The sequence below is a fragment of the Oryza sativa genome, chromosome 8 (assembly GCF_034140825.1).
Source record: "Oryza sativa Japonica Group chromosome 8, ASM3414082v1".
Lineage (NCBI taxonomy): Eukaryota > Viridiplantae > Streptophyta > Magnoliopsida > Poales > Poaceae > Oryza > Oryza sativa.
In genome coordinates, this window is record NC_089042.1 from 13,436,955 (window position 1) to 13,509,043 (window position 72,089).

At 42.9% G+C, this 72,089-nt stretch overlaps 1 protein-coding gene and 2 pseudogenes across 2 annotated transcripts; 1 reads left to right on the forward strand and 2 right to left on the reverse strand.

Moving 5' to 3' along the window:
- Nucleotides 1-23,005: 23,005 nt before the first annotated feature.
- LOC9272364 (uncharacterized) lies at nt 23,006-29,213 on the reverse strand. 2 transcript variants are annotated; one of them, XM_015792809.3, is made up of 5 exons: nt 28,741-29,213; nt 27,710-27,860; nt 24,192-24,403; nt 23,807-23,977; nt 23,006-23,295 (listed from the first exon to the last, which is right to left on the reverse strand). In XM_015792809.3, the coding sequence occupies exons 1-5, from the start codon at nt 28,948-28,950 to the stop codon at nt 23,209-23,211; spliced, it is 831 nt and encodes a 276-aa protein (XP_015648295.1). In that variant the 5' UTR covers nt 28,951-29,213; the 3' UTR covers nt 23,006-23,208. The 2 variants fall into 2 exon arrangements, with proteins under 2 accessions (XP_015648295.1, XP_015648294.1); XM_015792808.3 differs by having other exon boundaries at nt 24,192-24,412.
- Nucleotides 29,214-34,591: 5,378 nt separating this feature from the next.
- On the reverse strand, nt 34,592-38,418 carry LOC107281982 (uncharacterized; annotated as a pseudogene).
- A 2,399-nt stretch (nt 38,419-40,817) lies between these two features.
- On the forward strand, nt 40,818-50,308 carry LOC136351549 (uncharacterized; annotated as a pseudogene).
- The last annotated feature ends 21,781 nt before the right edge of the window (nt 50,309-72,089 follow it).

The following is a 72,089-nucleotide window of genomic DNA, read 5'->3' on the forward strand; positions in this document are numbered from 1 at the left end:
CATGTTCAAAATGATTTTTCTCCTAAACTATTTATCCAATCTATAATCTGATCACACCGTTGTATTTGTTGCAATTAAATATTTACAACAAGATATCACATGACTATATTTTAGTAAAATAAAAACGTATGTTTTAATCCGTTAACACTTGTTATTTCATACATGATAGTGATATGTTACAACGTGTATATTCACTATGTTTCACAAAATTTTTAAATGTTTCAGTTGCTGATTTTTTTTGTTTCACCATATATAACTTAATGTTTCAGTTGCGATTTTTATGTTTCAGTGAAATGCAACATTCAATAAATACTCTATTTGGCCCCTTTGCTAGTTTTGGATGCTTCAATGTTTGAATATTGATGTTTCAGTCCATGTACCATGATGTTTCATCAGTGTAGATTGAAATGTTGCAGTGGTTTTTTCGATGGTGTTTCATTTTTTTTCTCGATGTACTCGGATTTGTTTCATGTTTCAATACATTCGAAACCGTTGTTTCATACTGTCGTAGGCTCTCCGGACCTTCCATTATAATTGAGAGATGAAGTGAATAATTCAAGTCATCAAACAAGCATAATGAAATATCCGACACCTCGAGAGAGGAATATTGGAGACATTAATGGGCCTTTAGCCTGCCAGTCAACTTCAGCCTGAGGTGTGCTCGTCAAACCACTCGAAGGCGGCGACCAGATGTGTTACACATTTAGGAGACTTGACAAAATGTCACGCCCAGAAATTCACGAACCATAATTTCTAAGATGAATGTGTATTAAACCCCTGTCCAGGACCAACTAGGGTACACAAACGATAATTGTTGACATACAGATCCACATCTTACAAAAATATAAAAGATTACAAATGCAGCGGAAAAGGTAAAAGCGAGCTAAGCTTGAAGACTTGACTCCAGCAGCGAGCGACTCCATTCCACAGGCATCCTTGACGGCAGCGACGGAACCAACTTCCTCGAAACAGCTCCAACTGAGAAGAACTTCAACTCTGGTGTGAAAGAGAGCAAGACTGAGTACTACCCACTATACTTAGCAAGACATACCAGAAGGGAAGGTATGATGCAGGATATATCCAAAGGAGGCTAAAGGTTCATTTGCAATAAAGCAGTCATTTAAAAGCAGTAGTTGAAAGCAGTAAAATAGTTGTAGTAATTAATCAATATAAACCGATCACTGCTCCACGCTACACCATGTGGAGACAGGCCCAAACCACTACCTGAACTAACCAGTTCCATAAGCTAACTAGGGGTGAGACTAATCACGGTGAATCTAGTGGACCGCTCATAACCGTGGGCACGGCTATTCGAATAGTTTTACTCTGATCAGAGGTGTACAACTGTACCCACAAGACACAGCCCCACGACATGTTCCCGTGCGCCGACATGCCACCACGACATACCGGAAAGAGGCCATGACAGGACCCTTCGCATAACCCCCTCTAACCAATCGCACCACACCTCAAGTTTCACCCTTACTCCTCGCAAGGCAGCGGGCAGTCCCCTCTCGTGCCATGGTGAATCCGGAAGCCGATCAACCGAACACCCCAGCCGACCCAACTCCATCACGCCCACCCTTGCCTGGGTACATCGGCCAGAGGAAAGCTACACTACAAGCCCAGCCGTTGCCCACGCTGGCTTATGGTAAGTACGATAAGTTCTTTCAGGGCATCTCGTGAACCGGTCCTTAATCGCCATGGGCACGACTAGCAAAACCATGCACCCACAGCCCACCATGTAGTATATTTTAATTAACTAACACCATTGCGGTGGCACTAATTACCCATAATCAAAGTCTATGCATTAATGTGATCCCCTTTGTGTACTAGTTGAACTAAGCATGGCTAAGCAATTCCTAATCCAACATCTATGCATTTTAATACCCAAGTTATCAATGGCGTAAGGGAAACAATATATAATAGGACCCATCCCACATGATATTGTAAAAGAATGCAACATTTAATAGAAATGCGGGACATTTGTAAATTGGGTACACTATGATCAATTGTAATGCATGACTTGCCATGCTCTCGCGCTGATGGGACCACAGCAACGTCTTCGAGAAACCGCGGATCGACGAAACGGCCGAAATCTACGCGACAAACAAAGTACACAAGCAAAACAAGCTATAAGACTACTGAAACAAGAAACAAAACCATTTTTAAAGGATTCTAGGGATTTTTATGAATTTACGGAGACTTGAATTGACTTAAACGAAGCTCGGATGAATTAGTTATGAATTTTAGAAGATAATCTGTGTTTTTACTATAAAAGAAAAGCCCTTAATTATTTATTGTGCCATAAAGCATCCCTAGCTAACGTCAGCAGGGGGGGCGCCGACATGTGGGCCCCGCACATCAGTGGCTCAAGAGAGAGGGGAGGGGCGCCGGCATGCGGGCCCCGCATGACAGTGGCACAAGGGGAGGAGGTGGTACCTGGCAAGTGGGTCCCACCAGGCAGTGGCTAGTGGGAGGGGGTGGCACCGGCCGGGCTCGGCTCGGCTTCAAGCCAGCTGCCTGGCCATGGCGAGCGGCGGCGGCGCGCGCGGTCACGACGGGGACTGGCGGCGCGGGAGACGGCGGCGGCCAGCACGAAGGCGGCAGCGCGGACCGGCACTAGAGGGGAGTGAAAGGGGAAATGAGGGGGCGGGAGGCCTCACAGGGGTTCGGCCGGCGTAGGGGGGGGGGGGGCGGGGGCGACGATGGACGGCAACGGCGAGCGGTGGCCGAGCTCTTGGACACCCTAAGAGAGGAAAAGAGAGAGGTTAGAGGGGGATTAGAGGTCCGCGGCGATCGAGAGCCATGGCTGACTGCAGTGGCTAAGGAAGGGCTCACCGGCGTGCAGCGAACGGCGGCCTCCGATGGCGGACTTCGATAGAGGAGGGGTGGATGAGGTAGCCCTCGGACGTGCGAACCCGAAGACGACAACGGCGTGGCTCGGCGGTGGCGAGCGGCGACCGGAGGTGGCTAAAGGGCGGCGGCGGTGGGTGTGATGGCACCGGCGTGATAGAGAGCACGGGAGAGGGAGGCGGAAAGTGGAAAAATGGAGAGGAGGACGCGGGGAGGCTTTTTATGGGCAAGGGAGGGGCGGACGTGGCCGGGAAAGCTCCCGATTTCACCGGCGACGTGTGAGGTGGAGAGAGAGAGAGAGAGAGAGAGAGAGTGGGAGGGGGCTTCAAAATTGAATCCGCCCCTTGTGGGCGTGCGTGCGCGGGCGGGAAGGCGAGGACGTGGGTGGCGACTTGGGCACGGGGCGCGGAGTGGGGCGCGGGAGGAAGGAGGAAGGCCCGACAGGTGGGGCCCACCTATCGGCGCCCGAGAGAGAGGGAGGGAGGAAGGACTTCGGGGAGGGAAGGGAGGAGCAGGCCGGCGGCCCAAAAGGGGGAAAAGAAAGGAAAAGGAAAAAAAGAATTTCTAGGGATTCTTTAATGCTTGTGCTCATTTTTAATTGATTTTAATTATCTCCGAGGCTTTGAAAATTCCACTAAAAATCCTATTAGCATATTTTGACATGTAGAATTCAAGAAAAATTCCACATGCCGATTCCGATTATTATTTGCATTTATTAATTTAGGGTTTCCCTCTTGCCTTTAAACAAATAATTTCTTGCAACAATTTATTAATTGAATTTTAGCTAGGGAGAGAACTTCAGGGCGTGACACAAAAATAGCTAAAGATCTACAACATCTCAAATATTCTTAACTCATACACATATGAATCTAGTTCCCAGGATGTGCACTAGATTCACACTTTCATCTTAAGCATGGAAATACATAGCAAAATACACTTAAGACAAAAATGATCTAACTTACAACTACTTCATAGTTACATAGGCCGACCAGCCGAATATAGATAATAGAACCGCGGAAGCTTGTCTACCCAAACCACAAGCACACCGACTAGGGGTTTACCCCCATTAAGTTCAAGTCCTAGAAGAAGCAGTCAATTACCCGCATCACTCAAAAGACTAAGTCTACAACCTGCAAGCAAATAGTTAATCTAATAGCAAGAGTCAGTACATTATTAGAAATAATGTACTAGCAAGCACCAAGACAAGCCTAACACCAAATAATATACTAGCAAGCACCAAGACAAGCCTAACACCCTAGCTACTTGCAAGGCATATAATCAAGGAAGGCATAATATGGTTCTTTTTAGCATAAAGCAAGTTTTATTTTGCATAAAACACTTTAAAATCAGATTTGTTTTCAAATAAAATTTCAGCAAGCTAGTACTTAGCATATGGGCATCAAAGTAGGCATTAATCATGTATAAATATGCACCTCATTGTCATCCATGCCAGCAATGAGATCATTCTCAAATCTCAACATAATTACATAATTTGAAGGTAAATTTCAGCATTTAGAAGTGTAAACATAAGTCTATACTCAATAAATATCCACACGCCGCTCATGACCCACATGATGCGAAATAATAATCATGCAAGAGCATGGCACGTGATACATAAGTACCCGATTTATTACCCGCAGCAAAGCTTTTCCAAAATTCATGATTTAGCCTTACACCAGCGCGATACGTGTTCCTCCATCCTAAGCATACTGGAAATATAACCTAGAACGTTAAGTGGTAGGCCCATGCCTTAAACTTAACAGCGTGGTGGCGGACACAACGGACACAACGGGCACAATACCATTGTATTGGACACGCTTAGTCACCTAAACTACCATATCGGGGTAAATAGGAAGCTCCTCTGAATTATACGAACTCATACACACCAGCCTACCAGAATATAAGGCTAAACCATAAATAATTTACTAAGCTTTGGCTATCCCATACTAGCACATGTGGTTGTACTGTATACGAAATGAACTGACATTGAGTGAAGTCCTTAGGTCGGTTTGGGTGCACACTCCCCCTATCGGTACACAACTAATCACCATATGTGTATCACATGAGGCCCAAACCTAAAATCCATGTTGTCCATCATTTTATTTGTCAAATACTTCATTTATTCATCTCTGTCTAGAATCTTAATAAAATCATTTTTCATGTTAATATGAGCCCAAGTGATAAGTAAAACTATTCTAAGCATAGCTAAGCAATATAGTAAACTAGTGACAATGTAACTCATATTCCAAGTAGTATTAGGATATGATTCCTAAGGTTAGGAATGAGGGATATGGATATATGTGAGGTTAAGGTAATAATGCAAATAATAGGAGTTTGTCTAACAAGTTTAACAAAATTTTAATTTATTAGTGTACAATCGACATGCAAGATTTGCAAACATTTTCAATAACCTCCAAAACATAGGTTCAAAGTGATCAAAGAGAGGGAGGTGGGACCTGCCTTGTAACTGGAAAAATTCAGCACCTAAATCAGTTCTTCACCGTTTAAGCAATCATCTATAGAAAGTACACGTTATGCAGTTAAACACCGAAATATGCGAAAAATCCAAAATGCACTAAAATGAATGATTTGTACACAGTGGATAGGTACTGGTCTAAAATGAATTTAGGTGAAAGAATTTCTATTTTATCTCATTTCATTAGAGAGTTATGAGTTTTAGAAGTTTCGTCGGTATAGTGTAGGATTTACTTAGGTACTATTGTGAAATGCTGTTGTAAGGTGATTATTATTAAGTTTATGTTTTCTGGGGTGAATATATGTGTTTTATAAGACTAACACATTTGGTTTCATAATTTTTAGAGTTAATATGAATTATTTATGTATTTTACAAGTTATAACGTGTTCTAGGCATATAGTCTCTATGTGTACATGGCTTTGGAAATTTAGGTCCAGAACTTGCTCTAACCTGCTAGTGTTGTATAAGATGAGTATTTTAGTAAGCTAATCTAATCTTAGTTCATAAATTTTATAGATCATATTACTCTACTTCATTATTTTATATGCTTGGGAATGTTCTATGTTAATTACTTATCATACCGACTTAGAGATTATTATATGAGAGTTTTGGTGGATGAGGATGAAACTATAACTTCTCTGGTCTAACAAGTTTTAGTTGGGTTTTATTTAGAGCTAGAGTGCAACTATATACATATACATACATATGTATTGCTTAATCAACACTTTGTGTTTAGCACTTATCATATAAATTTAAAGTTTAGAACTATAACCTGTACAAAAGGTGCCATATTTTATTCTATAGAAACTTAGTTCACTCCATTTGGACTAAAGATAAATTTTCTACAAATTTTACAAATTTAAAGGCTGCTCTATGTTGGTTATTACTTACAAAAATATTTAGAGGCTTTTATTACATAGTAAGTATATAATTTTATTTTATAACTTGGAAGTACATGTTTTGGTGATTCTACAGAACTTGGGTTTACTTAAAGAGGATCTAAGATGAATTTTATATAAACTTCTAAAGTTCAGCTTATGTAAAATTAGTTATTTTAAAGATAATAGTTTTAGAGGCATTTGATGTAAAGTGTGTATATGTTTTATTTCACTTTGTTTTTAGAGAACATGTTAATGGATCTGTAGAAACTAAGTTTGCTCTAAAATGAGTTGAAATGAATTTTGTATGCATTTTATAAATTTGTATATGTTTTATGTATGATTTATCTTAGATGAATTTTAGAGGCTAAATTTGTATTGTGAGTGCAAGTTTTTATTTCATAACTTTAAAGTTTATAATTTGATGAGTGCCCAGAGCGCGGTCGGCGCCGATCTCTCCCTCTCTCTCACGCTGGTCGGCTGGGGTGAAGGACAGAGAGGGGGCGACCCAAGGAGGCTGCCAAGTGGGCCCAGGTCGATGTAAGCTAGGTAGGAGTGTGAGAGGGATGGGTAAGAAACTGGGTGAACTCGATTTTGAATGATTTTTCCAGGATTATTTCTTTTCCCATCTTTGTTAATTCATAGATTAATTTGTGGTGCAGATCAATTCATGTGGATTTTAATGAAGGTACATGAAGATATCTAGATTCCATTTTCTTTGGTTGCACTCAAAAATTATGGATAGATTACTCACAGAAATTAGAAGATGGGCTCTTTAGAAATTAGTTTGAATTTTTAGGAGGCCTAAAATGAGAAGATAAATTCTGGAAAAAAATATATTTATTCATGATAATTAACCTAGTATTTGAATAAATTATTTCCCCTATACACTTCCATGCAATTAAATGCACTTTTAGACAAAGTATGGTTTTAGCCGATTAGGAATTATAATTAATCTATTATTTGACTGGTTTGATTGATTTATTCGAGTATCAAATGTAGTTATTAAATTATACCAAAATTACAGTGAGTTGTATATGTTAAGTAGAGCCTACATGAATTTTCCCACGATTTTATCTTGCACGAATTATTTCAGATAATTCGCAAGACTTATGTCTTATATGTGTTTCCCTTTCCTAAATGCATGTAAATGTTTATAAAAGTTATATTTGGACTCTCATTATCGTGAAGTGATGTTGATATGTTAGAACTACAATTTACCTTACACATGTCATAAGCTTCTTACCTATTTATGTATAAGTTGACTTTAGTATTAAATTAAGAGGATGCTTATAAAGGTAATTAAGGTAGAATATTTTCTATATAAGTTAATGTATTTACTCACTTCCATATTGTTAACGACCAAATTTGGTAATCCAAGGATCGGAGATGAATAAATCGAGATGGAGTTCGAGATGGAGATCGTCTCGGAAACGGAGTAAAGATCGGCTGGAGTCCGAATCGGCTACGACCTGGATCGGCAGAGTCCGAGTTGGACAGGGTTAGCCGATTGAGCCGAGTCCGACAATATGACAAGGAATACGTTGTCGGATTGAGTTAATGAGCTTCATGAGGATTGCCACGCATGGATAGAGTCATGAGAAGGCAATTGTATCTATTAATTAGGATGTTTTATGTAATTTTCTTAGAGATATGTTTGGGCAAAAGTCTGCCGCAAAGACTTATGGTATCTTCGAGTTTGTTAGAGATAAGAGTCGTGTCCGACACGGACTTGTTTTGTAATCTCGGGTATAAATAGACCCCGAGCCCCATGTAATCAAACTAACACACGTTCAATACAATCTCGGCGCATCGCCACCCTTTTACTTTTGTTTTGTTTCGACGAGTTCTTGCTTTCGGGTTGAGTTGCATCGGTTTCGATCTTCAACAAGAGGTAAAACTTGTTATGGCGGCTTGCGTTCTTGGGATTAGTGCTTCCATCTTTATGATACTCTAATCTTGTTTATGTAATTCGTCGAGTTATCATATGTCTTATATAATCTCTGGCAATATCGCAATCGGCTAACATCTGTTACTAGAAGGCAACCGACTAGGTTAAATATCGATGTTGACTTAGATTATATAAGATATCTACCACTCTATGACACATCCAACGGCTTGATTGTCTAGATATTGTCCTTCTTTTCACACTTATAGCTGCATCGGTTGAGTTTGATCTTATGAGTCATGATTAGAATCTCAATCTCTAGCCTGCCTTTGGTTCCCGATTAGGGTAACATCGGGGTTTCAGCCGATCTTACCTGATTTAACTACATTTATCTTATATACTTGATTGACATGTTAAATCTGTCATTTATATTAAGATCTTGTTACATTTAAGTATATTAGGCTTTTGTTTGGTATATTTTACTTGTTTTGATATCTTAATATAGAGTGGTATCGGAGTATTAGCCGATACACGCTAGATCTATCTGATCGGCTATGCTATGAACATATATAGTCTTGCTGTTAATATATATTTCGATCTAAGTGATTTATACTGTCTCGGCATGGCGACCGATCTATCCCAATCACTTGATTTAAGAAACTTGTATTGGCATCCATACCCTGAGTGGTTTGAGAGGGTTCCATTGCCTAACCGATTCAAGGTTCTAGATTTTTCAAAATTCTCAGCGCAGGACAGTGTCTCAACCTATGAACATGTCAGCCGATTTTTAGCTCAGTGTGATGAAGCATCGGCTGTTGACGCCTTGAGGGTCAGGCTGTTTCCCTTGTCTTTGTCCGGATCGGCTTTTACTTGGTTCTCTTCTTTGTCGTATGGTTCGATCAACAGTTGGGCCGATTTGGAGAAGCAATTCCATAGTTACTTTTATAGCGGAGTTCATGAGATGAAATTGTCTGATTTAACAGCGATTAGGCAAAGGCATGATGAGCCTGTGCAAGATTATATTCAGAGATTCAGGGAGATGAGGAATAAGTGCTACAGTTTGAGCTTGACTGATGCCCAGTTAGCCGATTTGGTTTTTCAGGGTATGATAGCTCTGATCAAGGAGAAATTCTCGTCCCAGGACTTTGATAGTTTATCACATCTTGCACAGAAGGTAACCTTGCATGAACAGAGGTTTGCAGAAGCAAGGAAGAACTTTAAAAAGGTCAGTCATATCTGTCCCTACATATATGGATCTGATGATGATGATGATGATGATTCCACGGTAGCAGCAGCCGAGTGGGTTAGGAGCAAGAAGGTTATACCATGCCAATGGGTAAAGAGTTCTGGAAAAGAAGAGAGGTATGACTTTGACATCACCAAGGCTGATAAGATTTTTGATTTGTTACTTCGGGAAAAACATATTCAACTTCCTGTTGGTCATACAATCCCATCGGCTGAGTAGTTGGGCAAGAGAAGGTATTGCAAGTGGCATAACTCTGGGTCTCATTCTACTAATTAATGATTGTAAAGTCTTCAGACAACAGATCCAGGCGGCTATTGAAGACGGTAAAATAAAGTTTGACTACTCCAAGAAGCCGATGAGGGTCGATGGAAATCCTTTTCCTGTCAATATGGTACATACAGCTGGCCGAACAGCCGATGGAGGAAAAGCTCGGGGTTTTCAAGTGAATTCGGCTAAGATTATTAACAAGTATCAGAGGAAGTATGGCAAGCAGCAGCAGGAGAAGTATTATGGAGAAGATGATGGCGGTTTTGATCCTCATTGGGGCTGTGAGTTTTTCAGATTCTGCTGGAATGAGGGTATGAGGCTGCCGTCTATCGAGGATTGTCCTGGGTGCAGTAATGTTGCAGAGAGTTCAAACAGATCTTACAATAGAAATAATCGGCTGAGGCAAACAAGGGTTCCTGTTCATCAAAGATTGGGCCCAGTGAACTAAGATTGTGACCGAGAGGACGATGAAAGCAGGAAAACTCAATGATGTCCTTCTGGTATTTTCACAAAGAATTAGAAGAGAAGGGTTAAAAGGTTGAGGAATAGGGAACGTTTTCATGAAGTTGAGTGAGAAATCAACCATCGGCTGAAGAAGGCAAAGCCAAGGCAGGAGTGGCGTGTTAAGAAACTAGCTGTTGTAGCCGATGAACCCGAAGCCGATGAAGAAAAAAGATTGGCTAAGGGGAAGAGTGTTGTAACTGCATCAATTAACATGGTTTTCACGTTACCTGCTAAATTTGGAGCCAAACAAGCCGATGTTGATGAAGTTGAGGAAGCATCGGCTAGGTTGGTTTTGTCACCAGAACAGGCGGTTTTTGAGAAACCAGAAGGGACAGAGAATCGGCATCTTAAACCATTGTATATAAACGGCTATGTCAATGGGAAGCCGATGTCTAAGATGATGGTTGATGGTGGGGCTTCTGTGAATTTGATGCCATATGCCACATTTAGGAAGCTAGGCAGGAATGTTGAGGATCTCATCAAGACAAACATGGTTCTCAAAGACTTCAGTGGCAATCCATCAGAAACCAAAGTAGTTTTGAATGTGGAGCTGACAGTCGGCAGCAAGACTATCCCTACAACATTTTTTGTCATCGATGGGAAGGACTCCTAAAACTTGTTGCTTGGAAGGGATTGGATTCATGCTAATTGTTGTATTCCTTCAACCATGCATCAATGCTTGATTCAATGGCTAGGCGACAAGATTGAAATTGTACCAGCCGACAGGTCAGTTAACGTTGCCAGTGCTGATTTAGCTCTTTAGGAGATGGATGGTCTTGATTGCTTGTCTGGAAAGGTATGGGAAGGAGATTTTCTAAAGGTGTCTGATTGTGATATACAACCATTGAAGATGGAGAGCCCAAGTTATTATTTTGAGGGCGTCGTGGAGGGTTCAAACGTCTACACCAAGGACACGGTAGACGATCTTGATGACAAGTAAGGACAGGGTTTCATGTCGGCCGATGATTTGGAAGAAACTGATATAGGTCCAGGTGATCGACCAAGGCCGACATTCATCAGTAAGAACTTATCTCCAGAATTTAGGACCAAGTTGATAGAGCTCTTAAAGGAATTCAGAGATTGCTTTGTTTGGGAGTATTATAAGATGCCAGGACTCAGCCGATCGATTGTTGAACATCGGCTACCTATCAAACCAGGGGTTAGACCGCACCAACAACCTCCGAGGAGATGCAAAGCCAATATGCTCGAACCTGTAAAAGCTGAGATTAAACGTTTATATTATGCTTGTTTTATTCGTCCTTATCGATATGCCGAGTGGGTTTCTAGTATAGTTCCAGTTATCAAGAAAAATGGCAAAGTCAGGGTGTGCATTGGTTTCAGAGATTTAAACAAAGCTACCCAAAAGGATGAGTATCCAATGCCAGTAGCCGATCAACTGGTTGATGCTGCTTCGGGGCACAAGATATTGAGTTTTATGGATGGGAATGCAGGGTACAATCAGATCTTTATGGCTGAAGAAGATATCCATAAGACAGCTTTTCGGTGTCCTGGTGCAATCGTCTTGTTTGAGTGGGTTGTGATGACTTTTGGCTTGAAGAGTGCTGGAGCTACATATCAAAGGGCCATGAATTACATATACCATGATCTAATCAGCTGGTTGGTTGAAGTCTACATTGATGATGTGGTTGTTAAGTCTAAAGAGATAGAAGACCACATAGCCGATTTGAAGAAGGTTTTTGAGAGAACTAGGAAATACGGCCTGAAGATGAACCCAACAAAGTGCGCTTTTGGTGTATCGGCTGGCCAGTTTTTGGGATTTCTTGTTCATGAAAGGGGGATTGAGATAACTCAAAGGAGTGTTAATGCAATCAAGAAAATTCAGCCTCTAGAGAACAAGACAGAATTGCTAATTTTGTTAGAAGGTTTATTTTGTTAGAAGGTATATTTCTAATTTGTCTGGAAGGTTAGAACCTTTTACACCATTGTTGAGATTGAAAGCCGATCAAAAATTTACTTGGGGGCAGAGCATCAGAAGGCTTTGGATAGTATTAAAGAATATCTTAGCTCTCCTCCAGTTTTGATTCCTCCACAGAAGGGAATACCTTTTAGGTTATATCTATCAGCCGGTGAGAAGTCAATCGGCTCGGTTTTGATTCAGGAGCTTGAAGGAAAAGAAAGGGTTGTGTTCTATATTTAAGTCGTCGGCTTTTGGATGCAGAAACAAGATATTCTCCTGTGGAGAAGTTGTGCTTGTGCTTATATTTTTCTTGTACAAGGTTAAGGCATTATCTATTGTCCAATGAATGCACTGTTATATGCAAGGCCGATGTAGTTATATATGTTATCGGCTCCGATTTTGAAAGGAAGGGTTGGAAAGTGGATATTTTCCTTAACGGAATTTGATCTTCGGTATGAATCACCGAAGGCGGTCAAGGGGCAAGCTATAGCTGATTTTATCGTTGATCATCGTGATGACTCAATCGGCTTAGTTGAAGTTGTGCCCTGGACTTTATTCTTCGATGGGTCAGTGTGCACTCATGGATGCGGTATCGGCTTGGTTATAATTTCCCCTCGGGGGGCAAGTTTTGAGTTTGCTTATACTATTAAACCTTATGCAACTAATAATCAGGCTGAGTATGAAGCGGTTCTCAAAGGGTTGCAATTACTCAAGGAAGTTGAAGCCGATGCTGTGGAGATCATGGGTGATTCCTTGCTAGTGGTCAGTCAATTGGTAGGAGAATATGAGTGCAAAAATGATACATTAATGGTTTACAATGAGAAATGCCAAGAGTTGATGAAAGAATTTCGGCTGGTGACTTTGAAGCATGTATCTCGAGAACAGAATGTTGAAGCTAATGATTTGGCTAAAGGGGCATCGGGTTACAAGCCGATGATGAAGTATGTCAAAATAGAAGTTGCCACATTAACAGCCGATGATTGGAGGTATGATGTGCATCATTATCTGCAAAATCCATCTCAATCGGCTTCTCGGAAATTGCGCTATAGAGCTTTGAAGTATACCCTGTTGGATGATGAGCTATATTATCGGACGATTGATGGGGTGTTGCTTAAATGTTTGAATGCCGATCAAGCTAAGGTTGCAATCGGTGAGGTACATGAAGGAATTTGTGGCACTCATCAATTGGCTCAAAAGATGAAGTGGTTGCTTCGACGTGCAGGATATTTTTGGCCGACATTGCTGGAGGATTGTTTTAAGTATTACAAAGGGTGTCAAGATTGTCAAAAGTTTGGAGCAATTCAAAGAGCGCCAGCATCGGCTATGAATCCCATCATCAAGCCATGGCCATTTAGCATGTGTTTGGTTCTGGGACTAGGTGGGATAGGATGAAACCATCCCTGATTTGAGGATTGGGATGATTCCATTCGGGTGTTTGGTTTGAAGAATAGGATGATCCCAGTTTTTTGTTTGGTTCAAGGAACGAGGGAGGGATGGGATGAGCGCCGTTTACAACCACCGACAACGCCGTTTGCAACAACCATGGCCGACGCCGCCTCTGCCCTCACCTCCAGACGTGGTCGGGCGGGCGGAGAAGCGCGACGACGCACGGTCGGCCTTCGCGTAGAGCAGCCGCGGCTCGACGACGACGACGGCGGCGAGGTCCGCGCGGGAGAGGGAGAGGGAGAGGCCGGTGGAGAGGAGGGCGAGCACGGCCACCATCGCGGTCGGGCGGGCGGAGAAGCGCGACGACACACGGTCGGCCCGCCGCCGAGTTCCCCGCCTCCGGATCCGTCGCCACAACCTTCCCCATCGCTGGATCCGCCGCCGCCGCCCTACACACCACCGGATCCGCCGCCGCCACCCTCCCCACCACTGGATCAGCCGCCACCGAGCCCCCCGCCGCCACCGTCGCCCGAGCCATCTACCGCCGCCGTTGGCGAGCCCCCCACCGCCGCCGTTGCCGAGCCCACCGCCGCCGTCGCCGAGCCCGCCGCCGTCTCCCGAGGAAGAGCGCACGAGCAAACCAGCGGTTTCACGCCGTCGCTTGTCCCATGTGGGACGAGTTCGTCCGCCAGTTTTGGCCGGACCGATTGGTCCCGGATCTGAGAGGAATATTCCTCTGTAGGGACCAACCCATCCCACTCACCCCTAAACCAAACACCCCTAAAAATGGGTTCATCCCATCCCATCCCATCCCATCCCAGCAACCAAACACTAGAGGTTGGGGAATTGATATGATCGGTATGATTAATACACCATCGAGCAAAGGACACATGTTTATATTGGTGGCAACCGATTATTTTACCAAGTGGGTAGAGGCGATTCCTTTGAATAAAGTTGATTCTGGGGATGCTATACAATTTGTTCAAGAGCATATACTCTATCGATTTGGTATTCCTCAAATTATTACAACCGATCAAGGATCAATCTTCGTGTCCGATGAGTTTGTTTAGTTTGCCGATAGTATGGGTATCAAATTGTTGAATTCTTCGCCATATTATGCACAAGCTAATGGGCAAGCCGAGGCATCTAACAAGAGTTTGATCAAATTGATTAAGAGAAAGATTTCAGATTATCCTCGGCAGTGGCATACTCGATTGGCCGAAGCATTGTGGTCTTATCGGATGGCTTGTCATGGTTCGATCCAAGTCCCTCCTTATAAGCTTGTTTCTGGACATGAGGCTGTTTTACCATGGGAAGTTAGAATTGGTTCAAGAAGAACGGAGTTGCAAAATGATTTGACAGCCGATGAGTATTATAATCTCATGGCCGATGAAAGGGAAGACTTGGTTCAATTAAGATTGAGAGCCCTTGCAAAGGCTACCAAAGATAAGGAACGTGTTGTGGTGCCTAAGTCCTTTTCTGAAGGTGAACTTGTTTGGAAATTGATTTTGCCGATAGGGACTCGAGATAACAAATTCAGCAAGTGGTCACCAAATTGGGAGGCACCGTTTCAAATTTATAAGGTTGTATCCAAAGGAGCGTACATGTTGCAAGGACTCGATGGAGATGTTTATGGACGAGCACTCAATGGGAAATATTTGAAGAAGTATTACCCAAGTGTTTGGGTTAATGCATGATCGGCTGGTGTTGCCGATAGCATGATAGCCGATGTATTCACATCACCTTGAGATGGCCGATTGACTGCTTTCATGACTGCCAGATTCAGTCAAGTCTGCAGTAGCCACCATGGTCCACCTACTCCAACTACCGAGCCGACAGCTATCTTGGCCGATGCATTGTTCAACATTTGGTACAGATAGCCGAGGAGGATTTTGCCTAAGGGGAATTGTCTTTTTGATTCTAGAGCTTCGGCTATAAACTGCCAGTTGGTTGTAGCACCACAACTGGATCCATAGAAGAGGAACTTTTCTAGCCACATCAGCAGAAAGGCTATATGCTCTCGAGAGGTGACTGACCCTGTGCCCATGTATTCCGCCACATAACCAGACCAACCACCTATGCTCTTGGTCCTGAAGTCATATTGATTCTTGGTGTTCAGACTCATAGGATTAGCCGATGAGGTCACATCCAGACCGGTGATCATGGTGATATCAATCAAAGTTGGGGTCATCGGCCTTGGTTGAACAGAAAAGCGTTGATGGTATTGGACCAGAAATAGGTGGCAGCGGCCATTAAGGGTTCATCCTTAGCTGAATTTGCTATGGGGAGGGCAAGTGCTTGACCGATTCCAATTTTGTCCTAGTGTGTTTGCTTGCTTGCTGATACACGCTTGTACCATGTGGTCAAGAGATGGCCAAGACGTAAAAGTGTTTGTCCAGTGACCTAGATTCGGGTTGGCTAATCTAAAAGGAATCCTATTGGTTTCACCGATGATGAACTCAGTGGGATCAAGATCACCGATTGGACCTAGGAAATAGTGTCTCTCATGCGACAAACTTGGGATTGCGACCAGATTGGAAAGGTAATACGAATTCAAAAGGAATAGAGAAGAATAAAACAAGATTAGACGACGAAAATCGATCTATTGCGCAGAAAAAAGGGATCTAGCCGATGGGCACGTACCTCAGCATACTCGGCTGATGGCGCGATAGACGGGCTGGCGGAGGTCAACATCGCCGTGGGCGGAAATTTGGCCGAAGAAGAAATCACCTGGAAATCGCCTTGCGCACTGAGGGGATCGCCAGAGAGAGAGAGGACGGAGTTTGCTTCGGCGGTGAAAACGGAGGAAACAGTGTGAAGTTTCTCGGGGACAACGGTTAGTATTTAAAGCGCTGGGTAACAGTCGGAAAACGGCAAGTGCAGATTTCTCTCGGAGTCGACATATGGCAAATCCAAAACATTATCCAATATTCCGGACTTGGGGGGCATGTGTTAACGACCAAATTTGGTAATCCAAGGATCGGAGATGAAGAAGAAATCGAGATGGAGATCATCCCGGAAATGGAGTAAAGATCGGCTGGAGTCCAAATCGGCTGCGACCAGGATCGGCAGAGTCCGAGTTGGACAAGGTTAGCCTATTGAGTCGAATCCGACAATGTGACACGGCATACGTTGTCGGGTTGAATTAATGTGCTTCATGAGGATTGCCACGCATGGATAGAGTCCTGAGAAGGCAATTGTATCTATTAAATTAGGATATTTTATGTATATTCCTTAGAAATATGTTTGGGCAAAAGTCTGCCGCAAAGACTTAAGGTGTCTTAGAGTTTGTTAGAGATAAGAGTCGTGTCCGACACGGACTTGTTTTGTAATCTCTGGTATAAATAGACCCCGAGCCCCATGTAATCAAACTAACACACGTTCAATACAATCTCGGCACATCGCCACCCTTTTACTTTCATTTTGTTTCGACGAGTTCTTGCTTTCGGGTTGAGCTGCATTGGTTTCGATCTTCAACAAGAGGTAAAACTTGTTATGGCGGCTTGCGTTGTCGGGATTAGTGCTTCCATCTTTATGATACTCTAATCTTGTTTATGTAATTCGTCGAGTTATCATATGCCTTATATAATCTCTGGCAATATCACTATCTAACCTCCAATCGGCTAACGTCTGTTACTAGACGGCAGCCGACTAGGTTAAATATCGATGTTGACTTAGATTATATAAGATATCTACCACTCTATGGCACATCCAACGGCTTGATTGTCTAGATATTGTCCTTCTTTTCATACTTATAGCTGCATTGGTTGAGTTTGATCTTATGAGTCGTGATTAGAATCTCAATCTCTAGCCTGCCTTTGGTTGCCGATTAGGGTAGCATCGGGGTTTCAGCTGATCTTACCTGATTTAACTACATTTATCTTATATGCTTGATTGACATGTTAAATCTGCCCTTTATATTAAGATCTTGTTACATTTAAGTATATTAGGCTTTTGTTTGGTATATTTTACTTGTTTTGATATCTTAATATAGAGTGGTATTGGAGTATTAGCCGATTCACGCTAGACTATCTGATCGGCTGTGCTATGAACATATATAGTCTTGCTGTTAATATATATTTCGATCTAAGTGATTTATACTGTCTCGGCATGGCGACCGATCTATCCCAATCACTTGATTTAAGTATATATGGACATAGGGATTACATATCGTTAATATCTGCAACCAATCGAGTAAATTTAGTTCTTTCTTACTTATTCATGACTGCCGATCGATCTACATATGACATCGGCCCAAAGATAAATGATATATCATCGGCAACTAGCCGATTGGCTATCGTTTATGGATTTAACCGTGGTTTCTTTGTCTTTGTTTCTTGTTGATGGCAGGATCAAATCAACTGGCATGCTCACACACCCAAAGGCAAGTTTTGGACCTGCACTGGAGTTAAGCAGATCTCCCAGGCCTCGTGTTTTTACATCAACACATATTTATGACATGCTTTCAGATGAGTAGCCAAATTAGTTTAGTGAGGCTTGACATTAGCCATGTTGATATATTTTAAGGTGTATGGTTCCTATTTTAACTTCCTCTAGCTAACACTAGGCCCTAATGGTTTAGTTGTTTATCTAGATCTTAGTTATTATTCATGACACCTATTATGAAATGCAAATCGAAAATCCAAATGCACACAAGGACTCAAGTCAAAACACGATGTAAGCGAGTATGCATGCTTGGTATAGGTTAAAGATGAAAAGGTTTTAATTTGCTCTCAAATTTTACTTCAGTACAAGTTAGATCAACTTCACCTAGTTTTAAAATGGAAATTTTTGGTTCACAAAATTGGAGAACTTTCCTTTCAACTAGTTTTGACAAGAATTCCTTAATCCTAAATTCGAGTATGTTACACATACGTTGTAGCAAAATGTTTCATGGGTGATTTGATTGTATTTTAAAAGATAGAAACATTTTCGATCTACTTGATGAAACAGTGCCGGATTGACTTCAAAATCTGCATGATGGTCAAATGTGAAACATAGTGAATATACACGTTGAAACATATCACTATCATGTACGAAACAACGAGTGTTAACGGATTGAAACATACGTTTTTCTTTTGCTAAAACATAGTCATGTGTCATCTTGTTGTAAAGATTTAATTGCAACAAATACAACGGTATGATCGGATTGTAGATTGGATAAGTAATTTAGGAGAAAATCATTTTGAACATGGAAAAAGTGAATGCATGCATGGATAGAGAGGAAATACAATAAGTCCAAGGACCAAAACAGAAAAAGGACAATGAGAGGCATGCGTTTTTTTTTTTTTTTTTTTTTTGCAAAATGTGCAATAGGGGTGAGGCGCTCAATCTGGACCGTCCATCTTCATTCCAATGGTCAACAATCTGGTTTCCAAGTTTGCATGTTGGTATAGGTTTGCACTACATATATTCCCGCAAGTTTCTCGAGCTCAATGCTAACCTTCCTGTCGCGGAGGTCGAACGTATAAACACCGTATGCTTTGGTGCTGAGAGATTTTATTTTCTAACAAACAAATGGAGCGCAGTAGAGCACTAGTAAATGAACTAAGGCAAATTTTGCTACAGAACATCATGACTTCGTAGTTTTAGTGTAGGACACTGCACGAAGTGACTTTTAGGGAAGACACTCTCAAATATTGGATATTCGCTAGTGGACACCGCGCTCATTAAAATAATAATTTCCATTTGAAGAGGAGAGAGAAATCACGTGAAATGTCAACTATACCATTGGACACACATGTCAGCTCTCCTATCTCTCTTCTGTTCTCTCTCTATCTCCCTATCTCTCTTCCTCCTTACACAATAGCAGGACGGAGCTCCTTGACGACAAGGAGGTGTGCGGGCGCCGGTGAGAAGGTCATGGATCGAGCCAGTCGTGAGATGGACGGCCACCGCTTCGTCGGGCGCGGCCGAGAGTCCGAAGGGCGGGGACACGCTGCTGAGGGGGTCGAACACGAGGGCGGTGAACTCGAACGGGATGCCAAGCTCGGCAGCGAAGCGTGTGAGGTGGAGCTCGAGTGTGTGGCTGGACCCCGACGACAACAATGCGGTCACCTTGAGGTTCGACAACGGCACTGAAGCGTGGCGCTACTGGTGCGCGAGCTCCTACGGCGGCCAATGGGCACCAAAGCTGAGCTGGCGTGAGCTGCTGGACGGAGTCACCGCAAGCCGCCACCACCGCGCCCGCACAGCTTTTGTGCCTTGCTACACCGCCCGCACGGCCGCCGTGAGCCCCAGCCAGACGGACCCCGCACGGCGTCACCGCGAGCCGCCGCCGCGCCGCCCACACGGCCGCCGCACCCGCGCTGGGCCTCCGCTCGCCGCCTCGCCTCACCACGCCACACGCACAGCCACCGCGCCCGCGCCGGGCCTCCGCACCCCACCTTGCCACGCAGTTCCACCGCCCTCGCCGCTGCTGTGTTGGCCGCTGCGATGGCATGGTACACGGCGTCCACCTGCGCCACGAGCAAGTTGGGGTAGTGCAGGGCGGAGGACGGTGCGGCAACGCCGGCGTAGGTCAGCTCAAGCAGCGTGTACTCGAGCTCGACGCTGGTGGGGTCCTCAGCGTAGGCGAAATAAGGGTAGGCGTTGACGAGGACAGCGAGCCGGTGCAGGCGTGGAAGTCAAGGATGGGGCAGAGCAGCAAGAGGAGGTCCAGCAGCGCTGACGACGTCGCGTCGGCTGCCGCCGGGAGCAGCAATGAAAACATGGCTCCGGCCTCTGCGCCCTGCCTCGCCTCGCAGACGCCGCTCCGGCCGTCGGTGGCGCCGCGCCCCGCCTCACCTCGCAGATAGAGATAAGAGAGCTGACATGTCGGCCCAAGGTATTTTTGACATTTCACGTGATTTCTCTCTCGTATTCAACCGGAAATTATTATTTTAATGGGCGCGGTGTCCGCTGGCAAATAACTATGTTTTGAGAGTGTTTTCCCCCAAAAGTGACTTCGTGCGGTGTCCTGGAGCTAAAACCACGAAATCACGATGTCCTGTAGCAGTAGTCTGGTGGTTTGGTCCTTGCCTTTTTTTTTTCCTTTTCTTTTTCTCCTCTTATTTTATTAGTGGTTAGCAGTAGCACCTATATTTCTATCTTCTTTTAATTAATTACTCCCTCCGTTTCAGGTTATAAGACTTTCTAGCATTGTCCACATTCATTTAGATATCCGTATTTAGATTCACTAATATCCATATGAATATGGACAATACTAGAAAGTCTTATAACCTGAAACGGAAGTATTAGTTTTTTTTTCTCCTCTTTATTTATTAGTGGTTAGCAGTAGCACGTATATTTCTATCTTTATTTAATTAATTAGTGGTTATAGCATAGTAACCTTCTTACCACATACATCTTTGTAACTACTCCCTCCACTTCATAATGTAAGACTTTTGATTCATTAACACATATATATATATATATATATATATATATATATATATATATATATATATATATATGTGGGTAATGCTAGAAAAACTTACTTAATGAAATGAAAGAAGTAACTGATAGAAATGATACATCTTTTATTGGCGCTGATCCCAAGTCAGTGTGGGATTCTTCTGCTAAATCATTGAATCACTCCACACCAAGGTATATGGTGCTAAGCTCAAGGAGTATTTTTTTTAAGTTTTTTTTTACACGATTTAGTTTTGAAATAAGTTTTTCAATAGGATCAATTTGTCAAATTTTCAGATAACTTTCAACACTGTTTGGCAGTTTGGAAACCATGCGCGCGAAGGAATGTGAGTTGCCGATTTTTTTTATATATAATAATTAATAACCCCGTAATTAAACATCTGGTAATTGCGTGCAAGTAATTAGCAAAGTAGGATGGACGTTGTTTTTGTTAGCGTCCAGATGTGGACGCTATTCTCTAGAGCGTGCAGGTCTGAACGTTATTGTGAACAGCGTCCACCATACGGGTGCAGTCGAACCGTGCCAAACCGGCCCGAACGTATCCACCTAAAACCAATCAGCGCCGAAATAACTGCCGTTCTCTAGCGACCGCATCCTGGCCTCCTCGGCAATCCCTCATCGCCACCGGCGGGCAGCAAAGGCGGCGCAGTATGCGTCACCAATCGCACGCGGCTAGCTGACGACACGCCTTGCCACGAAGGACTCCATCAGCATCGCCTTTGCCTGTGCGGCTGACCGGCTGTGGCGCCGGCAGCTAGCACACACTAGAGATTCATCACGCGAGTACGTATTCACTTTCATCTCCATTGATCATATTGTTGAACATATATTTGGCATTAAATTTCTCCAATCACAAGTTTTCCCTCCTACGTGCTTGACTTTTCGCAGCCTACGGAGATCGGCCTCTCCATGTGGATGAGGTAGTGGAATCATTTGTTTTATTTCAAATTGTCTCATTACCCTATTGGGATAATGGAACTCCACTACCTAGCCTTCATCTTTGCAATTGAAAGAAATCCAATATTTTCTAGAGCTGATTGGTAAAGTGGGTGGTAAAGAATTCCATGGTGATGACGCCATATATTCATGGAACCGCTAGGCTGTATGCATGAAAACATAGAACAATTACTTAAGGAGATTAACATGAATAGATGAGAAAAAAAAACAGATTTCAACAGGTACGGCAAACTGAAAAAATACTCAGATTTTCTTCAATGGTAGATATTTAGTGCTGGCCATGAGGCACCATAATAAATCACTGAACTGATCACGCTATCAGCATTTTTTTATAAGCTGTAATCAATGTGAATTGCTGAGAATTTATATTACCAATGCAAAGATATGGTGAATGTAAAAATGTAATGAGCAATTCAGTATTTTGGAAACAACTCCCATGACAAATCTAATATAACTAATTATGTATTTCTTTAATCCACATTATCACAACAATCAAGCATACTAACAAGATGGACATATATAGGATGGTATAATCACACATGTATTACGGAAAGAACTGACTATGCATGCAAACAAACGGCACTTACACTACACGTGGAGGTGTACGGCGGAGGAGACCACCTGGGAATGGGATGTGTGGGCAAGTGGCAGTGCCGGCGAACCCCCACAAGCGTATGAGGCAGGCGGCGTTGGTGGACGGGCGGGCGTCGCCCTCGCGTGTGGAGGAGAGCAGTGGCGGCGGATGGGCGGCGCTGCCGAGAACGAGGGCTGCGACGGCCGGCCCCTTCATGCGATTGGACGCGCAGCGGTGGCTGATGGATGGGCGACGCTGTTCCGCGCGTGGAGGACTTTCCGGGCAGTGGCGTCGCCAAAACGGTTCCTCTTCCCGTTTTTCTTTTTTTTTTCTCTTTTTCATTTTGCTTCTGTTCGTACTGGGACCACCGGACCGACCTAGGCGACCGGTCATATGCTAGACGTAGTTAGCCAGAGCGTCCAGCTCTGGACGATTTTACAAACAGCGTCCACATCTGGACGCTGTATTCTTCAGCGTCCATCCTATTATTAAAAATCTCAACTTTGATTTACCAGATATTTAATTATGGGGTTATTAATTATTATATTAAAAAAATTCGGTGTGAGTTGGGAACCGTTCAGCCTAAAAGTTGCTGGATACTGAACTATTAGTGGTTGAAATGTGATCGGTAAGAAAAATAAGTCATTCGATAAAATAAGTCCTAGAATTTATCTATTGACCATGAATTGCCCATCATTTATAAAACATAATATTCCGCTGCCCATACTACAGCGGAACATAAACTTACACGTCCACAACAAAAATTTAAGCTTAAGATTTGCATGCTATAGTAACATCTTAAGCCTCCGAACTCGTATGCAAAGGAAAGGTGGAATTTGCACTTCCTCTTAGAAAACATCCGGATTAAAGCGCCCTGGAATTGAGCTGCCCTGCTGAGCTTGCCTAAGGAGCATGCTCAATCTGTAGTTATTAAGCTGCAAAAAAAAAAAAGGGAAAAAAAAAGGTTAGCTTCTCTTTAATTTCCCATGGATTCTTTTGAGAGGATTTTCCACGGATTCAATGAGAAAAGGCAGCCTATTATTTCTTAATGACAATGTTTATTATCTGTTTCCCTAATTTTCACAATACGGGCAGGATTTTTTTTTTAACCTTCTTAACATACCAACCAATAACTTATTTTTAGAACAGCAACCAGTGTCCCTAATCCTTGCTATCCCACCGTTTCTAACCCATGTGGTGTGGCAGCATATTCTACCATGCCAATAATTTGGGTATGGCATAATATTAAGAAAACTACAAATTTATGACAGTGCTATTATCAGTAACGTCACAAAACTATGACTTGCAGCAGTCATCTAGAAACTCTACTTAATTCTACCACGGAATCCCTCAATGAAATAAAGAATTCCAAGAAATATAGAGGGGACTGAAATTGAAAGTAATGGGTCGATCAGTGGATGGAGAAGGTAATTAAATCTGACATACCTCAAGGTTTCTAACTTGTTCTTGGAACTCAGCAATGCGCTGTTTCTCATCCTGTAGTTCTTGATTCTTCGCATCATAGTCCTGCCGCTCATGCTGTATCGCAAATGCTCTCTTCAGAATGGTGTTTTCTCTTGTAAGCGATTCCATTTGCCCCTTAAGCACTGCATTTTCCTGTTTGACTGCCATGTTACCTCAGGAAATTATGGTGATAAAGGAAAATTCCTCAAGTAATTTAAATAAATAGTCAAATAGACTGCATGCACCAAATGCAACTTACGGCTGTAAACTGATCTTATAGATTTGTTGCAACACATCTACTATAGCTATGATTTTGAACAACAATTGATAGAATCATGTAAAGTTAACAGGAGGATATTCCAACAACCTTTTGAAAATCATGAGGTCCTTGAGCATTGACATGAGACACCACAGCCTTCTCAAAAGCCTCCAGCACTCTGGTGGCACGAGACTTTGCATCATCCATGTTAGAAGCAGTTGTCATCTCATTCACAAGTAGCTCGACCCATTCTGAGCCATTTGACGGAAAGTTCTCAGGACAAGGGGCACTTTCTGAAGGTGCACCAATCTCGTTACCATCTGAAACAACTGCCAACAAAATAGTCATGAAATTCAATGGTGATGGGCGACTAAAAAGGTCACTAGAGGCAAATGATGAATGAAAGTAGCAAACATGTGAACATACAGATATAACATAGTGCACATGTCAGTCTACAAGCCACACCTACCATGGTATACAGCACCAAACAAAATTCGGATCTAACAGACCTGAGCATGACAGTATCACACAGGCAGATAGCACAAACAGCAAGCAAAGTAAATCACTTTCTTAATGCCATACTAAAATACAGTCAGACATCTTCCTACACAATGTTGTGTACCCTAAAAAACAATATTAATTGATTAGAGTTGAAGAGATTTTTTTTTTCAACTAGCATTGCAATCATTGTGAAGTCTATAGCTGAAGAGAATTCTGTCAATACCACTATATAAAATCCAAGATTAAAAAATAAACCATAGGGGTAGGCAAGAGATGAAATCCCAGTGGAATTACACAAACATTTGAAACAAAGGAAAATTTTAAAAAATAAATCATGCTTAAATTTGAAACTCGGTATAGAACTTTATTCAGACTTTTTAAGAAAATAAAATTTCTGACATTAAACTAAGAGAATATGATGTTGTGACAAAAAAGAAATTGCAAACGTTAAGATTCAGATTTTGCACACAAGGAGAAGGGATAATAACCTGCCTTTTTCTCAATCCTAATTGGACATTAACCTGCCTTTGGACAGACAGAATGTCTGGCGGTAATGACATTGTGAAATATATTTCTCTATTTGTAATATTTTCCAGTCCATCTCATTTGAGAAGCCACTCCTTCAACTTCATGACGTGATATATGATTACTGAAAGAAACTCTTGGTAGAGTAATGAATTACCATGAACCAAAAACACATGACAGTTCACCTAAGATATAATTTGCTTGTTTATTTGGCTGAAACTTTTGTATATCTGTAAATTCGTACCATTTGTGTTCCTTTTCCTTTTATGGTCTATAGCAGATATATCATATATTAGATATTTTATCACCATGTAATTATTTTTTATTATTCACTTGTTCTTTAGTACCACTGATCCTACAACCTAATAATCCAAGGTCTGTTCAATTTTAAATTTTAGAAGCAAGAAGAGGACAAGCAGGCCAAGAACTACATAACACCAATTGAGATTGGAGAGTAACATGACAATTTACCTTCACGGTCTTAAATGACCTGAAACCCCTCCACAAGGATATTCTCAATATGATATGTTTGCTATCCAAGACCCAGGTGCATGTAGGAATATATCTGTAGAGTTTTGCTGTTCCATTTGGTGATTTATGTGCCAAACCTTAAAAATTCGCCAAGAGTGTTCTTGTAAATAGTTTTTTCCTCAGACATTATCTGAAAAGATCCAAAGGATGACTTATGCAGCTATCAGATAATACTAACAGAGAATGCACAAAAGCATACTTGTATAGTCAAGAATCTTTCTAAGAAAAATCATGGCATCATGGGGAACATGCAAGGGTTCAATGCATATGCCACCTAAGTGGAGTAATATAACTTTGGCTTATATTATAGAATGCATTTGTCCGGCAAACAGATCATGTTAAAAAACACCTTTATGGAATGGCTCCAAGTCAAATAAGGCAGAGGTCAAGGTAAATGGTCTTCAATGTCAATTTTTGTCCCTGAGATGTCAGGATCGCCCTCCCAGACACAGCTCTGCCTCCCTCCCGGCCACAGCTCCACCTCATTCCCAGCCGGACCTCCACTTTCCCTCCTAGACATGCTGCCCCCTCTCCTCCCATTAACACCATACCCAGCAGCGGAGACAGGGAAGGGCGAGGGGAGGCCCTGCCCACCCCCACCCCCCCCCCCCACCAAAAAAAAAAGAAAAAGAAAAGGCAATATATTATTTTAAGCATTTCGGTGTATTGGGCTCCATTCAAGCCTCCAATACTAGCTAAGTTCAGACCGCAAAGAGGTAAATGATGATTATTGCATCCTATCTTTGCATGCTAGCACATAAACTAAATCTTCGCAAAGTATGTATGTAACTGTGTAATAGTAGGCATGGGAACATTCTTTTGTATGATCAAAACATATAATTGAAATGATGTAGCATCCATGTAAAATGCTTGAATTTAGTGTGTATTCTGATGGAATTTTTTTTTATTATTGTCACTCCCCTCAAGTCTAAATCCTAGCTCCACCACTGGCCATACCAACCCCAGCCCCAGCCCCAGCCCCAAGGGTGACCCTACTAAACCTTCAACACCACCAGCAGTTACCAGAGACTCCTCAACCGTCAGCATGGGTGGTATATCTCCTCTCGTGACCCCCAAGGATACTTCTCACCTCAGCACCACCGGTCCCAATAGGATCAATTTCGTACTCGTGCCAACAGATCCTCCAGTTTTCATGTGTGCACGTGTGTTTTGAGAAGGATTGTGTTCTTGTATTTGATGTGATTGTTCAAGACTCTAGATCTGTTGGTATTTTCTTCTGTTCATGAATATCATGATTTACCGTGATTGTTCATGTATTCTTGTGTTTTCATGTTACTTTGATATTCAAGTGCTCATGTCTCCAGATTGGCCAGTGTTCATTGTATTAATGTAAAACATGTGTTCATGTCTACATATTGCAACTCTCCACAGATTTGATACTGTGCTCCTTTTATAAACCAATGTACTACTAATGTACAAACAAATTTAGCCAACATTACATGTTTCCTTATAGAAAGTTTGATGTTACAAATACAAACCTTCTCGATGAGTAGAAACTGTCATTTGAGTGTATGCGTGTTCGTGGGTGTGCATGTGTGTGTGTAGGCGGGGGAAGGGGTATTAAAGATGATTTACTAAAAAATTCTTTAGGTCCAGCACAACCAAAAATTAGGTTGGTAAACAGGATTTTCTCGCTTTTAGATTCTCATGACCTTCAGCTGCTTCTATGCCATAAAATAGAATTCAAAGCACAAACAAAGGAGCAACAGGCTCAGTTTGCAGTTGTTTACTTGTGATGTGCTTATTATTAAGTTTCTGTAGAAACATAATTTATAATTGTTGTAATTTGTTTTACAGATCAAATTAAGGTTAGAAAAATACATTATTTAACTGTTGTAACTATCAATTGTTCCATATTTTCAGAATGCAATGATATTATTGCGGTAACTTAATTTAAAAGAAAATCAGTTGCCAAACAACAAAAATGCCTAGAAGTAGTTGCACCAAACAAGATTATCATAATACACCTCAATGCCAAACAGAACCATAAAGAAGATAGTTGATATTCAATATGCCACAGATGATTAAAGTACCCAGTTGAAAATTACCTTCAGCAGACACCTGAACCTCAGTGGTTTCTTGTATGGGTTCAAATGCAACGCCACTGTTATTTTGCACAGATTCCAAATGTAGATTAAGCAAACTCCTTATTGCTGAATCCACATTATTTCCAGATTTGTCCAGAGCCTTTTCAATCATCTGAGAGCAACAATGACTTGTATCAGGATTTTCGCAAAACTTCCACATTCACATGCACCAGAGCTTCTCATGAAAATACAAGAAAAAATCTTTTGCAAAATAGCAAATTAGAAGAATAATCCAAGGAAGTCATGCATCCATCAATACAAACTCTTTCCTAACCAAAATTACCAATCAATCAATGTAGAATTTAGCACAATCTAATTGGATATAAGCTTATGGTATTTTACATTATGCTAATCTAAATCTAAAGAAGTGGAATGAGATATAGATATCATCTCCATTACAGTGCTCAAAACTTCCTAAGCAGTTTGGTAATCAAAATCCTCTCACGAGTCATCAAGTTGGATTGTCAATGAACATCCTTCCAGGCAAAGCACAAATGTTTATGTGGTTGGCTTGCACTTCTAGTGATTAAATTTGCAGCTGTCTAGACTTCACCTGTGTCAAATCATTCAGTGTCATGGTCACACCAAACCCAAAGTCCTGCAAGAATCAAAAAGGCCTTTCCTCTCCTAACACATGAGACCTAAACCAGTTCAGGATTGAACTATCATTCCATCTATCTATGGTATTTCCTAGTTCAGTGCAGAAACGAAAAGTGCAAGGTAGAGAATAAGATAACAAGGTAAATGAAGATACAAAATCAAAGTAAGTAAACTTCATCAAATTCAACGGACAATTGAGGCCCAATGAGAAGACCGCTTCTTCCATCGCGGATGGGTACAGCAGCTACCAATCTCAACAAGACTGCATTTTTCTACATCCAAAAAAATCCCTCAACAAAAAATTACCTCTCCCACTACAAGGTTCTCCTGCATATCCGCATCCGAATTTGCACCCCAAAGAGGGGGAAGGAGGAGGGTGGGAGGAGGCTCACCTCGAGGCTCATGGCAGGGAATTGCGTAGAGAGTCGGGCGACAAGGTCGTTCTTGGTGACGCCGCGTGGCCAGGTGGGCGGCGGCGGCGGCGGGAAAAAGGCGCCCCCGCAGCGGGTACGCTTGGCAGCGGGAGGGGAGCCGCCGGTCGGGTGGGTGAGATCCTCGAAGAAGGAAGAGGAAGCCCGCTTGCCGCACACTACAGCGGACATGGTGGTCGCCGTGGCACCACCGGCCTGTGTGCCTTCCGTCCTCCTCCCCCACCCACCGTCGCCACCACCGCCTTCCGGGGCGATCGTGGGGACCTGGGAGGTGGCGCGGCTAGGGTTTCGGCCTTGGGGCGCGGGGGAGGCGCTCTGGTCGGGGCCTTCTCTCGGGATCGGCGGCGGAAGGGCACGGAGACGTTTGTGGCAGCGCCTGGGAGAGAAATGCCATGCGCCGATCCTTCCTTTTTTTTTTCCTCCGTTTCTTTCTCATTTTCTCAAGACGCGCTCGTCCCGGAGTTTTTACTCCTGTTCAAAGTTGCTGCTTAAGTGTGCACCATAAAAAAAATTGAAGTTACTTATACGCCGTGAGCCCAATTTTTATTGACCCGTGTACTATTTTGGATGGATGGAGACATAACAGAGGTGTTAGGGGCTGTGTAAAGACAGTTTTGCCCTTGTGTACAATAATGGGTTTAAAAAAAATCAGAAAAGTGAAAAATAATTTAGAAAAGGCGTTAAAATCAAAAAAATGGAAAATATTTTTTAAAAAAAGGTAAAAATCAGAAAAAGTGAGAATAAATTTTGAAAATGTTTAAAAATCCGGGAAAATTTAGGAAAATGTGGGAAAAATTATAAAATGGTGGAAAATATAAGGAAAAATCGGAAATAATTTTTTTAAAAAGGAAAAAACAGGTGCATGACCATTACATACCGACAAATAACAACATATCACATGGACAAAACAAGGGCATGACCATTGCACCCATAGTAACAAGTTCATATCAAACCATACAAGTTCATATCAAACCATACATGACCATTGCATCCATAGCAACAAGTTCATAGCAACAAGTTCATAGCACCAAGTTCACAGCAACAAGTTCACTAGTTTTCATCACACTAAGTCCACACATAAAAAGTAGTAGTTCACTAGTTTTCATCACACCAAACCATACATGTCTTAAATTACATCAAAAGTAGTAGTTCCTCCACATAATTTATTCAAGCTGGAGTTTCTTCTTGCTTCTAGTATTAGAAGCTGGGCTGGATGGGTTAGCCACTTCAATAGGAGCCCTCCTTGGTGTACACTTCTTGACGGCTTGCTTCTTCCTTGGTGTGTCCACTGTCTGTGGAGAGACTTCATAGGATGCAATGTCATCATGAACAACTGGAGGGTGCTCAATTTGGAGAGCAAAGGGGTTATTGGATCCAGTTATAGACCTTGTGTGAAAGCAAGAAAAAGAGATCAGTGAGGTTGGAAATGACAAGATTAGGAAAAGTGAAAGATCATACCTGCTCGTCATCGAATTGTCAGTACTTCTTGATGTTGGTGGCCCCTTCTTTTTGGCGGCTTTTTTCACTCTCTTTGGCTTCTGTGTAGCACTGGCCGCCACCTCATTGTGTGGGAATACCATGCCTGATCCAGGAGTGGCCACAACAATGCTAGTCACTATGTTACTGGAAGATGCTTTCTTCAGCCTTTTTTTTGGTGGACCCCTAAAATAAAGTGTGAGAAATTGTTAGTTTGCATAGGTAAACATGAAGTGTTGTTCTTCTGATCTGAATGATTATCCCTTATGGGATACTCCAAAATAGATATAATAATTGAATCCCGACCGGCGCAAGTATTCGGTTGATAACTCTTATGGGGAATAATAAATAGTCCAGTCTTTGAGCATAGAAAATAGACCCATGATCATTAAATTCATGTTGCATGTATCCGGAACAAGTCCAAATTGAAGGTATGATACTGGTGTTTGAGGTAGTAAGCCCCTGAGTATATAGCTTGTCCTTTTGGAGTAGTTGAAATTATCCATCGGTGATAGCTGATGCAATCGGCATGGAAGCGAAGAAACCAGTCGGCGGCAGTCAGATCAACTAACAGTGAAGATGAATGCACCCAGCAATAGCGACAGAGTTTTGTAGCCTTGGTGACGAAATAATCAGTCGGAGACGACGAGGCGGTCGGTCGGTGAAGACGTAGACGCCCAACAGACGGCGGCATAATAGGCCAGCCGTGTAGGCGGAGACACCGGCGGCGGCGAAGGCAAGCCGGTCAGTGAAGACGTAGACGCCCAACAGACGGCGGCATAATAGGCCAGCCGTGCAGGCGAAGACACCAGTCGGCGGCAGACGAGGCGGCCGGTTGGTGAAGACGTAGACGCCCAATAGACGGCGGCATAATAGGCCAGCCGTGCAGGCGGAGACACCAGTCGGCGGCAGACGAGGCGGCCGGTCGGTGAAGACGTAGACGCCCAACAGACGGCGGCATAATGGGCCAGCCGTGCAGGCGGAGACACCAGTCGGCGGCAGACGAGGTGACCGGTCGGTGAAGACGTAGACGCCCAACAACGGCGGCATAATAGGCCAGCCGTGCAGGCGGAGACACCAGTCGGCGGCAGACGAGGCGGCCGGTAGGTGAAGACGTAGACGCCCAACAGACGGCAGCATAATAGGCCAGCCGTGCAGGCGGAGACACCAGTCGGCGGCAGACGAGGCGGCCGGTCGGTGAAGACGTAGACGCCCAACAGACGGCGGCATAATAGGCCAGCCGTGCAGGCGGAGACACCAGTCGGTGGCAGACGAGGTGGCCGGTCGGTGAAGACGTAGACGCCCAACAACGGCGGCATAATAGGCCAGCCGTGCAGGGGGAGACACCAGTCGGCGGCAGACGAGGCGGCCGGTCGGTGAAGACGTAGACGCCCAACAACGGCGGCATAATTGGCCAGCCGTGCAGGCGGAGACACCAGCCGGCGGCAGACGAACGCAAGCCGATGGTGATGTTCTGACTGATCCATTCCTGAAGCGTAGGAGATAAGCTTAAAGCCGTGAATCCCTTTTATGCATATCTGGATCTGGATCCTACAGAACAAACAGATAGGATGAGTAGTATCTGATGTAAATATAATACTCGAGAAAAATGCAAGTATTTTAAAATATTTATAAATATGTATTTCTTCTCTTGTCAATTTTGATTTCCCCAAACAGATGACTCATTACGTTTAAACACTCTGCCCGACTAGTCATAGCTACCAAGCACCGGGAGTCGGCCTAAGCACTTCCCAAACATGCATATGAGTGACATGAGTTCGTCATTAATGGAATAAAGTTTCACGGGTCGGAGTTTACTACTCGGGTACTTTTGCAATTATTAAGAGCAGAAAATAAATTATCTTATCTCTATGCTTTTGATTTATTCCGAATAATGCTTAGCACCTTGCGTTATTCGGTCCATCCAACAAGCCCCCGGGTGCTAGGAATCGGCCCAAAGGCAACTATCCATTGGCAAACCAAACGGAAAGCATAGGAAGATGGAACTCCATAACTCGATAGGCACTTTTGTACTCAGAATAAGTCGCAAGCAATCAAGATAAATATTATGAAAATTGTTTAAAAAATATGATATAACATTTGTAGCCCCCGACTCACTAGTCAACAGCGAACCAGTTGATGTAGTGAGGCAAAGGAAAAGGTAAAATATCATATAAAGAATAAAATAAATGATGACTAAGCTTTGTCGTATTCCCTCGGTGACAACAGAAGTAGCCGATGTGGGAATGAAGCAGTCCATCAGTGGTGACAAAAACAACAGTCGGCGCCAGTGGAACCAAGCCAGTGGTGTAGATGATGAAGCCCATTAACGGCGGCGAAGTCCGCCAACCGTATAGGCGAAAACACCAGTCAGTGGCGGCAGAGGCAGGCCGGCGGTGAAGTCGTAGACGCCCAACAGCGGCGGCATAATAGGCCAGCCGTGCAGGCGGAAACACCAGTCGGCGGCGACGAAGGCCAGCCGGTCGGTGAAGACGTAGACGCCCATGTACGGTGGTGTGACCAACCAACCGTATAGGCGAGGACACCAGTCGACGGACGCCCAACAACGGCAGCATATAATAGGCCAGCCGTGCAGGCGGAAACACCAGTCGGCAGCGGACGAGGCGGCCGGTCAGTGAAGATGTGGACGCCCATGAACGGTGGTGTGACCAACCAACCGTATAGGCGAGGACACCGGTCGGCGGCGACGGAGGCAGGCCGGCGGTGATGATGGCGGAGGCAAGCCGGCAACGATGAAGTCAGGGAACGGAGAAACAGCTTCGCACTCCTGCCGGTCTATCCATGTGGTAGCATGCGACGTCTGCCCAGCTCGTTGGTTTGACTCTGCCGACTCGTCCTCCTGGCGACGTGCCTCTGTGCATTTAGATCAGGCACTCGTGTACAGCTCGGACAGAGGTGGATTGATCGATGCCATCCGGTGATTAAATCATGTAGTAGTTGCATGAATCTTAATTACTCCATATTAGACAACGTTGCCTATGCATGGCGGCAAAGTCCAAGCTCCCAAAACAAACAAATCTGCCTGGGAATAACGATAGTATATATGCTGGTGCTTCAGTAATTGGAGACACGTGCTGCAAAGTCTGCTAATTATAATTCCAGATCAATCTGTTGTCAGTGGATTCTGCTATATGCATGTATATTGTATACATGGCGAAATCGCACATGATTACTATTCCTATTGGATAGATGACTGCCTTCCGTCGTTCTGCGTCTGGCTAATCGCAGCTGAGTTGAAATCAGGCCGAACGGATAATTGGCGTGGGACTCGTCCTGGCAATGATCGGATTCCGACAGCGGCAGGGCATGTATATATGGTATTTGATCTTGAACTGAGGTCTTCCATGGAGGTATTGACGGCGGTGGAAATTGAATCCATCGAACATGTCGAGACTGATCTTCCCGGCTAGATTGGATCCGAGTCGAAGAGCAAGAGCATGTTGAAGTGGTCGGCGAAAAAACTCCCGAAGCGAAGATGAAGCCGGTGACTCATGAAGTTGATTCCATCGCACTTGTCGACAGGTAACTCAACGCAACCCCTACCTGGTGCGCCAACTGTCGAAACATGAATTCGACAATATGAAAAGGGGGTAGCGCACGAGACCTAAAAGTGGATGGATGCGGAGGCAAAGGATTTAGACAGGTTCAGGCCCTCTCGATGAGAGGTAATACCCTACTCCTGTTTGGGGATTTGAATCCGCCGGGGTGTGTATTGATCTGACGATCAGGTTGTCTCATGCCCCCTAGAGGGCCTCCTGCCCACCTTATATAGGATGGGGGGCAGGATTACAAGATAGAAACCTTATCCAATACGGTATCGGTTTTCTAACTCTACTTTATAATCTTATCAAACCAGGACTTTAGGCCGTTCCGTAATATACAAGGAAACGTAATACCCAAGTCATAATCTGTTACATATTCCATATATATAAGCTATCCCCTTTGACTAGTCGGATAACCATGCCGTGTGGGTATGGGGTACCCATAATCTCCACACCTATTCTCACTAATAAATTTTCTGCAATTAAAATAAGATGTTAACATCACTGTGCTAATAAACTCCTCTAACCTTAAAAAACATATACATTATCAGACTTCCTTAATAAAATGGATGCTAGGTAGCCTCTTAATGAGTGTTTCAGATTAAAGTTCAGAGTTTCAGACCATGGGACCTTCTTTGTCTGTCTCTGCTTTCTCTGATGCTGCTCCTGATTACAGGTGCTAAAAAATTACAACAAGTGCTATTCACATTCCACATAATTAAGCTTGATGCTGCTGTCTTTTGCAAATAAATAAACAAAAACATCAGTGCGTAATGATTCTGAAATATGCCTGTGAATATTTGAAAACAAAAGAAATATGCAGAAAATTCATGGCCTCAATGTATTGTACTAATTACAAAACACACGGTGAATATCTAATTATTACAATCTCTGACATTATTCAATAATATAAAATCTAAACTTAATATTGATCTGCATGATGATTCCACAAATGTTCGATGAGGTCTTCTCTTAGTTGGTTGTGAACTTCCTTGTCTTGAATTTTTTCGTACTGACTAATAAAATCATTAAAGTTGGGCGTATGTTCTTGGGAACCACCCACCTGTTCTCCCATCTCATCATAAACTAAATCAAAATCACCATCGTGCTCATCCTCCACAATCATGTTATTCATGATTATACAAGCTCTCATTATCTAATTCAGAGTAATTGCTTTCCAAAAACGAGCTGGTCCACGGACAATAGCAAAGCGAGCTTGAAGCACTCCAAACACTTGTTCAACGTCCTTCCTATTGGCTTCTTGTGCTTTGGTAAAATATTTTCTCTTATTGCCTTGTGGCAGCTTAATGCTCTTCACAAGTGTTGCCCATGAAGGATAAATACCATATGCAAGATAGTACCCCATAGTGTAGTCATGCCCATTGATACTGAAATTAACTTTAGGAGCCTGCCCTTCAGCTAGCTTTGCAAACCATGGTGACCTTTGAAGGACATTAATATCATTATGAGATCTAGGTGAACCGAAGAACGCATGCCAAATCCATCGGTCACGTGAGGCAACGGCTTCCAAAACTATAGTAGGAACCCCCTCTTTCCCTTTATATTGGCCTTGCCATGCAGTCGGGCAGTTCTTCCACTGCCAATGCATACAATCTAAAGAACCCAACATTCCTGGGAACCTTCTTTCTTCCCCCTGAGCAAGTAATCTAGCTATGTCGTTTTCGTTTGGTGTTCTCATATACTCCTCTCCAAAAACTTCATCAACAGCCACCACAAACCTTTTAAAACTCTCAATAACGGTACTACCTCCAATATGAACATACTCATCAACTGCATCTGCTGCTATTCCATAACATAACATATGTGACACTGCTGTTACCTTTTGCAAACATGACAGTCCAAGGATACCAGCCGCTGATGTTACCTTTTGCAAACATGACAGTCCAAGGATACCAGCCGCATTTCTCTTCTGCACAAAATATTCATCATGTGCTTCAATAGCATTCATTATGCGTAAAAAGAGAGGTCGCCTCATTCTAAACCTGCATAGTAATTAATAATAATAATTCTCATATGTATCAATTTTGCAAACAAAGATTGACAAAACAAAAAGCACTGCTACAAACCTGCGTCTAAACTGAACATCGAGGTACGTAGGTTCTTCGGAAAAATAATCATTATACAATCTTGACCAGCCAATCTTTCCCGATTAATTACTGCATGACCTAAGACAGATCCACCACGCTTTGGAACTTCATCGTCATCGAACTCACCGTGCATGTCACGCCCGGAAATTCACTAGTAATTTCCGAACTTATTTGTGCATAAAATCCTCGTCCAGGAATCAGCCGAGGTACACAAACTGACAATTTAATATACAAATCCATCATAATAATAACGTTACATACTTACAAAAGAAAAGAAAAACAGCAGCGGAATTAACGGTCTAGCGATGGCTTCAGCTCCACTCCCACAGGCAGCTCAACTGGGGTATAAGCCAAACGTCTTCTCCTTCGCAACTTGTCTTCAACTGAGGTTGATTGATTATTGCAAGAATGAGCATATGACATACTCAACAAGCCACACAGCAAATATGCAAATGCACAAGGATACCAAAGGATGGCACAATATAGTCTCATTTGCGAAAGCAGCATTTAGCAAAGAGTTAAGAGTAGTAAAACAGTAGAGTAATTAATCAGAAATTTTAATCAACACTGAACAGCACACCCATGCTGCACAGGCCCAACCATCCTGAACAACCATACCCGGCTGTACAGATCTAACTCTAAACCAGGAGCTAAACAAATTATTACCAGTTATAGCATCAATAATTATTGTGAGAGGTGTGAGACTAATCACGAAAAACATTGCTCAACCCGCCCATAACCGCGGGCACGGCTATTCGAATAGTTTTACTCTGGCCAGAGGTGTACCACTGTACCCACAAGACACAGCCTTAACATCATGTCTACCATGCGTCGCGATACTGGAAAGTACCCGAATAGAGGCTGTGACAATACCCTCTGCACAACACAACTCACCACAGTGCACCATTCCTGGATCATAATCACCCCCTTATAAAACAAGGCATGGACTCCCCAGCGACCCCCGTGGGCTTATCTCCGCCACTTCTTAGTCTGGTGCTCTGCAATGAACCATGCTATACAAAAGGTAAAGCTGTTGCCCACGCTGGCTTGTGGTTGGCACGGTTAATGTTTCACAACAGTAGCTCGCGAACCGGTCCTTAATTGCCATGAGCACGACCTTCAAAACCATGTGCTCACAACCCACCATTAATCATATTTTAATTACCAATTAATTATCATAACACGATTAACCATCGTGAGCTACCATTAAATATAACCATAAATAATAATGTAGTATATATGATTCATCCCATTAGTGAGCTAATGTTTCTAAGCATGGCTAAGCAATTATATCTAACATCTAGTTGAACCAATATATATAAAGCTCAACTAGTCAAATTATAATATCCCAAGGTATCAAGGAATAGAGTAATCAATGCAAACAGGCCATAACAAAAGAATAGATTCACACCACCCAGTGACATTCAAAAATAAATGCACAGTTGAAATAAATAGAGAATTTAAATATAAGATCAACATGCTCAAAGGATTGTGTATAGGATTTGTGTGACTTGCCTTGCAATAATCGGTCTTCAATTAATCTTCTGAACACTCCCGACGCACTCACGAACCTTCGCAACGACGGAAACGACAAGCTAACACGCAAAACGAAGAAAAAGACTAATAAAAACCAAATAAACAGTACAAAAACAAGCATAAACAGTACATATGGATATTTTTAACATGTAGATCATGATTTTAGATGAATTTAGCAACTTGAACCACTCAAAACCGAGTTACGATGATTTAGTTATGAATTTCCGAAGATTTAATCTATTAGAAAAACAGGAAAAAGAAAAACGATGATGACGTCATGATGACCTCATCAATGGCCGGACCAAGATGGCGACCTCGCCGGAGATTGGATGGTCGGCTGCGACTTTGGAGGACATGTACACGTAGAGGACGACGAGACGAACCCAACGGTACTCACTCTCGAATCAAACGACGAACGACGACGGCAGGCGACGAGGTCTAGCGGCGGCGCGGCTTCGGTCGACGGCGGCGACGGGGCTCCGGTGACCGGCGACAGCGGGGAGGGAGCGGCCGAGCTTGCCCACACCTCGGCGCACCTTTCGGCGGTGACGGCGACCGACGGCAACGGCGGAGGCGACGGCGCGACACGGCCGAAGTTCGGCCGGCGGCGGCGGCGAACTTGGCGGCGGCGGCGGCGGAGAGGCTACGGGGCACGGGAGACCACGGGAGAGGGGCAAACGAAAGAGGTGGACTAGGGGGTCCTATTTATAGCCTTGGATTGAAGAGATCGGACTCCTCCCGCAAGAAATCGATCCGGGAAATCAAAAACTCGGTTTCGGAGATAAACTCGAAAACGAGTTCGATTCGGATAAGATACTCAACGATTAGCTCCGATTTTTGGGGTAAAGATAGAGGAGGATAAGAGGAATATTTCCCCTCAACTAAATTGGAAAAAGGAGCAACGGGGAGGCGAGATTTGGAAAAAGGCGGCATTGTGCACGGCACGGCTGGCTCGGGCTCTGCCTGAGCTGGAAGATGAACAGTAGCGCAGGGAGAGAAAGTAGACTTTTCCGGCTGGGCTGAGAGGAGAGGAGGCGGCTCAGGTTGGGCCGGCGGAAGAGAGAGGAAGGAAAGGAATGGGCCGATTCAGCCTAAGACAAGGGAGGAGAATTTTATTACTTTCCCAATTAAAATAATCACTTAAATGATCTTTGAATTGTTAAAAATACTTCCAATGCTCAAATAATTTCAAGAAAAATCCTGAAAATACTTGGACACTCAAAGTACTTAACAAAATTATAATTAGACCATTTAATGATTAATTTAATATGTGGTTAATTACTGAAATGCTCTTTGTATGATTAAAATTAGGAATTGTGCTCCGAAAAATCCGAGAATATTCCAGAGAGTATAATTAACCATGGAGAATTTAATAAAAATTAAATCCATCCATGCTTTATATTTAGGAAATTTTATTTCCCACATTTAACTTCACTTGTAAATTAATGAACATTTAATATAAATTCTAATAATAATTTATTAAATAATTTATAAATCCTGAAACAAAAATCAGGATGTGACAGTGCACTATATCAACTGCCGAAAAAATAAATTCTTCTTCGCCATCCGATAAAGACTCCTCATCCAATAGCATTTGGAGGAGGGTGCTTCGACGACTCATCTCCTTTTTTTGGCACGGGGTTGGAGTGTTTATTACCGTAGGGATGAAGTGCGATGTAGGGGAACCGATGGCAGGAATAGAACAATAATCAATCTACAAAATTAATTATCAGATCAAACTTAATATTTTCCATACAGTAAATCTTCACATATCAAAATAAACACATAGAGATTGACTAGGGCACAAGAGATCAATAAGATTTGCTAGGGATTACCTCCTTGATTACACGAATAGCTACGGCATATCCTCAGTATTCCGTTTTTGTAGAAACCGCAGCAGTCAGTGGTTGGCTGGTGATGACTCAGATGGCGGCGTTGGTACGCTGAGGGAGAAGACTCACGGCGCTGGTGCGGGGAGGGAGAAGACTCGGCGCAATTGCGGGGAGGGAGACGATCGATCGGTACCGAACTAGGCCCACCTTGCTTATGTGGAAAACTAACAAATAATAGGGAATTAATTTTTGGGCCTCTCTTGGAGGAGAGGGTGATTATTGGGCCCAATTTTTACTTTGGAATTCCTAATTCATATTTTTTGGGAATCAAATATTGGGTGGCTGTTGGGCATGCTCTAAGTGTTTTGTTTGGTTGGGAGACATGGGAATTTTGGTGGATGGGGATGGGGAATTGAGGAAGGAACTCCCTTCTTTTCAATACTTGGGTAGAGGCAGGTAATTGGGAGGGAATTCCTCCTTTACTTTGTCTAAGCAAATCTCAGCCATCAATTTTTATTAATGACCTAATCTCCAACTAAACTCCCTATCAATTTTCATCACCTCTACCAAACAAGATATTGGGATTAAAAATCAAATTCCCATCTTAATCTCATCATCAATTCCCTTGTATAAACTCCCAATCCCTTTCATATGGTAACTCGATGGAAGGGGATTGGGAGTTTACATAAGAGAATTGATGATGGGATTAAGATAGGAATTTGATTTTTAATCCCAATATCTTATTTGGTAGAGGTGACAAAAATTGATAGGGAGTTTGGTTGGAGATTAGTTCATTAATAAAAACGTATGGCTGAGATTTACTTAGACAAAGTAAAGGAGGAATTCCCTCCCAATTACCTGCCCCTACCCAGGTATTGAAAAGGAGGGAGTTCCTTCCTCAATTCTCGATCCCCATCCCACTAAAATTCTCATGTCTCTCAACCAAACAAAACACTTAATAGCCTCATCCCTCTAAACTTTCAATCCCTCCTAAAAATACCCTCCAACCAAACGGGATGGGCTGAGTCACATGCCTCGGAAAAAGTACACTTCGGTTCCTCAATTTGATATCAAGATAAAAAAAACGTTCTCAAACCACAAAATCAGATATCAAATGTGCCTTAACTAATCAAAACCAGTCACTTTAGGTCCTTCGAAGGTTTTGACCCCGGTTTCATCCGACGTGGTGGCTAAGTCAGTGTGGGACCCACATGCGCCCACATGTCAGCATGCCACGTCATCACCCTCTCTCTCTTTCCCCTCCTCTTCCTCCTCTCTCTCTCTCACTCTTCTCTTCCCTTCTCTGGCCAAGCCGACCGGCGGCTGGGGAGGAGGACGCCAGGGCGAGGCAGGAGAGGAGAAGGCGGCGGCGGCTGCGACGCGGGACAAGGCGAGGGTGGCGGGCGGTTGTGAATGGCGTCAATAGCGCGGTGTCGCCACCGGTGTTGGGCGGGAGGCGGAGGCGGGGCCGGGCACCACAGTGGTGGCCGCGGAGGTGGAGGCAGGGCCAGGCGCCGTCGCAAATGGTGTCGACGGAGCGCTCGCCGCCGGCCAGCGGGAGCGAGAGCAGGCCAGCCGGTGGGGGAGGCGAGAGTCCGGCAGTTGGCGATGGGCGACGAGGCGGCGGCGATGACAACGGCGCGAGAGCACCAGAGCAGGAGGACCTTCCCCCACAGCACCCCCACCGCCACCGCAGCCGATGCTCGTCCTCGGCTCGGCAACCACGTGCTCGTCCAACAAGTGGCTCGCCAAACCACGCGCTTGTCCTCAGTGGCGCCCTCGGATTCTGCACCACCTTCCTCAAGTGCATGGCTCGGCTTCTTCGCTGTCGTGATGAGGTGCTCCTCCTCTCCGACGGCAACGGGGAACTCGCGATGCGAGAGTTCGCATCAATTACACAAATGTAATTTCAAAATTTTCAATACACTTTGAATTTACAATGCTCCTTGGCTTCCTTGTTGGCTTGCTGCTTGCTCTTGCCGCTGCGGCCTGTGGTGCTACTGCTGCCTACCGGCTGCAGCAGCCCGCTGCTTCGCCTACGCGCCTACGCGGCTACGCCCAGCCCACCACCTGTGCCTGCCGCATGCGCCTCTATGTGCTTGCTTGCCGGCGCCGTTGGCAGCTTGCGGCTGGCCTGCTGCTGCCTGCCGCCTCCCGCGCATGACCGAGTTGTCGAGCCGTCCGTCGCTGCTCGCCAGCCGCCAGGACATGAAGAGTAGAAGAGATGGGAAATTTTGAGATAGGGTTCAGTGGTCAACAATTGATACCCAAATTAACATAAAACAAACTCAATCGCGCGAGCGACCTAGGCGCCCAGCATGACTTCGGTGTCGTCTTCTCCCGACGCAGTGACACCACGCCTCTGCCTACGCGAGCGCACAACAAGCGGACGATTCGACGACGACATCTGCTGCCGGACCGTTGAAAGGAGGAATGGGGTAGGCGGGTGGCGTGAGGTATGGTGAACGCCACACCACGCCCTACCGAGTTCACCGCCGCTGTCCCCATCTGTCGACCGACTTGTAGGAGAAAAGTGAGAGAGAGAGAGAGAGAGGAGGAAGGGAGAGGAGGGGAAAGAGAGAGAGGGTGATGATGTGGCATCCTGACATGTGGGGTCCACGTGTGGGGACACCCAATTTAGCCTGGTGCCCCAAATATCCACTGGTGATCATCCAGAATTTTGATCACGCACAGATTGATATACAGAGCAGCTTTTGATTAGTTTACACAGATTTGTTCATAGAAGCTATTTATACAATTGTTAAAGGTTGAAAAGATCCAAACTAATACATCCTTATTTGAAAATACAAGAAAAATCCAAACTACTAAACTACTAAACTCCTAATCTATTAAACTCTTGAACTCCTGAACTACAACTATGAATTCCACAGGCAAAAGCTCGAGTGTAGACTAGCCTAGAAGAAAAACTCGTCATTGTCATAGACCTCGCTATCTTCTAGTCTTCTTGTTAGCACAATATCTATATGTTAAATTATGCAAGGGTGAGTACTTATGTACTTAGCAAGACATATTATAAATAATTAAAGGTGAAGAGATATGATTAAATACAACAATGATAAAGTAAAGGAGAAATAAAAACCATAAATCATCTTTATCCTCAACATTTTAATTTTAAAACTACTTATACTTCAGGAGTAGAAATCACCTTGATGACATATCTCCTTAACCGGGAGCACGGTGTATTTGAATACAGTACGACTCTGTAGTGTCTGCCCAGCTTTACCCACACGATGAGAACAGTTTGTAATGCTGAAAACACCATAGCGTTCGAGAGTCCCACTTACTACTAGTTACTGCACAGTGGGGTCTTGGCTCATCATAGTGGTCGAACTCTTGCCAGGCCTAGGCAAGGTATCTATATCATCACACTTTTCATGAGACCCACTATTGTGAAACATTGCCGCCCAAACTCCTTACGCAAGTTCACCCCAAAACCTGCTCCTAACGAGCCACCCAACAGTCTTTCATATAGTGAGACAATATACTAGGCTAAGTCCAATTACTTGGTCGTGTGGATGGGTACAAACTATGTCATTTCCATGGTATAAGGGGGTAATTATAATCCGGTTAAACCACAAAAAATTATCTCAACATCCAAAACTTCCATACCAACAAACTTCATCATAAATTCCAACATTCATAACTTTCAACAATCACAACATCAACTCAAATGCCCATTTTAACCGGATTCCTAAGTTTGTAAAGGTATTTGAATAATAAACCTCATAAAATGATAACCATGCATCTTTCTATTACTGTTGATGGTCCTTAAATCATAATATCTGACCGCCAATACCTGCATATACGGAATAAAATATGGTATTCAACTTAGTGGTATGGTTTATTACTAATCATTTCCACTAATGTTGCTATATATTTGGATGTAGGTGACAAACTAACAAAGTTGAGAGGAAATATACATGAAGAAGGAGGATAATCAAACGCATATCCAAACTTATAGAGTTTTGGACCCAAAAAACCCAATTAAACACCTCCAAATGGCCCAAACCACCATGCCAATGGGCTAAGGGCCTCAAAATTAGTGTCCGCGAGGAAAAATGGGCTGAACGGAGCCGTCCAGGGTTCGGCTGAACCACCAGTTCGGCCGAACCATTCATGAGGCCGTTGATCACCATTTTTCATGTGGACGGTCATGATTAATTCCTAATGGCGGTTCCGGGCCATTTTGGACATTTTGCATAGGCTATAATCGTCATACCTGCCTATAAAAGGAGGAGCTCACTCTCATTTCCAGCACACAACTTTGAGCTGAATTACAAGAGGCTCTGTTGTATCTTTTGTACATTAAAATTAGGTAGAGAGTGAGGGGAAGCTCTGGAGGAGTGCCCGGAAGTTTAGCGCTCATCCGACTTCTACCTCGACGAGTGGAGCTTCATAGGAGGAATTCTGGAGGAGTACCGGAGCTGTCGGTACACTCTGCTCCGGGTTGGGAGAAACTTCTTCTAGAAAGTAAACATTCGTGTTCCTTTCTTATGTTATTTAATTACTTTGTCTAAGTAAGATAGATTTCCATCTTTGCGGGTTCATTATTTAGTATTCATACTAAGTGCTCTAGTACTAGGACTCTGGATAAAAAAGAAAGTTCATGCGCAAGTATTAGAGTAGTAATTAATAACTTAGGCGTGATGTCTAGGTTAGAGATTACCTTTGTTTGTTGTGTATCCCATGGATTTGTTAGAGGTAGATGGCAGGTGGTGACAGCCCTGAATCCTGTCCTAGTAATCCTCCACGTTCGGATACATCATAGAGCTATAGCCGGAACCACGCTGGCAGATTAGCACGGGTCGGTGCCTGAAGCAACAGATAGGAAATTAGATAATTAAAATACATAGAAAGTCATCTCTAGCCTAGCCAGCCTACATAGTTGTTGTCCTTGGATCGTCTTAGCCTTAGGTAGATTACATACGTTCCCTGAGTTCGGTATCCTTTTGTAACATCCTGAAAATTTACAATTTTCTAATCCTGCATCATGCCGCTTCTTATGTTTTTAATAACTTCCTACACCTAGGAAAATATAATTAGTGAGACCTCCTAAAACTAACTTGCATAAAATCCCTCTTTGGTATTTAACTTCTTTTGTGTTTTTCATTTAAAAATATATTTAGTTAAATTAAGGTGTTTCTTGATTTTGGGTTTTAAATTAAAACCTTCTTTCGACAAAATTCCTTTTATTCAAATTTAGTTGAAAACCCTTTTCATTTGTATGAATTATGGTCAAAGAAAACCCTCCAAACCAATTCTTTGTAATTTCAATTTTAATTGGAATTAATTGTCGACCCATCCTTTGATTCCAAACCTATCCTTAGTTCCCTTTCCAAATCTCAAGTATCCAAATTCCTCCTTTCAATCTAGCCGCCAATTTAATTCCCTTGGCTTGATTTCCTCCTCGGCACAAGAATAATACTATTACAAATATTGCAAATATTGCTCGTTTGCTAAGAAGATATATTTCATCCTTCCATCCCAAATCCAAAACCTCATTTAGCCCATAATTAATTCTAGATTTCCTACCACATATTTTGGGCTAAAATTTTATTTATTCCATTCCCTCCATTTTCCTCACACATTCCCAATTATATCTCTCTCTCCCCCATTGGAGTGCATCTATATAAATTCCACTATATTCCACTTCCAAAAATATTGCACTCAAATTAGAAAATATCACTTTTGGAAATTATATCCAAATATAATTTCCTTCCAAACTTTCCTATTAAAATTCTTTTCAAATATAAATCCAATCCAATTCCATTTCCCAAACCCCCTTCAAAATTCAGAAACAGTTTCTGTTCACTTTGGGCCGAAATCCTTTTTCTTCTCCCCTCAGCCCAAGCCGGCCCAAATCGGCCCATAGCCGAGCCGCCTTCCTCATCCAGGTGCGCGTGTTGCACCCGCGCACACCGCCGCCAACGCCTTCCGTGGCCGCTAAGAAACCGGCCGCCGTTATCTCCACGCCGCCGCCGCCGTCAACTTGCCGACCACGCCAACCCGTCGTCGTGCCTGTTGATGAAAAACACGAGGCCTGGGAGATCTGCTTAACTCCAGTGCAGGTCCAAAACTCGCCTTCGGGTATGCTAGCGTGCCAGTTGATTTGATCCTGCAATCAACAAGGAAAAAAGACAAAGAAACCGCGGTTAAACCTATAAACGATAGCCGATCGGCTAAGTGCCGATGACATATCATTTATCTTGGAGCCGATGTCATATATGTATCGATCGGCAGTCATAAATAATTAGGAAGGAACTAAATCTACTCGATCAGTTGTAGATATTAACAATATATACTCCTCATATCAATATATACTTAAATTAAGTGATTGGGATAGATCGGTCGTCATGCCGAGACAGTATAAATCACTTAGATCGAAATATATATTAATAATGGGACTATATATGTTCATAGCATAGCCGATCAGATAGATCTAGCATGTACCGGCTAATACTCCGATACCACTCTATACTAAGATATTAAAGCAAGTAGAATATACTAAACAAAGGCCTAATATATGTAAATGCAACAAGATCTTAGCATAGAGGGCAGATCTAACATATCAACGAAGCATATAGAATAAATGTAGTTAAATCAGGTAAGATCGGCTGAAACCCCGATACTACCCTAATCGGCAACCAGAAGGCAGGCTAGAGACTGATATTCTAAGCACGACTTAATAGATCAAACTCAACTGATGCAGCATTAAGTATGAAAAGAAGAACAATATCTAGACAATCAAGCCGCTGGAAGTTTCATAGAGTGATGGATATCCTATATAATCTAAGTCAACATCGATGTCTAACCTAATCGGCTGCCCTCTACCGACAGATGTTAGCCGATTGTAGGTTAGATAGCGATATTGCCAGAGATTATGTAAGATATATGATAACTCGACGAATTACATAAACAAGATTAGAGTATCATAAAGATGGAAGCACTAGTCCCGAGAACGCAAGCTGTCATAACAAGTTTTACCTCTTGTTGAAGATCGAAACCGATGCAGCTCAACCCGAAAGCAAGAACTCGTCGAAATAAAACTAAAGCAAAAAGGGTGGCGATGCGCCAAGATTGTATTGAACGTATGTATCCACTGATTACATGGGGTTCGGGGTCTATTTATACCCGAAAATTACAGACTATGTCCATATCGGACACGACTCTTATCTCTAACAAACTCCACGATACCATAAGTCTTTACGGCAGACTTTTGCCCAAACATATCTCTAAGAAAATTACATAAAATATCCTAATTAATAGATACAATTGCCTTCTCAGGACTCTATCCATACGTGGCAATCATCTTGAAGCATATCGACTCAACCCGATGTCGTACACCAAGTCGCATTGTCGGAATCGGCTGTATTACTTAACCCAGTCTGACTCGGACTTAGCCGATCCCAATCATAGCCGATCCGGACTCCAGCTGATTCTTACTCTGTTTCCGCGATGATCCTCATCTTTGATTCCGCTTTGATTCAATCTTCTTCTCCGATACTAATATTACCAAATTTGGTCGTTAACACATGCCCCCCATGTCCGGAATATTTGGTAATGTTTCGGATTTGCCATATATCGACTCCGAGCAAAAGTCGCACTTTGCCATTTCCCGACCGTTACTTCAGTGCTTTAAATACTAACCATTGTCCCCGAGAAATCTCACACCGTTTCCTCCGTTTTCACCGCTGAAGCAAACTCCATCTCCTCTCTCTCCGGCGATCCCCTCGGTGCATGAAGCGATTCCCAAGCGATTCCTCCTCCGGCTAGATCTCCGCCCGTGGCGATTTCGTCCTCCGCTAGCCCGTCTACCGCGCCGTCAGCCGAGTATGCTGAGGTGAGTTCTCATCGGCTAGATCCCCTTTTCTCTCATCAGATTGATTTCCCCTTTCCTCATCTTGCTTTCTTCTTCTCGGTTCTTTTGGATCCGCAGCACCTCTCCAACCTAGTTGCAATTCCCATCTTATCGCATGAAAATCATTACTTTCTTGGTCCAATCGGCAACCTTGATCCTACCGAGTTCATCATTGGTGAAACAAATAGGATTCCTTTCAGATTAGCCAACCCAGATCTAGGTCACTGGAAAAACACCTTCAAATCTTGGCCATCTCTCGAGAAAACTCCACCCGAGAAAAGTTGGATTACATGGTACAAGTGCGTATCGGCTAGCAAGAAAGTTCACTGGGACGAGATCGGAATCAGCCAAGTGCTTGCCCTTACCATAGCCAATTAAGCTAAAGATGAACCTCTGATGGCTGCCGCTACTTATTTCTGGTCCAATACCATTAATGCTTTTTTGTTCAACCAAGGGCCGATGACCCCAACTCTGATCGACATCACCATGATCACTGGATTAGATGTAACCTCATCGGCTAACCCTATGAGTATGAACACCAAGAACCAATTTGATTTTAGGACCAAAAGCATAGGGGGTTGGTCGGGGTATGTAGCGGCATATATGGGCAAAGGGCCTGTCACCCCTCGGGAGCATGTAGCTTTCTTGCTTATGTGGCTAGAGAAGTTCCTCTTCTGTGGATCTAGCTGTGGTCCTACAACCAATTGGCAATTTGTAGCCGAAGCCCTAGAATCAAAGAAGCAATTTCCCTTAGGCAAAATCCTCCTCGGCTATCTATATCATATGTTAAATAACGCATCAGCCAAAATAGCCGTCGGCTTAGTGGTTGGAGCAGGTGGACCATGGTGGCTGCTACAATCTTGGCTCAACCTAATGGTCATGAAAGTAGTCAATCGGCCATCTGTGACAGAAGCTGAATTCCCAAGGTTGGAGCCGATTGTAGAAGATGATGGAGAAGAACGCACTCATCGTAGATGCAAGTCATATGGAGAATATGCATCCACACCAGCCGATGCCAGGGCAAAATTATCAGCTGAACTGCTCAAGGATTGGTTCTGTAGTTTTTATGAAGGCTTTCAGAAAGATGCCCGGGTCTGGTTTCCTTAGAAGACTCAGCAGACCTTGAACTCCCATCAGACTTCAGATTTGAAGACATTAATCATGAAAGATACCAAAAATTCAGGGAAGTTTTCTCAACTGCAATCAGCCCATGCATCCTTCCTGTCGGCATTCATCAGGGAAGAAACATTCAAGTCTCTTATGAATTTTATCACCCGATGAGCTCAGCTAGACAACTTGGAGTGGGCCAACTCCCAATCGGCTTATTCTTCGCCGATAAGATCCAATGCCGATGGGAAATTTCATCAACCTTGATGATGCATCGGCTGCTCAATCTCCAAGGACCTCCTCTAGGCAGTATTGAAAATATCGAGCTGGCAGGATTCAAAAGCAAAAACTTTGACAGATGGTGGGGCGAGTGGAAACTGCATCTATTCCACCAATCGGCTTCTATGTATATGATGGATCTCTTTCCCGATGTTATACCTCAGGTAAACTCTGATCTCATTAATTCTGTTTGAACAATTATCAGCCAATTCATAATTTGACTAACCCTCTCTTCTATTTTGCAGACAACATAATCTTCCCCTCCACATCAAAGCAATAGTGGTAGAGATATCAAATATGCCCCAGGTCTAATTCCTAATGGAGGTGGGCCATCTCCTCCTGTCATCGGCTATCATGCCCCCAAGACTTCGACTCTTCTCCAAGGCTTAATCAGAGAACTAGCCGATGCAAGCAAGAAGAGAAGAACCAGGTCATCGGCTGCAGACACGTTAGCTCTAGCCCCAAAGAAGAAGGCCAAACTCAAGAAGCCTAAACCAACCGATGACCTGCCTGTCCTAGATCCATATATTGAACAAGCTCTAGATGAAGAAGATATTGAAGACGATGTTGACCAATCCGCAGCCGAAGTGAGCGATACAGAAAGAACACCATCGGCTTCACCCAAGCAGACCCCTCCAACTCCTTCTGCCCCAACTCATTTTTCAAGAGTAAGCAGCTCTCTTTGATCCTTTTTGTAATCACTTCATTTTTTCGGCCGATTACTCACAGACTTTATAGTTGCAGAAGAAGAAAATTGCTGTGAAAAAGAAACCAGCAGCAACAATTCTCAAACCGGCTCCACCAGTAAGTTATTTTAATTCTTTTATTAGTTGATTCCAGCCGATTTTGTCTAACACTTGTCTCTTTTACAACCTCCTCCTTCTTCTCCTCCTGTGCAACAATCATCAAGTGACCGAACTCCATCGGCTGTGGGGAGTCACCATGTTGAGAAAGAAATACAACCAGCTGCTCCTGCAATCCTGGTAAGTTTTGTCTTATAAAAATTTTGAATCGACCACATAACTCATGTCGAGTCTCAATTTTTAGAATTCTTTCTTGCAGGCCTTAGCCGATCTATTTTCCTTCGACATTAAAGACTATCTTGATGAAGAAACAGAAGAATATACCACCAGCAAATCTTTAGTTCCCTTGTCCGATGATGTAAAGAAAACCCTTGAAGACATCTCTCATCGGCTAGAAGCATCATCACTGGACAACTTGGTGGTAAACTGTGGGCCTATTAGGACTCGGCTACATGAGATCCATCCTCTAATCCCAGATGAGCTAGCCGATATCCTTACTCCAGCTATCTATCTTGAGCAGCATCAATTCAAGCTAGAGAAAGCCAAGCTAAGATTAGCCGAACGTCGGGAGCGTAAAGATATCGAAGCAACAATCCAAGCCAATCGTCAGCTTGTGCACGAAGAGAAGTCCAAGCTTGATCAGCTACCTGAGGGCCCGATCAAATCCAACATTGATCGGCTTGAGGCTTGCAAGATTGAGCTCTTGGTACAACTTGAAGAATGCAACGCCGAGCTGGACATAGAACATAAAAAGCTGGCTGATCTCCCAAGATCCATTGAAGAACAGAAGGCAAGATTAAAATCGACTATCAAGAATGTTGCCGATCTCACCAAGTCTTTAAAAGTCATTCCTGGAACCGACACCCAAGATGCCCAAGCCATTGAAGAAGTGGAACAAATCAGGCAAAGGGCTATTTCGGCTATCCAGCAATACTTGTCTTGGTGACTTTCCGTGTAATAGACCTTAGAAATTTTTGTAATCGGCTAAGATACTATAGTACTTTACTGTCTTAGCAATCCTTTGTGCCGATTAATATAACTTCTAAATTCGCCCAAAAATTTACATTTTTTGTATATATGTGCCCCCCTAATTTTACAATGTCAAAAGCATTGATAAAATTATTAAAACAACTAAGGGCGATATATCGGCCATAGTACATCGGCAAACCACAACCGATTTCAATATGAAAAACAACTAAGGGCGATATAACAATATCGGCCATTGTACATCGGCAAACCACAACCGATTTCAATATGAAAAACAACTAAGGGCGATATAATCATATCGGCCATCTCAAGGCGATGTAAACACATCGGCTATCATGTATCGGCAACATCAGCCGATCATGCATTAACCCAAACATTTGGGTAATATTTCTTCAAATACTTGCCATTTAGTGCTCATCCATAAACTTCTCCATCTAGTACTTGCAACATGTAAGCTCCCTTAGATACAACTTTGTGGATTTGGAACGGTCCTTCCCAATTCGGCGACCACTTGCCGAATTTGCTATCCCGAGTCCCAATCGGCAAAATCAACTTCCATACAAGCTCACCCTCCGAAAAAGTCTTGGGCACTACTTTCTTATTATAATGCCGAGCAACTCATTCTTTATCCTTGGTAACCTTCACAAGGGCTCTTAATCTGGATTGGACCAAGTCCTCCCTTTCATCAGCCATGAGATTATAATACTCATCAGCTGTCAAATTATTTTGCAATTCCGTTCTCCTTGAGCCGATTCGAACCTCCCATGGCAAAACAGCTTCATGTCCATAAACAAGCTTATAAGGAGGGACTTGGATCGATCCATGACAAGCCATCCGATAAGACCACAATGCTTCGGTCAATCGAGTATGCCACTGCCGAGGATAATCAGAAATCTTTCTCTTAATCAATTTGATCAAGCTCTTGTTAGATGCCTCGGCCTGCCCATTAGCTTGTGCATAATATGGTGAAGAATTCAACAATTTGATACCCATGCTATCGGCAAACTGAACAAACTCATCGGACACGAAAATTGAACCTTGATCGGTTGTAATGGTTTGAGGGATACCAAATCGATAGATTATATGTTCTTGAACAAATTGTATAGCATCCAAAGAATCAATATTCTTCAAAGGAATCGCCTCTACCCACTTGGTAAAATAATCGGTCGCCACCAATATAAACTTATGTCCTTTACTCGATGGTGGATTAATTATGCCGATCATATCAATTCCCCAACCTCTAAATGGCCATGGTTTAATGATAGGATTCATAGCCGACGCCGGTGCCCTTTGAATCGCTCCAAATTTCTGACAATCTTGATACCCTTTGTAATACCTGAAACAATCTTCTAGCATTGTCGGCCAAAAATACCCTGCACGCCAAAGCAACCACTTCATCTTATGAGCCGATTGATGGGTACCACAAATCCCTTCATGAACTTCGCCAATTGCAACCTTAACCTGATTGGCACTCAAAAACTTCAGCAACACCCCATCAATCATCCTATAATAGAGTTCATCATCCAATAAAGTGTACTTCAACGCTTTATACCTTAATTTCCGAGAAGCCGATTGAGACGGATTCTGCAGATATTGATGCACATCATATCTCCAATCATCGGCTGTTATTACAACAACCTCAACCTTAACATCTTTGATCATCGGCTAATACCCCGATGCCCCTTGGGACAAATCATTAGCTTTAATGTTTTGTTCTCGAGATACATGCTTCAAAGTAACTAGCCGAAACTCCTTCATTAATTCTCGGCACCTTTCATTATAAACCATCAATGTATCATTTTTGCACTCATACTCTCCTACCAATTGACTGATTACTAGCAAAGAATCCCCCATGATTTCAATAGCATCGGCTTCAACCTCCTTGAGTAACTGCAACCCTTTGAGAACTGCCTCATACTCAGCCTGATTATTGGTTGCATAAGGTTTGATAGTATAAGCAAACTCAAAACTTTCCCCCCGAGGGGAAATAATAACCAAGCCGATGCCACAACCATGAGTGCACACTGACCCATCAAAGAATAAAGTCCATGGTACAATCTCAACTGAGCCGATTGAATCATCACGATGTTCTACAATAAAATCGGCTATAGCTTGTCCTTTGACCGCCTTCGGTGACTTATACCGAAGATCAAACTCAGTTAAGGAAAATATCCACTTTCCAATCCTTCCTTTCAAAATTGGAGCCGATAACATGTACTTGACAACATCGGCCTTGCATATGACAGTTGATGCGAACCCGCTAGGGTTTGTGGCCCGATCTTTCGATGAGAGGTAAGGGATAACTCGATTAGATGAAGTCGACGTTCACGGCCCGACTACAACTGTCCAAAGACGCTGCGCCTTAGCAACCGATACACCGTCTCCAATGGTCGCCGCGAACTTGTGGTGCGCGTCAACCCGGCCACGAGGGCACTCGTCCTGCAAGCAATCGAAGAACAAGCAAGAACAAGTAGGACAAGCACTGAAATTGCTAGATAAAGATGAAAGTTTCACTATCAAACACAATATGGTGGGGTTCCGATTACAGGCAGACGGGCGGTTTAGCCAACACGCGCGCTGCGAGCCGGTAGCAAGAAGCTATCTCTATCATCAAAACCCGCCTGTTCTTGGCGGCGACTAGAGGTATAAAAAGAGGGGAAGAACGACCATAGGGTCGTGCGCCAACCCTAGGACGCGCCCCTAATGGGCCCAACATGGATACACAGCCCATTGGGCCAAAAGAGGTGACGCAGCACCATGGACAGAAAATAGTCGGGAGTAAAATGACAATTGCGGCCGCTCGAGAACAGATATGGACATGTGGCTGGATCCATTTGAAAGTAGACTTGATAAGCTTTCCATGAAGTACTTGCACGCCCAAATCGGAGTTCGCATGAAGTCGTGGCGGCCGTCAGAAGTTGGCGCTGCCCTGCAGTCCGAATCCACCCCGCGCGAATCCTCTTCCCTTTGGATCCTCTCCATCGTTCCTGAGTAAAACACGAGTGCACGCGTCTCCGAGGTATAAAGACGAGGAATATGAACTCAAGAAAGAACTCACCTGATAATTTAGTTGACGTGCACGAGCGCGGGTAATAGGACCATCATGCTGTATATGGGGGGACGTGGATGTATCGATGGTGTTGATGTCCTCATCAACAGTGCATTCATTGGACAATAGGTAATGCCTTAACCTTGTACATGAAAAATATAAGCACAAGCACAACTTCTCAATAGGGGAATATCTAGTTTCTGCATCCAAGAGCCAACGACTTAGATAAAATACAACTCTTTCTTTCCCTTCAAGCTCCTGAATCAAGACTGAGCCGATTGATTGACTTCTCACCGGCCGACAGATATAACCGAAAAGGTATCCCCTTCTGTGGAGGAATCAAAACTGGAGGAGAGCTAAGATATTCCTTAATATTGTCCAATGCTTTCTGTTGCTCTACCCCCCCAAGTAAACTGCTGATCGGCTTTCAATCTTAGCAATGGTGTAAAAGGCTCTAACCGGCTAGACAAATTAGAAATAAACCTCCTAACAAAATTTATCTTGCCGATCAACTCTTGCAATTCTGTCTTGTTCTCCGGAGGTTGAATCTTCTTAATCGCATTAACACTCCTTTGAATCACATCGATCCCCCTCTCATGAACAAGAAATCCCAAAAACTAGCCAGCCGATACGCCAAAAGCACATTTTGTCGGGTTCATCTTTAGGCCATATTTCCTGGTACTCTCAAAAACCTTCCTCAAATCGGCTATGCGGTTCTGGTATTTGCATAGTATGGGGATCGTCGGTGCTAGGATATACACGAGACTGAGGTAAAAGAGACGGAGACGAGGATTTTTATACAGGTTCGGGCCCCTGAATTGTCAGGTAATAGCCCTACATCCTGTTGGCCGAAGCCGGTCGTTGCTCTTTATTCACCATAATCACACAAGTACAATATATGGGTAGCCTATCTAACTGTTGTCGACATGGCGTTCTGAAGGTCTGACTCGTAGTCGACAACAGGGTAGTCTTCCTTCTCGAATCCGTGCCCGACGAGATCAGTGATAGCGCTTTCGTCTCTCCTGATAGTATCCGGAGACACTGTAGGGGACTAGCCGGGCCTATCCCTGAAGTCGATATCCGGCGTCTTATCTTGGCATATGTTGGCTTGTATGTCATGGCTTCTGTTGTTCCGTATATTGTGGTGGGTGTCGACTGTCTGGTCTCCTCCTAGGGGACCTTGTATTTATACCCATAAGTGTCCCCTTGTCCAAGTAGAACTAGGGAAACCAATATGGATACAATCCGAGTAGTCCTTATCGTTTCAATGTAGAACTCTGGTTGTCTTTCCTTATTTGGAACTCCCTCGAGGTCAGTTTCCGTATAAGACATGATATGTGGTGGGTCCTGCCGAGATTTAGTCAACTACTATTAGGTATGTGGTATCCATAACCCTGACAATTACAACCCACTCAAACAAGCCGATTGCACCAGGACACCTAAAAGTTGTCTTATGGATATCTTCTTCGGCCATAAAGATTTGATTATAACCTGCATTACCGTCCATAAAACTCAAAATCTTGTGTCCTGAGGCAGCATCAACCAGCTGATCGGCTACTGGCATTGAATATTCATCTTTTGGGGTAGCCTTATTCAAGTTTTCGGAAATCAATGCACACCTTGACTTAGCCATTTTTCTTGATAACTTGAACTATACTAGAAACCCACTCGGCATATCGGCAAGGACGAATAAAACCAGCATCATATAATCGTTTAATCTCAGCCTTGACAGGTTCAAGCATATCGGCTTTGCATCTTCTCGGAGGTAGTTGGTGTGGTCTAACCCCCGGTTTAATAGGTAGCCGATGTTCAACAATCGATCGGCTGAGTCCAGGCATTTCATAATACTCCCAAGCGAAGCAATCTCTGAATTCTTTCAACAGCTCTATCAACTTTGTTCTGAATTCCGAAGATAAATTCTTACTAATAAATGTCGGCCTTGGTTGATCACCTGGACCTATGTCAATTTCTTCCAAATCATCGGCTGACATGAAACCCTGTCCTTGTTTGTCATCGAGATCATCTACTGTGTCCTTAGTGTAGACATTTGAACGCTCCACGACGCCCTCAAAATAATAGCTTGGGTTCTCCATCTTCAATTGGTTGTATATCAGAATCAGACACTTTTAGAAAATCTCCATCCCAAACTTTTCCAGATAAACAATCAAGACCATCCATCTCCCAAAGAGCTAAATCGGCACTGGCAACATTGACTGACCTGTCGGCTGGCACAATTTCAATCTTGTCGCCTTGCCACTAAATCAAGCATTGATGCATAGTTGAAGGAATACAACAATTGGCGTGGATCCAATCCCTTCCAAGCAACAATGTAGACCCCCGATTTTGGAAATCGGAAATCTTCTGTGTTTATCCGTACCAATCCCTGGATCAGTAGTTGGTACACACATACATAGTTGGATCACAACATATCACGAATGAATTTAGGCTAAAAGAGTTAAATATTTACATTAGGGCCAGGTAGGCCAACAACTATCAGAGAACAACAGTGGAAGACAAAATAATATAAGGGCCCGGTTAACATGCCACAGGCAGTCGACTGTGGAACGAGACCTAGAACAAGACCGCACTCCGATCATCTTGTTGGATACGCAAGCGTACCGACAAGGGCTTCTCTTCAACACTCTCCTAAAAGATATATGAATAGCAAGGGTGAGTACCAACCGTACTCAGCAAGCCACCACAACAACAATGCGTATGATAGAGGGTATTTCAAGGAATGTCTTCATGTTCTTTTGCATAAAGCTAATTTTACAATTCTTTTCACAAGCCTAAAACCTAGCATAGACTGATCAAATTTTAGTACCAGTGTTCACTTTAAACAACGACGGTTCTGTCCACCATCCATTGTGATCCCAAGGATAGCTTCCCGCCATTGAGTCGTTATGGTTTTCTGAGGACGTCCACATTCCCGCCTCTCAGGAAGTGGCTCCATCAGCATAAAAATCATCATGCAATATCCCATCCCACACAAGTTAAAGAATTTAGAGTCTAGCCAAGTCTAATACATGTCCTGGTGCTCAATAACCGCGAGCACGGCTATTCGAATAGATTTGGTTTACTCACACTGCAGTGGATGTACACTTTACCCCGCACTCCGCGATTATCCAACACATGAGCCTCGTCCCAATACATGAGACACGTCACGGCAAAGCTTTTCGATAACCTCGCATTGGCAGTACCCGCTCCATGAACTTAAATCCTCATGCACTCTAGGCGTCCATGTTTCTAGCAGTGAGAGGAGTTCTGGCGCTCCCGGGAAAGAGAAGTCTCACACGCATATTAAATTATGGTTCAAGTTAAGTTCTCTCTCTCACACACTCATGGCAGTCCTACCAATGGCGACACCGATGTAGGGCATGCTTCTCGGCCCTACCTCAACGGCTGTCCCATCGTAGCGCACCTGCCTCACTCAGGGGTGAACCATCTATGCAGGGATACTGCCTCCGCTCGGCTATCTAATCCGCTAGGTCTATACCCATTCGAGAAGTACGGTTGTACGGGGGTCGTTTCATGCTTAACTTCATGGCTCGGTCCTTAATTGACTGGGGACGGTACTAGCCTTTTCCAGATACCACCCAAATCCTCCGTCCGCCCCAGTCGAAAACAGTTGTTTTAATTTTATTTCTCCTTTCACAAATCATGTCATCAACATCATGGCAATGTGGCGCTCATGTCTCCACATGCCGCATCTCAATTACCTTCCCAAAGGTAATTGCCCAAGCATATAGCATTTGATAAATATGAGTATGCATGATTCTAGAATAGCATTCCTAAGCAATTGTCATAGTTGACTAGGGACTCATACGTAAACATGGTTACAAAGATTTAAGGGTAAACAATAATCAAGGCATGGCATAATCACAAGTAGGATGTTCATCATTGCATGCAATTTTATTTGCAAACAAAACAATTTCGCAATTGGGATCAACATGTTCAAGGAATAGTGATGACTTGCCTTGCTCAGGATAATCCTTATTATTGATATAATCTTGATCAACCTTCACCTCCTCGAAGTTGCAGACGTTGCCTCACGACTAACCGATACACAAGGTCTATAATACGCGAGAAAAACCAATATTCAAACAACAATCAAATATGCGCAACAAAATGTACTATTCGTGTTTTCTAATGGATCCCAATCATGCTAAGGCTAAAGTTTCTTAATCTTTCTATTGTCATCGTGGCCTATTTAGGAGTTAACCAACATAGCATTTATGGGATACATATATATTTGGCTAATCGGTGGTTTAGTCTATCAAATGGCTATGGAAGGATTATGGCTATGTATGCATCTATCTAAATAGGACGGTTATATACTAGAGGTTCTTTTGTTAGATGGATTTAGGATCAATCAAACAATTACAGTGAATTATTTGTATTATTATTTTATTGATGGAAGCTTTACTTTAATTATGAACATATTTTACTTGCCATTATAAATTATAAAAGGGCTAATAATTATCCATGCTCTATATGTTAAATTCGGGAAGTTTATAATATTATAGTTACAGATTATCTCTTAATGAACAATCCGGAGTTACAATTGAACTATGAACATATGAGGTCAAGATTTATAATTAGTACTTATCTACTATTCATGTTTGTTATATACTCCCCAGTTTAATATATGAAAAAGATAAATTAATTGTGTAACTATAATGGGATGTACAATATATGTGTGCAACAACGTATAAGGTTTTGGTCGCCTACTGTACATGAGCTTATTTAGAAAGTGTACTACCCAATGCTCCAAGTGATTCCTAAATATATTGTAGTTTAATTATACATTAGCTAGTTTCTATGAGTGATATTGTATATGTGATGCGACAAGTTTAAGCATTGGTTCTATTGGGTTACTAATAAGTGGTAATCAATTTAGGCATATATATGCTATTCTATATGGTATTGCATCGATTAATTTACTTAGTGATTCCTCCACATCTAGCTCTGTTATGATTCTCCTAAACAGGTTAAAGATTCATCTATGTGTGTTTAGATTTTAGTTACATAATCATAAGGCTATACTTGATTTAAATAACCTATAAGCCATGGATTTAATTATATGGCCATCGAATATTAAATAAGTACTAGTATTTTCCTATACATCCATTAATTTGAAGGATTGATTATAACTAATTTATTTAGTTGCTACAGTGACAAGACATGTTAAAGATAATTATGCTACTGTACAATATCCATTTTTATTCATTGGCACACTATTTAGGTTAACTATTATCTAATCATTTGATATTAATTAATTTATAATTATAAGTATATTTTGTTAAATAGTGAATTATATATCATTGGAAAGCTTATGAATTTAGATGAATTTAGGTTCAAGTTTCACTCAAATCCGAGTTAAAATGAATAAGTTATGCTAGTGTAAAGATTCAAATTTGAATTAATCCGAGAAATTGCGAAAAGCTGCTGTTCATAAACGATTTATTTTTAATCCAAGACATATCCACAGCCTTGTACCAACTGACAAGTGGGACCCCGGGTTTATTTCTTTTTCCTACCGAATTATTTTCTAAAGGGAAATAGGAAGAGCTAATGACAAGTGGGGCCCACATGTCATAGACTCGAGACCATAAAACTTCTATAATTAGATTCTAATTATTTTAAATTTTCTAAACTTCCCTAATCTCCCTCTAATTTACTTTTTATTTCCTTTTCCTTTTTCTCCCTTTCCCTTTTTTTTTCTTTCCTTTCTTTTTCTTTTCTTTCTCTCCTTTTCTCTTCTTTTCTTTCTCTCCTCCCGGCTCCTTTCTATCTCTCTCTCTCGGCTCTTTGCTTCCCCGGGCCGCGACGGCAGTGGGCGCGAGGTGGAGGGGGGGGGAAGACGGCTCACCGGCGGCGGCGGTGGCGGCGACGACGGCGACGGCGGCGCAAGGCGGCGACGCACGGCGCGGCGGCTTCGAAGGTGGCGGCGCGGCGGCACGACAACGGCAGCGCGGCGGCGCGACGACGGCGGCGCGTGGAGAAGGGGAAGAGGGAGAAGAGGAGGGAATGGAGTGGGGTGGAGAAGGGGGGATTGGGCCGGGGTCTTTATAGGGGAGAGGGGAAGAAAGAGAGGGGAAGGAGGGGGAAGGGTGAAACGACGGCGGCGCGGCGGCGCGGGGCGCGAGGTGGCGGGCTCGCGGCGCGAGGCGACGAGACGGCGCGCGGCGCGGCAGCGGCGATGGGACGCGCGCGGCGACGGGACGTCGATGGCGACGGCGACAGCGGTAGCGCGCGGCTCGGGGCGGGATGCGATGGGCGGCGACACGACGGCACGGCGCGACAGCGACGATAGGACGGCGCGGCGCGGCGCGGCGCGGGCTTGACGGCGACGGCGGCGACGTGACGGCGCGAGGCGCGCGGGCGGAGATGACGACGGTGCGGCGCGGCTCAGGGCGCAAGGCGGCGTGGCACGTGGCAGCGGCGCGGGGCGCGAGGCAGCGGGCGCGCGGCGCGAGGCGACGGGATGGCGACGGCGACGGCGCGGCAGCGGTGGTTCGCGGCGCGAGGCGGCGATGGGACGCACGCGCGGCGCGAGGGGGAACGCGACGGTGACGACGCGGCCGTGGCGATGAGATGGCGACGGCGGCGCGGCGGCAGGCGACGATGGCGACGGTGCGCGGCGGCTGGCGACGGAGAGAGGGGGAAAGAGGAGGAGCTGGGTTAGGGGACCCCGTCGAACACCTTAGGTGCAATGAACTGTGCCGTTTTCTAATTAACCCGATTTTAGAGTAATTTCCATATAAATTTGATTCCACAATTCCTAATTTTGCATATATGCATTTTACTCAATATTTGTGTTATCTTATCTAATGAATTCACCCTAGATTAATATTACTCATATTTTATTTATATAATTTATTTGAATTTTTAATTAGGGTTAATTCTTATTATTGTTATATATTTTTCAAAGTTTTCCTATTTTTCTTCTTTTAGGGTTTTGGTTGATTTATAAATTGAGAAAAGTTGCAAATTAAATTTGTATTTACTCCCAAACATTTAGGTGACCGTATTAAGTGTTCAAATGTGAATTTGCCCAAAATTTAATATTGTCCAATATTTAAGGTTTATTAAAGATTCTATAATTTTCTAATGAGACCGTTATTAACACAATAGCACATTAGCTCAATTTATCTATATGTTAGTTTATTTTATATGGAGGGGTTTAATATATCAAATTTCAATCCCTAAATGCAAGTAGGAACTTGGTGCAAAATCGATGTACATATCGAATTAAATACTCCCGTAAATCTATTATATATACAGAGAACTCAGTTTATTTGAATGATCATCATTTCATGTGTACACATATTATGGCACCCACCTACATTATTCAAATATTTTAATATTTGATAAAATAGGTTAATAATAACTTTTCTTTTATTTGATTTTAATATCTTGTGCATAATTATTTGTAGGATTAAATATATTCCCGTAAATTATATCTATTGCTTAAATGTAGTTCTTTTCTTTACTTTCTTGGTGATCATTTACGGTTTGGCAAGCAATAGCAATCATAACAACCAGCATGATGCAAAAGTTTTGAAAAGTTCGAAATTTTCGTGATTTTCATTGTCTTGAATTTTCAGGATGTTACAAACAAGCTGTAAGAACCCTTCCCATCGATGACAAAGAACGTTGTAGGGATGGTTTTGTTGCCGACTGTCAGCTCCACATTCAAAACTCCTTTGGTCTTTGATGGATTGCCACCAAAATCCTTAAGTACCATATTTGTCTTGATGAGATCCTCAGTATTTCTGCCCAACTTTCTGAACGTAGCATAAGGCATCAAATTTACTATAGCCCCACCATCGACCATCATCTTGGACATCGGCTTCCCATTGACATAACCATTTATATACAACGGTTTGAGATGCCAATTCTCTGTACCCTCTGGCTTCTCGAAGACTGCTTGCTCTGGTGACAAAATCAATTTAGCCGATTCCTCTTCAACCTCATCGACATCGGCTTGCTTGATCCCAAACTCTGCAGGCAACGTAAAAACCATGTTAACCGATGCGGTTACAATACTTTTCCCTTTGGCCAATCTCTTTGCTTCATCGGTTGCGCCCTCATCGGCTACAGGAGCTTGTTTCTTAACGCGCCACTCCTGCTTTGGCTTTGTTTTCTTTAGCCGATGATTGATTTCTTGTTCGACCTCCTGAAAACGCTCCCTGTTCCTCAATCTTTGAACCCTTCTTTTCTGATTCTTTGTAAATATACCAGAAGGACACCATTGAGTCTTCCTATCTTCATTGTCTTCTTGGTTACAACCTTGGTTCACCGGGCCCAACCTTTGATGAACAGGAACTCTTGCTTGCCCTAGCCGATTGCCTCTGTTATACGATCGGCTTGAACTTTCTGCAACATTGCTGCACCCAGGACAGTCTTCAATAGACAGCAGCCTCATACCCTCATTCCAACAAAATCTAAAGAACTCACAACCCCAATGAGGATCAAAGCCATCATCATCTTCTTCGTAACGCTTTTCCTGCTGCCTGTCATATTTCTTCTGATACTTATTGATAATCTAAGCTGAATTCACCTGAAAACCTTTTGCACGTCCTCCATTGGCTGTTCGGCCAGCTGTATGCACCGTATTGACAGGAAAAGGATTACCATCAACCTTCATCGGCCTCTTAGAATCATCAAACTTGATTTTGCCCCCATCAATAGCTGCTTGGATCTGCTGCCTGAAGATTTTGCAATCATTAGTAGTATGAGACCTAGAATTATGCCACTTGCAATACCTCTTCTTGCCCAATTCTTCAGCCGATGGAATTGTATGACCAGCAGGAAGTTGAATCTGCTTCTCTCAGAGTAGTAAATCCAAAATCTTGTCAGCCTTGGTAATATCAAAGTCATACCTCTCCTCTTTTCCAGAATTCTTCACCCATTGGCACGGTATAACCTTTTTGCTTCTTACCCATTCGGCCGCCGCTATTTCGGAGTCATCATCGTCATCATCATCCGATCCATATATGTAAGGACAAACATGATTAACCTTTCTAGAGTTCTTCCTAGCCTTTGCAAACCTCTGTTCATGCAGGGTTACTTTCTACGTAAGATGCGACAAGCTATCAAACTCTTCAGATGAGAATTTCTCCCTGATCGGAGCAATCATACCCTGAAAAGCCAAATCGCTAACTGAGCATCAGTCAAACTCAAGCTATAGCACTTATTCCTCATCTCTCTGAATCTCTGAATATACTCATGCACAGGCTCATCATGTCTTTGCTTGATTGTTGTTAAATCAGACAATTTCATCTCATGTACCCCACTGTAGAAAGAGCTGTGAAAATGCTTCTCCAAATCGGCCCAACTGTTAATCGACCCATATGGCAAAGAAGAAAACCAAGTGAAAGCTGATCCAGACAAAGACAACCGGAACAACCTAACCCTCGAGGCATCCACAGCCGATGCTTCACCACACTAAGCTAAAAATCGGCTAATGTGTTCATAAGTTGATGTGCTATCCTGTCCTGAGAATTTGGAAAAGTCTGGAACTTTAAACCGATTAGGTAGAGGAACTCTCTCAAACCATTCAGGGTAAGGCTGTCGGTACAAATTTCCAGCGTCTTTTGGCCTAAGCCCAAACTGCTCCTTCATAACATCTGCAATCATATCGGCCCATGGTCGTTGCTGAGGTGCTCCTTGAGGTTGCTGAGGCATGGGCTCGAATTGATTGTATTGAGGAACAAACTAAGGTTGAGCCAATCCTCCCTGTTGGTATTGAACTTGCGGTGATGGAGGCTGATACTGATAATTCAAATTGCCCCCCTGGTAATTCTGAAAATCCGGCTAAATATTGCACACCAAATGCTTGGGAACAACTTGAGGTATCACTGTTTGATATGGTTGCACATTATGAACTAAGTGCTCTGGAACCACTTGATTCGCAGCATGCTGTCCAGGCTGATTACCAGGCGTTGCAAACCCAGCCGATGCATTCATCAGGCCTTGCTGCTGAATCGGCTGAATGACCTGTTGCCTTAATGGCGTCTGCTGAATCGGTTGCAAAACCTGCCGTTTTGGTGGCGTTTGCTGAACTGGTTGCACAAACTGTTGGATTAGGTTTGTTTGTTGAATCGGCTGCACAACCTGCTGCCTTGGTGGTGTTTGTTAAGTCGGCTGCTGCTGGGCTGGATCAACAGTATGTTGAGGAGGTAAGAACATAGATGCAACCTATTCTTGTGTTAGCCGATTCACATTCTGTCCACTATGTTGTGGTTGTTCTCTCACCAGCAACCGGGGATTAACTAATTGGCCTGGAGCCAATGGTGGTGCAGCAAGTGTAGGAACCAATACTTGTGCCGTCGGTTGAGCCGATGGTGCATTAAGAGAGATTGACTGGACAACTGGTTGATTATCAGTGATTAATGGCCGATAATTTGGGAACATTCCTCCTGGTAGATAAACTGGTCCTGTAGCTTGATACTCGGCCATTGAACCATCAACCATTGTTTTCACGATGTTTGACAAAGTATTGACTAATATTCCAGACTGATTGATCAAAGCATGGTGCACGGCATAGTCAACCTGATGTTGGAAGTTGTTAAACTGTAACTGTGCCGTATTGCCATCTTGATTAGGGCCTTCACCTTGAACTCCGTGAGCACCATCACCTTGAACACCCTGTACTCCTTGAGAGCTATCACCCTGATTTCCTTGAGAACCATCTGCAGCACCTTTATTACTTGGTTGAGCCGAACCATCTGGAGCTTGTTTCCCTTCTCCATCCTTAGAAGAACCGGTCCCAGGAACATCAGCAACTACCTTCACGATATACTTCTGCACCACTGTCCCCTTGCGGGTCTGCATGAATGAGTTTAAGAACTGGTTCCGTGCTTGCTGCATCATTGCGTCAAAATCTTTTTGTTGATCAGGTGTCAACTTGTCTGGAGTGATGGTCACGATGTTGCCTTCATTAACCTCAGATAAGCTCAGCTGCTGGATTTTTTTCTTTAACAGAACCTGGACTAGCCAAGGACGGCGATGGCGGCAGTTTCTCGGTCATGGGGAAAACTGCTGTTGACTTCTAATCGGTCCCACCGGGCATGCCAAAAGCATGTTGATGAAAAACACGAGGCCTGGCAGATCTGCTTAACTCCAGTGCAGGTCGAAAACTCGCCTTCGGGTATGCTAGCGTGCCAGTTGATTTGATCCTGCAATCAACAAGGAAAAAAGACAAAGAAACTGCAGTTAAACCTATAAACGATAGCCGATCGGCTAAGTGCCGATGACATATCATTTATCTTGGAGCCGATGTCATATATGTATCGATCGGCAGTCATAAATAATTATGAAGGAACTAAATCTACTCGATCGGCTGTAGATATTAACAATATATACTCCTCATATCGATATATACTTAAATCAAGTGATTGGAATAGATCGGTCGTCATGCCGAGACAGTATAAATCACTTAGATCGAAATATATATTAATAATGGGACTATATATGTTCATAGCATAGCCGATCAAATAGATCTAGCATGTACCGGCTAATACTCCGATACCACTCTATACTAAGATATTAAAGCAAGTAGAATATACTAAACAAAGGCCTAATATATGTAAATGCAACAAGATCTTAGCATAGAGGGCAGATCTAACATATCAACGAAGCATATAGAATAAATGTAGTTAAATCAGGTAAGATCGGCTGAAACCCCGATACTACCCTAATCGGCAACCAGAAGGCAGGCTAGAGACTGATATTCTAAGCACGACTTAATAGATCAAACTCAACTGATGCAGCATTAAGTATGAAAAGAAGACCAATATCTACACAATCAAGCCGCTGGAAGTTTCATAGAGTGGTGGATATCCTATATAATATAAATCAACATCGATGTCTAACCTAATCGGCTGCCCTCTACCGACAGATGTTAGCCGATTGTAGGTTAGATAGCGATATTGCCAGAGATTATGTAAGATATATCATAACTCGACGAATTACATAAACAAGATTAGAGTATCATAAAGATGGAAGCACTAATCCCAAGAACGCAAGCCGTCATAACAAGTTTTACCTCTTGTTGAAGATCGAAACCGATGCAGCTCAACCCGAAAGCAAGAACTCGTCGAAATAAAACTAAAGCAAAAAGGGTGGCGATGCGCCGAGATTGTATTGAACGTGTGTATCCACTGATTACATGGGGTTCGGGGCCTATTTATACCCGAAAATTACAGACTATGTCCATCTCGGACACGACTCTTATCTCTAACAAACTCTAAGATACCATAAGTCTTTACGGCAGACTTTTGCCCAAACATATCTCTAAGAAAATTACATAAAATATCCTAATTAATAGATACAATTGCCTTCTCAGGACTCTATCCATACGTGGCAATCATCTTGAAGCATATCGACTCAACCCGATGTCGTACACCAAGTCGCATTGTCGGAATCGGCTGTATCACTTAACCCAGTCTGACTCGGACTTAGCCGATCCCAATCATAGCAGATCCGGACTCCAGCCGATTCTTACTCTATTTCCGCGATGATCCTCATCTTTGATTCCGCTTCGATTCAATCTTTTTCTCCGATACTAATATTACCAAATTTGGTCGTTAATAGTGCCGTGCCTCTCTACTGCCGCCGCCCAGCCATACGGCAACCACCACGTGCACGCGCCGCCGTCGCCATCCAATCAGAGAATGAAGTCGGCGCCGTCTTTTCTTCTTTCACGTCAGCGTCGCCGTAGCCGAGTCGATGACCGCCTCTACAACCGCCTTCGGCAACTGACCTCCGCGACCTATAAATAGACGATGAGGTCATCCCTTTTCCCCTCCACACCATCCGAGCTCTTCGAGCTCTGTCTTTCTCTCTCTCTTCCTCAAGACTGGCTGCCGCCGCCATCGGCCGATCTCTCTCACCAGAGCACCACTAACCAAATCCTCTCACCACCAACCTTGCCTTACTCTGGCGAACCCATTTTTCCACTTTTCCCCTTCTCTTTCGTCCCATATCAAGCCCCACCGGAGCTCTCTCTCTCCTGCCTGTTCACGGTCTTGTGCTCGTCGTTCCGGCCATTCCCTTAACCCCCTCTGCCGGCCACTTCCTTCCCTAGGTGTGCTGTAGCCGGGAACTCCACCAGCCGCCAGCGTCGCCGCCTTCCGACTACCGGAGCCCCGACGCCCCTCTCCTCCTCCTCTCTTTTCGACTGAAGAGAAGAAGGAAGAGACGGGAAGAAGAAGAAGAGAAAGAAAAAGAAAAAGAAAAGCCTGGCAGGTGGGTCCCCTGCACAGTAACTTTCCTTATTTTCCCTATTTAATTCAAATCCTATTCTTTAGAAGCCCATCTTATATACCGAATTCAAGGTAAAAAATCAAGCATATGATTGGGCCACGTGGCTCCCTAAGATTTTAGGGTTTGCTCCTTTGAAAATTAGCCACGTGTCCCGTGAGATTCAGCTAGAGCGTCGATTGTGCAATGTCTCATCTCTTCTATTAATCTAAAGCTAGCCATTCTTCTAGCGTTTTATTGGTCCATGTGGCATGTTTCATTCGTCCAGCCTCTCGATTATTCCGGACACTGGACCGTGAAAATGAAAAAGAAAAAGAAAAGAAAAGCCATTGGTTCATTCACTGGCTGTCATGGGCTGTACAGCCCAGTCACGCATGACTGCACTAGGCCTGGTCATCTAGCGTTGTTGCTACAGCATTTGCACATTGCACTTTACCTTCTCGGGCTAATTAATTAGTAATAACACAAACATGACCAAACAAAAATAGGAAAAAGGAAGGTAGAAAAAAGTATAAATAATTTTGTAAAAAAAATCTTCAAAACATAATATATTGATATCATGTATTTATATAAAATAAATAATAATCGGGAAAAACTAAATATCAAATATAAAGTGAAAGAGATTGGATGAGAATTTGTTCAAATATAAACTAAGAACCGTTTCTTCAAATACGCACTTTATCATTGATACTATATGTACGATTTTTTGGTTAATGAAATCACAACAATTTTTAGGAAACATAACTTTAAATTTTTCTAATAGAGTGTAACATACCCAAAATTTTAGGACTTAAAAATTTGTTGTCAAAATAGTTAGAGGTTAACTTCTCCAATTTTGAGAGCCAAAAATTTCCGTTTTAATTTAGGTGATGACCAACTTAAACCATTGCATGATTAAAATTTGAGAACAAAACAAAACCTTTTCATTCCCAGCATTAGACTAGAAATGTCATCAAGCATTTGAGCATACATGTGCATAATGCATGCCTAGGCTTGAATCCATTGTGCATTTGGTTTTGGTATCGCTTTTCATAATAGGTCTCATGAGCATAAATTAAAAGGGTTAAAACTACTAAACAAAACTATAGTTAATATTGGGTGATAACATGTGGACTTAATATTAAATTCTAATATCATTTTCTCAGCCCAAAAGAAGTTTAATGTAAACCCTATAATAATATTAGATTCAATTATGAAGTAGGAACACATATTCAAAGAAAGGTTATTCTAATTCTTTAGAATAATCTATGCAAGATAAAATCATGGAAAAATTTATGTAAACTATGTTTAGCTCAAGCAATTCACTATAATATTGGTACAGGTTAATAGCTAAGTTTAATACCACAAATTAATCAGTCAAATCAGACAACTAAAAGAAATCAAATTAAACTTTAATCGGCTAAAGCCATACTTCATCCAAAAGTACATTTAACTGCACATAAGTGAATATAGAAAATAATTTATTCAAATACTAGATTATTTATCATGCCTAAATGTAATTTTTCTAGAATTTTCCTCCTCTGTTTAAGCCTCCTAAAAATTCAATCTAGCTTTCTAATAGCCCATCTTTGTTTAATTTCTGTGAGCAATCTACCCATTATTTTTGAGTGCAACCAAAGAAAATGAAATCTAGGTGTAATCATTTACCTCCAGTAAAATCAACACTAATTAATTTGGTCCACACATTAAATTATGGAGTTACAAAGTCAGAGGAGAAAATAATTCCGAAAATTAATCTAAAAATCAAGTTTACCCAGTCTTCTACCCATATCTCTCTCCCTAGCCTAGTTTCCATCGAGTTGGCCCCACTTGTCAGTGCCTTAGGCTAGCTTCAGCCCTGTCCATCACTTCCTCCACTGCTCCAGCCGAGAGAGGGAGAGATTGAGCGAGCCGACGCGTGGCCACAACGTGTCGTCGATCTCGGTTTCCCTTTTCTCGCTCTCTACTCCTCCCAGATGCGTCGCCATTCTCCATTCAACACTCAGAGCCGAAGAAACCGAGGGAGGAGGTTCTCTGCCTCTCCATCGCTCCAAACCTTGCCGCCAGCCGTGGAGACGACGACCATCGCCATCTCCGTTTGAGTCAAGGTCACCTCCATCTCTTTCACGTTCCCATCTCTCCACACAATGCCGAGCATTTTGCTCTTTTGACCTAAACCCCTCTCGTGCAGTGCATCGCCGGGAACGCAAGCCACGCCGACAACGCCCTGGAGCACGCACCGGAGTGCCGCCGCTTCAACCATCATCGTCGTCCGGCCATTCTCGACCACCTCGGAGCAAGCTGCTGCGCCATCGTCATCGCCTCAACCTCCTCTTCAATACGCCTCAAGAACCCCAGCCGGAGATGTGAAGGACTCGGAGAACGCATCTTTTCTTCACTACCGCCGATCTAGAATCGCCTCCGCCGTCATCATTGATTACCGCTGCCTCGGTGAGCCATTGTTCGATTCCTCACGCATACACCATCTCCTTGACCTCACAAACCTCGTGCATGCTTGCTTGTAGCAGCTCATCGTCCCGTTCGAGCCGTCGTCGTTCACCCGAGGAGGAACGCCGTCGCCGAGCCGTTCCACAAGTCACCGCTGCCGCCAAGACCTCGACAACCCTAGCTCGACCCACGGTGAGCATCCTGAAGGCTAGAAGACCACATGCATGCATCCTTTTTTGTTCGGAATCGACTTCCATCCACACATGCGCTTTCACCCCAAGAACCACCGCCGCTCACACTCGCCATCGGCGCTACTCCAATGTCCCCTAACCAAGAAAACTAGAGGAATGGAATCGCAAGAACATGCTCTTCATTTTATCTTTTAACCCCAACTCCAACCGAGCCACCAATCGCCGCCGGTGAACCCTGGATCGAGCTCAGCCATGGCTGCTCTGCCTCTGTGCGTGTGAAAAAGGTGTCAGGGACTTCATTTTGAGAATTTAAATAACTATAAGGTTCATTACGTAATGTTCCCAATCAATGACATATGGACCTAGGACTGCGGGTTGATTTCCTGAAATCCTAGGGGCCTTTTTGCATATTGGCCTGATACTGCCTGATGAACCCCATGAGTTTAAAATTTGAAAAATGTAAAAAGATAATACTAAAAGCTTTATATTTTCAACAGGAAAGCATGTAAACTTATAAAATCCATAACAAATTGAAAACAACTCATTTTAGAGTAAATCAAATTTCTGTGAACTCACCAAATCATGAACTTTAGAGTTATTGCATAAAACTAGACATTCACTGTACAAACTTTGTCTCTAAAATTGGTTTAAGATAAATCATACATAAAACATGTACAAACTTATAAAATACATAGAAAATTCATCTCAACTCATTTTGAAACAAACTCAAAAACTGCAGATTCATCATCATGCACTCTCTGATTAGGTGAAATAAAAGTAATTACTTACTTTGCATCAAATGCCTCTAAAACTATTATCTCTATAATTATTAGTTTTAGATAAGCTAAACTTTAGAAATTCATGTAGAACCCAATTTAGCTTCAATTTGAATAAACTTAAGTTCTGTAGGATCACCAAAACACGTATTTCCATGTTATGAAATAAGATTATATACTTACTGTGTAGTAAAAGTCTCTAAATATTCATATAAGGATTTACTAACATAGAGCAACCTTTAATTTGTAAAACTTGTAGAAAATTCATTTTTAGTCCAAATGAAATGAACAAAGTTTCCATAGAACCAGCAAATAGTTAGCTTCAACATAGTAAAATAAAATATTGCACCTTTTGAACATATTATAGCTCTAATCTTTAAATAGATAACCTAGGAGTTAATCACCTAGTAATGGTTAAGCAAAATATATGTGTGAGGTAGTTAAAAAAAATGCATTCTAGCTATGAATAAACCAAAATAAAACTTGTTAGACCAGAGAGGCCATAGTTCCATCCCTATCCACTAAAACTTAGAAGAACTTAGCTCATATAACAATTTCTAGGTTAATATAATATATTGCTAGTTTAGTTTAGAGCATCTCTAGTTTATAAAATATGAACTATAGTAGTAAAGACCATAAACATGTGAACTAAAAATGTTTTAGTTAACTAAATTATTCCTTTTATTCAACTTAAATAGGAAGTAGCATGTTCTGAACCTATAACTCAAAAGTCATGAACATATAAAACACTATATGCCTAAAACACGTTGTAACTTGTAAAATCTATAAGAAAATCATTATAACTCCAAAAATTGTGAAACCAAATGCATTAGTCTTAGAAAACACACGTCTACACCCCTGTGAAGTCTAATCTAGTAAAAATCACTTTACAAAAGTATTTCATAACACTACCTAAGACTATACTACTATAAACCGATAAGACTTCTAAAATTCATAACTCCCTAATGGAATAAGATAAAATAAAAATTCTTTCACCTAAATTCATTTTAGACCAGTACCTAATCACTGTGCATAAATCATGCATTTTAGGGCATTTTGGATTTTTAGCTCTTTTGGTGTTTCATTGCATATCGTGTCCTTTATCTAGATAATTGCATAATCGGTGAAGGAGTGGATTAGGTGCTAACATTTCTCTGATCAAGGCAAGTTTTCTCCTCCCATCCTTTGAACACATTGAATCCCATGATTTGAGGAATGAAAATGTTTGTTTGCAAAGCTGCATGTGAACTTAGATTATATCGGTATTTAAAAATGGGTTAAGGTAGTTACGACCTATTTGCTGCATACCCCACCTTGAATAATTGATCGTCTTGCTGTTTGAACCCCTAGAAATGGTTAGAGTACACTCTTTGTGCTCAAATGGGTTTATATATGCTCTATTTGCAACTACTTGCTTAGCCATGCTTAGAACTATGCAAATGCTCATTCCATCTATAATTAAAATATGATTTTGATACATGAACCTTTGCTGGAATAAAATGAATATGATGGGTATTTGTGAACTAAAATGTGTAAAATGTGATTTTATACTTGGGCGGCAAGTGGTGTGCATATGGTGTTAGTTGCATACCGATAGGGGGAGTGTTTGCCCAAGTCCATAAGGACCAAACTTGTGTCACCCATTTAAAGTTATTCGTACATCCACATGTGCTAGTATGGGATGGCCTAAGCTGAGTAATCTATTTAGGACTAGCCTTGCATTCTGGTAGGCCGGTGTATATGAGTTCGTATAATTAAGAGGAGCTTCCTATTTACCCCGACGTGGTAGTTTAGGTGACTAAGCGTGTCCAATACAACGGTATTGTGCCACGTGGTGGGTTCCCGTCGTGTTCGCCATCACGGCGTTAAGTTTAAGGCATGGGCCCACCACTTAACGGTTCTAGGTATATTCCAAGTATACCTAGGATGGAGGAACACGTATCGTGCTGGTGCAAGGCTAGGCTCTAAGTAGTGTAAAGGCTTCGTTATGACCTCTAGATCACATTCAACATGAAGAGTGTGGTG

What these genes read in the sequence shown, in the direction of transcription:
- LOC9272364 (XM_015792808.3), bottom strand. Translation starts at nt 28,950, where the DNA reads ATGTCCGCTGTAGTGTGCGGCAAGCGGGCTTCCTCTTCCTTCTTCGAG. An exon ending in TCCCTGCCATGAGCCTCGAG is followed by an intron (nt 27,861 to 28,740) that starts GTGAGCCTCCTC and finishes TGTTGCTCTCAG; the next exon opens with ATGATTGAAAAGGCTCTGGA. An exon ending in AACAAGTTAGAAACCTTGAG is followed by an intron (nt 23,296 to 23,806) that starts GTATGTCAGATT and finishes TTTTTTTTGCAG; the next exon opens with CTTAATAACTACAGATTGAG.